The sequence below is a fragment of the Taudactylus pleione genome, unplaced genomic scaffold, assembly GCF_031769625.1.
Source record: "Taudactylus pleione unplaced genomic scaffold, aTauple2 ptg000824l, whole genome shotgun sequence".
Taxonomy (NCBI): Eukaryota; Metazoa; Chordata; class Amphibia; order Anura; family Myobatrachidae; genus Taudactylus; species Taudactylus pleione.
The window spans coordinates 2,316,232-2,386,922 of record NW_028285226.1 but is presented as its reverse complement, the minus strand read 5'-3'; positions in this window follow the sequence as shown (position 1 = coordinate 2,386,922).

Here is a 70,691-nt window from a genome sequence, read left to right as displayed (position 1 = left end):
CTCCTGTGTCACTTAGTGTAAGTTTGGTATTCTCCCCTCCTGTATCACTTAGTGTAAGCACAGTATTCTCCCCTCCTGTGTCACTTAGTGTAAGTACGGTATTCTCCCCTCCTGTGTCACTTAGCATAAGTACGGTAATCTCCCCTCCTGTGTCACTTTGCGTAAGTACGGTATTCTCCCCTCCTGTGTCACTTAGCGTAAGTATGGTATTCTCCCGTCCTGTGTCACTTAGCGTAAGTACGGTATTCTCCCCTCCTGTGTCACTTAGTGTAAGCACAGTATACTCCCCTCCTGTTTCACTTTGTGTAATCACAATATTCTCCCCTCCTGTGTCACTTAGTGTAAGTACAGTATTCTCCCCTCCTGTGTCACTTAGTGTAAGTACAGTATTCTCCCCTCCTGTGTCACTTAGCGTAAGTACGGTATTCTCCCCTCCTGTGTCACTTAGTGTAAGTACGGTATTCTCCCCTCCTGTGTCACTTAGTGTAAGCACAGTATACTCCCCTCCTGTGTCACTTAGTGTAAGCACAGTATTCTCCCCTCCTGTGTCACTTTGTGTAAGCACGGTATTCTCCCCTCCTGTGTCACTTAGTGTAAGTACGGTATTCTCCCCTCCTGTGTCACTTAGTGTAAGTACGGTATTCTCCCCTCCTGTGTCACTTAGTGTAAGCACAGTATACTCCCCTCCTGTGTCACTTTGTGTAATCACGATATTCTCCCCTCCTGTGTCACTTAGTGTAAGTACAGTACTCTCCCCTCCTGTGTCACTTAGTGTAAGTACAGTATTCTCCCCTCCTGTGTCACTTTGTGTAAGCACGGTATTCTCCCCTCCTGTGTCACTTAGTGTAAGCACAGTATTCTCCCCTCCTGTGTCACTTAGTGTAAGCACAGTATACTCCCCTCCTTTGTCACTTTGTGTAAGCACGGTATTCTCCCTTCCTGTGTCACTTAGTGTAAGCACAGTATACTCCCCTCCTGTGTCACTTTGTGTAAGCACGGTATTCTCCCCTCCTGTGTCACTTAGTGTAAGTAGGGCATTCTCCCCTCCTGTGTCACTTAGTGTAAGTACGGTATTCTCCACTCCTGTGTCACTTAGTGTAAGTACGGTATTCTCCCCTCCTGTGTCACTTAGTGTAAGCAGGGTATTCTCCCGTCCTGTGTCACTTAGTGTAAGCACAGTATACTCCCCTCCTTTGTCACTTTGTGTAAGCACAGTATTCTCCCTTCCTGTGTCACTTAGTGTAAGCACAGTATACTCCCCTCCTGTGTCACTTTGTGTAAGCACGGTATTCTCCCCTCCTGTGTCACTTAGTGTAAGTATGGCATTCTCCCCTCCTGTGTCACTTAGTGTAAGCACAGTGTTCTCCCCTCCTGTGTCACTTAGTGTAAGTACGGTATTCTCCCCTCCTGTGTCACTTAGTGTAAGTATGGTATTCTCCCCTCCTGTGTCACTTAGTGTAAGCAGGGTATTCTCCCGTCCTGTGTCACTTAGTGTAAGCCCGGTATTCTCCCCTCCTGTGTCACTTAGTGTAAGGACAGTGTTCTCCCCTCCTGTGTCACTTAGTGTAAGCACAGTGTTCTCCCCTCCTGTGTCACTTAGTGTAAGCACGGTATTCTCCCCTCCTGTGTCACTTAGTGTAAGTACAGTATTCTCCCCTCCTGTGTCCCTTAGTGTAAGTACGTTATTCTCCCCTCCTGTGTCACTTAGTATAAGCACGGTTTTCTCCCCTCCTGTGTCACTTAGTGTAAGTATGGTATTCTCCCCTCCAGTGTCACTTAGTGTAAGTACGGTATTCTCCCCTCCTGTGTCACTTAGTGTAAGTACGGTATTCTCCCCACCTGTGTCACTTAGTGTAAGTACGGTATTCCCCCCTCCTGTGTCACTTAGTGTAAGTACTCTCCCCTCCTGTGTCACTTAGTGTAAGTAATCTCCCCTCCTGTGTCACTTAGTGTAAGCACAGTATTCTCCCCTCCTGTGTCACTTATTGTAAGTATGGTATTCTCTCCTCCGGTGTCACTTAGTGTAAGCACAGTATTCTCCTTTCCTGTGTCACTTAGTGTAAGTACAGTATTCTCCTTTCCTGTGTCACTTAGTGTAAGCACAGTATTCTCCCTTCCTGTGTCACTTAGTGTAAGTAGGGTATTCTCCCGTCCTGTGTCACTTAGCATAAGCACGGTATTCTCCCCTCCTGTGTCACTTAGAGTAAGTACGGTATTCGCCCCTCCTGTGTCACTTAGTGTAAGTACGCTATTCTCCCCTCCTGTGTCACTTAGCGTAAGCACGGTATTCTCCCCTCCTGTGTCACTTAGCGTAAGCACGGTATTCTCCCCTCCTGTGTCACTTAGTGTAAGCACGGTATTCTCCCCTCCTGTGTCACTTAGTGTAAGCACGGTATTCTCCCCTCCTGTGTCACTTAGTGTAAGTATGGTATTCTCCTCTCCTGTGTCACTTAGTGTAAGTACGGTATTCTCCCCTCTTGTGTCACTTAGTGTAAGTACGGTATTCTCCCCACCTGTGTCATTTAGAGTAAGTACGGTATTCCCCCCACCTGTGTCACTTATTGTAAGTACTCTCCCCTCCTGTGTCACTTAGTGTAAGTAATCTCCCCTCCTGTGTCACTTAGTGTAAGTACGGTATTCTCCCCTCCTGTGTCACTTAGTGTAAGCACAGTATTCTCCTTTCCTGTGTCACTTAGTGTAAGCACGGTATTCCCCCCTCCTGTGTCACTTAGTGTAAGTACTCTCCCCTCCTGTGTCACTTAGTGTAAGTAATCTCCCCTCCTGTGTCACTTAGTGTAAGCACAGTATTCTCCCCTCCTGTGTCACTTAGTGTAAGCACAGTATTCTCCCCTCCTGTGTCACTTATTGTAAGTATGGTATTCTCTCCTCCGGTGTCACTTAGTGTAAGCACAGTATTCTCCTTTCCTGTGTCACTTAGTGTAAGCACAGTATTCTCCTTTCCTGTGTCACTTAGTGTAAGCACAGTATTCTCCCTTCCTGTGTCACTTAGTGTAAGTACGGTATTCTCCCGTCCTGTGTCACTTAGCATAAGCACGGTATTCTCCCCTCCTGTGTCACTTAGAGTAAGTACGGTATTCTCCCCTCCTGTGTCACTTAGTGTAAGTACGGTATTCTCCCCTCCTGTGTCACTTAACGTAAGTACGGTATTCTCCCCTCCTGTGTCACTTAGCGTAAGTATGGTATGCTCCCCTCCTGTGTCACTTTGTGTAAGTACGGTATTCTCCCCACCTGTGTCACTTAGCGTAAGCACAGTATTGTCACCTCCTGTGTCACTTAGTGTAAGTATGGTATTCTCCTCTCCTGTGTCACTTAGTGTAAGTACGGTATTCTCCCCTCCTGTGTCACTTAGTGTAAGTACGGTATTCTCCCCACCTGTGTCATTTAGAGTAAGTACGGTATTCCCCCCACCTGTGTCACTTAGTGTAAGTACTCTCCCCTCCTGTGTCACTTAGTGTAAGTAATCTCCCCTCCTGTGTCACTTAGTGTAAGTACGGTATTCTCCCCTCCTGTGTCACTTAGTGTAAGCACAGTATTCTCCCTTCCTGTGTCACTTAGTGTAAGCACGGTATTCCCCCCTCCTGTGTCACTTAGTGTAAGTACTCTCCCCTCCTGTGTCACTTAGTGTAAGTAATCTCCCCTCCTGTGTCACTTAGTGTAAGCACAGTATTCTCCCCTCCTGTGTCACTTATTGTAAGTATGGTATTCTCCCCTCCAGTGTCACTTAGTGTAAGCACAGTATTCTCCTTTCCTGTGTCACTTAGTGTAAGCACGGTATTCTCCCCTCCTGTGTCACTTAGTGTAAGCACGGTATACTCCCCTCCTGTGTCAGTTAGTGTAAGCACAGTATTCTCCCTTCCTGTGTCACTTAGTGTAAGTACGGTATTCTTCCCTGCTGTGTCACTTAGTGTAAGCACGGTATTCTCCCGTCCTGTCACTTAGCGTAAGCACGGTATTCTCCCCTCCTGTGTCACTTAGTGTAAGTACGGTATTCTCCCCACCTGTGTCACTTAGTGTAAGTACGGTATTCTCCCCTCCTGTGTCACTTAGTGTAAGTACGGTATTCTCCCCACCTGTGTCACTTAGTGTAAGTACGGTATTCTCCCCTCCTGTGTCACTTAGTGTAAGTACGGTATTCTCCCCTCCTGTGTCACTTAGTGTAAGCACGGTATTCCCCCCTCCTGTGTCACTTAGCGTAAGTACAGTATTCTCCCCTCCTGTGTCACTTAGTGTAAGTATGGCATTCTCCCCTCCTGTGTCACTTAGTGTAAGTACGGTATTCTCCCCTCCTGTGTCACTTAGTGTAATTACAGTATTCTCCCCTCCTGTGTCACTTAGTGTAAGCAGGGTATTCTCCCCTCCTGTGTCACTTAGTGTAAGCACGGTATTCTCCCCTCCTGTGAAACTTAGTGTAAGCACAGTATTCTCCCCTCCTGTGTCACTTAGTGTAAGTACGGTATTCTCCCCTCCTGTGTCACTTAGTGTAAGTACGGTATTCTCCCCTTCTGTGTCACTTAGTGTAAGTACGTTATTCTCCCCTCCTGTGTCACTTAGTATAAGCATGGTATTCTCCCCTCCTGTGTCACTTAGTGTAAGTACGGTATTCTCCCCTCCTGTGTCACTTAGTGTAAGTACGGTATTCTCCCCTCCTGTGTCACTTAGTGTAAGTACGGTATTCTCCCCTCCTGTGTCACTTAGTGTAAGTACGGTATTCTCCCCACCTGTGTCACTTAGTGTAAGTACGGTATTCCCCCCTCCTGTGTCACTTAGTATAAGTACTCTCCCCTCCTGTGTCACTTAGTGTATGTAATCTCCCCTCCTGTGTCACTTAGTGTAAGCACAGTATTCTCCCCTCCTGTGTCACTTATTGTAAGTCTGGTATTCTCCCCTCCTGTGTCACTTAGTGTAAGCACAGTATTCTCCTTTCCTGTGTCACTTAGTGTAAGCACGGTATTCTCCCCTCCTGTGTCACTTAGTGTAAGTACGGTATTCTTCCCTGCTGTGTCACTTAGTGTAGGCATGGTATTCTCCCGTCCTGTGTCACTTAGTGTAAGCACAGTATTCTCCCCTCCTGTGTCACTTAGTGTAAGTACGGTATTCTCCCCACCTGTGTCACTTAGTGTAAGTACGGTATTCTCCCCTCTTGTGTCACTTAGTGTAAGTACGGTATTCTCCCCTCCTGTGTCACTTAGCGTAAGCACGGTATTCTCCCCTCCTGTGTCACTTAGCGGAAGTACAGTATTCTCCCCTCCTGTGTCACGTAGCGTAAGTACGGTATTCTCCACACCTGTGTCACTTAGCGTAAGTACGGTATTCTCCACTCCTGTGTCACTTAGCGTAAGAACGGTATTCTCCCCTCTTGTGTCACTTAGTGTAAGCACGGTATTCTCCTCACTTAGCGTAAGTACGGTATTCTCCCCTCCTTTGTCACTTTGTGTATGTACGGTATTCTCCCCTCCTGTGTCACTTAGTGTAAGCATGGTATTCTCCCCTCCTGTGTCACTTAGCGTAAGCACAGTATTCTCCCCTCCTGTGTCACTTATCGTAAGTATGGTATTCTCCCCTCCTGTGTCACTTAGCGTAAGCACAGTATTCTCCCCTCCTGTGTCACCTAGTGTAAGCACGGTATTCTCCCCTCCTGTGTCACTTAGTGTAAGCACAGTATTCTCCCCTTCTGTGTCACTTAGTGTAAGTACGGTATTCTCCCCTCCTGTGTTACTTTGTGTAAGCTTCTCCCCTCCTGTGTCACTTAGCATAAGTACGGTATTCTCCCGTCCTGTGTCACTTAGCGTAAGTACGGTATTCTCACCTCCTGTGTCACTTAGTGTAAGCACGGTATACTCCCCTCCTGTGTCACTTTGTGTAAGCATGGCATTCTCCCCTCCTGTGTCACTTAGTGTATGTACGGTATTCTCCCCTTCTGTGTCACTTAGTGTAAGTACGGTATTCTCCCCTCCTGTGTCACTTTGTGTAAGCACGGTATTCTCCCCTCCTGTGTCACTTAGTGTAAGTACGGTATTCTCCCCTCCTGTGTCAGTTTGTGAAAGCACGGTATTCTCCCCTCCTGTGTGACTTAGTGTAAGTACGGTATTCTCCCCTCCTGTGTCACTTAGTGTAAGTACGGCATTCTCCCCTCCTGTGTCACTTAGTGTAAGCACAGTATTCTCCCATCCTGTGTCACTTAGTGTAAGCACAGTATACTCCCCTCCTGTGTCACTTTGTGTAAGCACGGTATTCTCCCCTCCGGTGTCACTTAGTGTAAGTATGGCATTCTCCCCTCCTTTGTCACTTAGTGTAAGCACAGTGTTCTCCCCTCCTGTGTCAATTAGTGTAAGTACGGTATTCTCCCCTCCTGTGTCACTTAGTGTAAGTACGGTATTCTCCCCTTCTGTGTCACTTAGTGTAAGCACGGTATTCTCCCCTCCTGTGTCACTTAGTGTAAGCACGGTATTCTCCCCTCCTGTGTCACTTAGTATAAGTACGGTATTCTCCCCTCCTGTGTCACCTAGTGTAAGCACGGTATTCTCCCCTCCTGTGTCACTTAGTGTAAGTACGGTATTCTCCCCTCCTGTGTCACTTAGTGTAAGTACGTTATTCTCCCCTCCTGTGTCACTTAGTGTAAGCACGGTATTCTCCCCTCCTGTGTCACTTAGTGTAAGTACGGTATTCTCCCCTGCTGTGTCACTTAGTGTAAGTACGGTATTCTCCCCTCCTGTGTCACTTAGTGTAAGTACGGTATTCTCCCCTCCTGTGTCACTTAGTGTAAGTACGGTATTCTCCCCACCTGTGTCACTTAGTGTAAGTACGGTATTCCCCCCTCCTGTGTCACTTAGTGTAAGTACTCTCCCCTCCTGTGTCACTTAGTGTAAGTAATCTCCCCTCCTGTGTCACTTAGTGTAAGCACAGTATTCTCCCCTCCTGTGTCACTTATTGAAAGTATGGTATTCTCCCCTCCTGTGTCACTTAGTGTAAGCACAGTATTCTCCTTTCCTGTGTCACTTAGTGTAAGCACGGTATTCTCCCCTCCTGTGTCACTTATTGTAAGTAAGGTATTCTTCCCTGCTGTGTCACTTAGTGTAAGCACGGTATTCTCCCATCCTGTGTCACTTAGCATAAGCACAGTATTCTCCCCTCCTGTGTCACTTAGCGTAAGTATGGTATTCTCCCCACCTGTGTCACTTAGTGTAAGTACGGTATTCTCCCCTTTTGTGTCACTTAGTGTAAGTACGGTATTCTCCCCTCCTGTGTCACTTAGTGTAAGCACGGTATTCTCCCCTCCTGTGTCACTTAGCATAAGTACAGTATTCTCCCCTCCTGTGTCACTTAGCGTAAGTACGGTATTCTCCACTCCTGTGTCACTTAGCGTAAGTATGGTATGCTCCCCTCCTGTGTCACTTTGTGTAAGTACGGTATTCTCCCCACCTGTGTCACTTAGCGTAAGCACAGTATTGTCACCTCCTGTGTCACTTAGTGTAAGTACGGTATTCTCCCCTCCTGTGTCACTTAGCGTAAGTACGGTGTTCTCCCCTCCTGTGTCACTTAGCGTAAGCACGGTATTGTCCCCTCCTCTGCCACTTAGTGTAAGTATGGTATTCTCCCCTCCTGTGTCACTTAGTGTAAGTTTGGTATTCTCCCCTCCTGTATCACTTAGTGTAAGCACAGTATTCTCCCCTCCTGTGTCACTTAGTGTAAGTATGGTATTCTCCCCTCCTGTGTCACTTAGCGTAAGTACGGTAATCTCCCCTCCTGTGTCACTTTGCGTAAGTACGGTATTCTCCCCTCCTGTGTCACTTAGCGTAAGTATGGTATTCTCCCGTCCTGTGTCACTTAGCGTAAGTACGGTATTCTCCCCTCCTGTGTCACTTAGTGTAAGCACAGTATACTCCCCTCCTGTTTCACTTTGTGTAATCACAATATTCTCCCCTCCTGTGTCACTTAGTGTAAGTACAGTATTCTCCCCTCCTGTGTCACTTAGTGTAAGTACAGTATTCTCCCCTCCTGTGTCACTTTGTGTAAGCACGGTATTCTCCCCTCCTGTGTCACTTAGTGTAAGCACGGTATTCTCCCCTCCTGTGTCACTTAGTGTAAGCACGGTATACTCCCCTCCTGTGTCACTTTGTGTAATCACGATATTCTCCCCTCCTGTGTCACTTAGTGTAAGTACAGTATTCTCCCCTCCTGTGTCACTTAGAGTAAGTACAGTATTCTCCCCTCCTGTGTCACTTAGTGTAAGCACAGTGTTCTCCCCTCCTGTGTCACTTAGTGTAAGTACGGTATTCTCCCCTCCTGTGTCACTTAGTGTAAGTACTGTATTCTCCCCTCCTGTGTCACTTAGTGTAAGCAGGGTATTCTCCCGTCCTGTGTCACTTAGTGTAAGCACAGTATACTCCCCTCCTGTGTCACTTTGTGTAATCACGATATTCTCCCCTCCTGTGTCACTTAGTGTAAGTACAGTATTCTCCCCTCCTGTGTCACTTAGAGTAAGTACAGTATTCTCCCCTCCTGTGTCACTTTGTGTAAGCACGGTATTCTCCCCTCCTGTGTCACTTAGTGTAAGCACAGTATTCTCCCCTCCTGTGTCACTTAGTGTAAGCACAGTATACTTCCCTCCTTTGTCACTTAGTGTAAGCACAGTATACTCCCCTCCTGTCACTTTGTGTAAGCACGGTATTCTCCCCTCCTGTGTCACTTAGTGTAAGTATGGCATTCTCCCCTCCTGTGTCACGTAGTGTAAGCACAGTGTTCTCCCCTCCTGTGTCACTTAGTGTAAGTACGGTATTCTCCCCTCCTGTGTCACTTAGTGTAAGTACAGTATTCTCCCCTCCTGTGTCACTTAGTGTAAGCAGGGTATTCTCCCGTCCTGTGTCACTTAGTGTAAGCACGGTATTCTCCCCTCCTGTGTCACTTAGTGTAAGTACAGTGTTCTCCCCTCCTGTGTCACTTAGTGTAAGCACGGTGTTCTCCCCTCCTGTGTCACTTAGTGTAAGTGCGGTATACTCCCCTCCTGTGTCCCTTAGTGTAAGCATGGCATTCTCCCCTCCTGTGTCACTTAGTGTATGTACGGTATTCTCCCCTTCTGTGTCACTTAGTGTAAGTACGGTATTCTCCCCTCCTGTGTCACTTTGTGTAAGCACGGTATTCTCCCCTCCTGTGTCACTTAGTGTAAGTACGGTATTCTCCCCTCCTGTGTCAGTTTGTGAAAGCACGGTATTCTCCCCTCCTGTGTCACTTAGTGTAAGTACGGTATTCTCCCCTCCTGTGTCACTTAGTGTAAGTACGGCATTCTCCCCTCCTGTGTCACTTAGTGTAAGCACAGTATTCTCCCATCCTGTGTCACTTAGTGTAAGCACAGTATACTCCCCTCCTGTGTCACTTTGTGTAAGCACGGTATTCTCCCCTCCGGTGTCACTTAGTGTAAGTATGGCATTCTCCCCTCCTTTGTCACTTAGTGTAAGCACAGTGTTCTCCCCTCCTGTGTCAATTAGTGTAAGTACGGTATTCTCCCCTCCTGTGTCACTTAGTGTAAGTACGGTATTCTCCCCTTCTGTGTCACTTAGTGTAAGCACGGTATTCTCCCCTCCTGTGTCACTTAGTGTAAGCACGGTATTCTCCCCTCCTGTGTCACTTAGTGTAAGTACGGTATTCTCCCCTCCTGTGTCACTTAGTGTAAGCACGGTATTCTCCCCTCCTGTGTCACTTAGTGTAAGTACGGTATTCTCCCCTCCTGTGTCACTTAGTGTAAGTACGTTATTCTCCCCTCCTGTGTCACTTAGTGTAAGCACGGTATTCTCCCCTCCTGTGTCACTTAGTGTAAGTACGGTATTCTCCCCTCCTGTGTCACTTAGTGTAAGTACGGTATTCTCCCCTCCTGTGTCACTTAGTGTAAGTACGGTTTTCTCCCCTCCTGTGTCACTTAGTGTAAGTACGGTATTCTCCCCACCTGTGTCACTTAGTGTAAGTACGGTATTCCCCCCTCCTGTGTCACTTAGTGTAAGTACTCTCCCCTCCTGTGTCACTTAGTGTAAGTAATCTCCCCTCCTGTGTCACTTAGTGTAAGCACAGTATTCTCCCCTCCTGTGTCACTTATTGAAAGTATGGTATTCTCCCCTCCTGTGTCACTTAGTGTAAGCACAGTATTCTCCTTTCCTGTGTCACTTAGTGTAAGCACGGTATTCTCCCCTCCTGTGTCACTTAGTGTAAGCACAGTATTCTCCCTTCCTGTGTCACTTATTGTAAGTAAGGTATTCTTCCCTGCTGTGTCACTTAGTGTAAGCACGGTATTCTCCCGTCCTGTGTCACTTAGCATAAGCACAGTATTCTCCCCTCCTGTGTCACTTAGCGTAAGTATGGTATTCTCCCCACCTGTGTCACTTAGTGTAAGTACGGTATTCTCCCCTTTTGTGTCACTTAGTGTAAGTACGGTATTCTCCCCTCCTGTGTCACTTAGTGTAAGCACGGTATTCTCCCCTCCTGTGTCACTTAGCATAAGTACAGTATTCTCCCCTCCTGTGTCACTTAGCGTAAGTACGGTATTCTCCACTCCTGTGTCACTTAGCGTAAGTATGGTATGCTCCCCTCCTGTGTCACTTTGTGTAAGTACGGTATTCTCCCCACCTGTGTCACTTAGCGTAAGCACAGTATTGTCACCTCCTGTGTCACTTAGTGTAAGTACGGTATTCTCCCCTCCTGTGTCACTTAGCGTAAGTACGGTGTTCTCCCCTCCTGTGTCACTTAGCGTAAGCACGGTATTGTCCCCTCCTCTGCCACTTAGTGTAAGTATGGTATTCTCCCCTCCTGTGTCACTTAGTGTAAGTTTGGTATTCTCCCCTCCTGTATCACTTAGTGTAAGCACAGTATTCTCCCCTCCTGTGTCACTTAGTGTAAGTACGGTATTCTCCCCTCCTGTGTCACTTAGCGTAAGTACGGTAATCTCCCCTCCTGTGTCACTTTGCGTAAGTACGGTATTCTCCCCTCCTGTGTCACTTAGCGTAAGTATGGTATTCTCCCGTCCTGTGTCACTTAGCGTAAGTACGGTATTCTCCCCTCCTGTGTCACTTAGTGTAAGCACAGTATACTCCCCTCCTGTTTCACTTTGTGTAATCACAATATTCTCCCCTCCTGTGTCACTTAGTGTAAGTACAGTATTCTCCCCTCCTGTGTCACTTAGTGTAAGTACAGTATTCTCCCCTCCTGTGTCACTTTGTGTAAGCACGGTATTCTCCCCTCCTGTGTCACTTAGTGTAAGCACGGTATTCTCCCCTCCTGTGTCACTTATTGTAAGCACGGTATACTCCCCTCCTGTGTCACTTTGTGTAATCACGATATTCTCCCCTCCTGTGTCACTTAGTGTAAGTACAGTATTCTCCCCTCCTGTGTCACTTAGAGTAAGTACAGTATTCTCCCCTCCTCTGTCACTTAGTGTAAGCACAGTGTTCTCCCCTCCTGTGTCACTTAGTGTAAGTACGGTATTCTCCCCTCCTGTGTCACTTAGTGTAAGTACTGTATTCTCCCCTCCTGTGTCACTTAGTGTAAGCAGGGTATTCTCCCGTCCTGTGTCACTTAGTGTAAGCACAGTATACTCCCCTCCTGTGTCACTTTGTGTAATCACGATATTCTCCCCTCCTGTGTCACTTAGTGTAAGTACAGTATTCTCCCCTCCTGTGTCACTTAGAGGAAATACAGTATTCTCCCCTCCTGTGTCACTTTGTGTAAGCACGGTATTCTCCCCTCCTGTGTCACTTAGTGTAAGCACAGTATTCTCCCCTCCTGTGTCACTTAGTGTAAGCACAGTATACTTCCCTCCTTTGTCACTTAGTGTAAGCACAGTATACTCCCCTCCTGTCACTTTGTGTAAGCACGGTATTCTCCCCTCCTGTGTCACTTAGTGTAAGTATGGCATTCTCCCCTCCTGTGTCACGTAGTGTAAGCACAGTGTTCTCCCCTCCTGTGTCACTTAGTGTAAGTACGGTATTCTCCCCTCCTGTGTCACTTAGTGTAAGTACAGTATTCTCCCCTCCTGTGTCACTTAGTGTAAGCAGGGTATTCTCCCGTCCTGTGTCACTTAGTGTAAGCACGGTATTCTCCCCTCCTGTGTCACTTAGTGTAAGTACAGTGTTCTCCCCTCCTGTGTCACTTAGTGTAAGCACGGTGTTCTCCCCTCTTGTGTCACTTAGTGTAAGTACGGTATACTCCCCTCCTGTGTCCCTTAGTGTAAGCATGGCATTCTCCCCTCCTGTGTCACTTAGTGTATGTACGGTATTCTCCCCTTCTGTGTCACTTAGTGTAAGTACGGTATTCTCCCCTCCTGTGTCACTTTGTGTAAGCACGGTATTCTCCCCTCCTGTGTCACTTAGTGTAAGTACGGTATTCTCCCCTCCTGTGTCAGTTTGTGAAAGCACGGTATTCTCCCCTCCTGTGTCACTTAGTGTAAGTACGGTATTCTCCCCTCCTGTGTCACTTAGTGTAAGTACGGCATTCTCCCCTCCTGTGTCACTTAGTGTAAGCACAGTATTCTCCCATCCTGTGTCACTTAGTGTAAGCACAGTATACTCCCCTCCTGTGTCACTTTGTGTAAGCACGGTATTCTCCCCTCCGGTGTCACTTAGTGTAAGTATGGCATTCTCCCCTCCTTTGTCACTTAGTGTAAGCACAGTGTTCTCCCCTCCTGTGTCAATTAGTGTAAGTACGGTATTCTCCCCTCCTGTGTCACTTAGTGTAAGTACGGTATTCTCCCCTTCTGTGTCACTTAGTGTAAGCACGGTATTCTCCCCTCCTGTGTCACTTAGTGTAAGCACGGTATTCTCCCCTCCTGTGTCACTTAGTGTAAGTACGGTATTCTCCCCTCCTGTGTCACTTAGTGTAAGCACGGTATTCTCCCCTCCTGTGTCACTTAGTGTAAGTACGGTATTCTCCCCTCCTGTGTCACTTAGTGTAAGTACGTTATTCTCCCCTCCTGTGTCACTTAGTGTAAGCACGGTATTCTCCCCTCCTGTGTCACTTAGTGTAAGTACGGTATTCTCCCCTCCTGTGTCACTTAGTGTAAGTACGGTATTCTCCCCTCCTGTGTCACTTAGTGTAAGTACGGTTTTCTCCCCTCCTGTGTCACTTAGTATAAGTACGGTATTCTCCCCACCTGTGTCACTTAGTGTAAGTACGGTATTCCCCCCTCCTGTGTCACTTAGTGTAAGTACTCTCCCCTCCTGTGTCACTTAGTGTAAGTAATCTCCCCTCCTGTGTCACTTAGTGTAAGCACAGTATTCTCCCCTCCTGTGTCACTTATTCAAAGTATGGTATTCTCCCCTCCTGTGTCACTTAGTGTAAGCACAGTATTCTCCTTTCCTGTGTCACTTAGTGTAAGCACGGTATTCTCCCCTCCTGTGTCACTTAGTTTAAGCACAGTATTCTCCCTTCCTGTGTCACTTATTGTAAGTAAGGTATTCTTCCCTGCTGTGTCACTTAGTGTAAGCACGGTATTCTCCCGTCCTGTGTCACTTAGCATAAGCACAGTATTCTCCCCTCCTGTGTCACTTAGCGTAAGTATGGTATTCTCCCCACCTGTGTCACTTAGTGTAAGTACGGTATTCTCCCCTTTTGTGTCACTTAGTGTAAGTACGGTATTCTCCCCTCCTGTGTCACTTAGTGTAAGCACGGTATTCTCCCCTCCTGTGTCACTTAGCATAAGTACAGTATTCTCCCCTCCTGTGTCACTTAGCGTAAGTACGGTATTCTCCACTCCAGTGTCACTTAGCGTAAGTATGGTATGCTCCCCTCCTGTGTCACTTTGTGTAAGTACGGTATTCTCCCCACCTGTGTCACTTAGCGTAAGCACAGTATTGTCACCTCCTGTGTCACTTAGTGTAAGTACGGTATTCTCCCCTCCTGTGTCACTTAGCGTAAGTACGGTGTTCTCCCCTCCTGTGTCACTTAGCGTAAGCACGGTATTGTCCCCTCCTCTGCCACTTAGTGTAAGTATGGTATTCTCCCCTCCTGTGTCACTTAGTGTAAGTTTGGTATTCTCCCCTCCTGTATCACTTAGTGTAAGCACAGTATTCTCCCCTCCTGTGTCACTTAGTGTAAGTACGGTATTCTCCCCTCCTGTGTCACTTAGCGTAAGTACGGTAATCTCCCCTCCTGTTTCACTTTGCGTAAGTACGGTATTCTCCCCTCCTGTGTCACTTAGCGTAAGTATGGTATTCTCCCGTCCTGTGTCACTTAGCGTAAGTACGGTATTCTCCCCTCCTGTGTCACTTAGTGTAAGCACAGTATACTCCCCTCCTGTGTCACTTTGTGTAATCACAATATTCTCCCCTCCTGTGTCACTTAGTGTAAGTACAGTATTCTCCCCTCCTGTGTCACTTAGTGTAAGTACAGTATTCTCCCCTCCTGTGTCACTTTGTGTAAGCACAATATTCTCCCCTCCTGTGTCACTTAGTGTAAGCACGGTATTCTCCCCTCCTGTGTCACTTAGTGTAAGCACGGTATACTCCCCTCCTGTGTCACTTTGTGTAATCACGATATTCTCCCCTCCTGTGTCACTTAGTGTAAGTACAGTATTCTCCCCCCCTGTGTCACTTAGAGTAAGTACAGTATTCTCCCCTCCTGTGTCACTTAGTGTAAGCACAGTGTTCTCCCCTCCTGTGTCACTTAGTGTAAGTACGGTATTCTCCCCTCCTGTGTCACTTAGTGTAAGTACTGTATTCTCCCCTCCTGTGTCACTTAGTGTAAGCAGGGTATTCTCCCGTCCTGTGTCACTTAGTGTAAGCACAGTATACTCCCCTCCTGTGTCACTTTGTGTAATCACGATATTCTCCCCTCCTGTGTCACTTAGTGTAAGTACAGTATTCTTCCCTCCTGTGTCACTTAGAGTAAGTACAGTATTCTCCCCTCCTGTGTCACTTTGTGTAAGCACGGTATTCTCCCCTCCTGTGTCACTTAGTGTAAGCACAGTATTCTCCCCTCCTGTGTCACTTAGTGTAAGCACAGTATACTTCCCTCCTTTGTCACTTTGTGTAAGCACGGTATTCTCCCTTCCTGTGTCACTTAGTGTAAGCACAGTATACTCCCCTCCTGTCACTTTGTGTAAGCACGGTATTCTCCCCTCCTGTGTCACTTAGTGTAAGTATGGCATTCTCCCCTCCTGTGTCACGTAGTGTAAGCACAGTGTTCTCCCTTCCTGTGTCACTTAGTGTAAGTACGGTATTCTCCCCTCCTGTGTCACTTAGTGTAAGTACAGTATTCTCCCCTCCTGTGTCACTTAGTGTAAGCAGGGTATTCTCCCGTCCTGTGTCACTTAGTGTAAGCACAGTATACTCCCCTCCTGTGTCACTTTGTGTAATCACGATATTCTCCCCTCCTGTGTCACTTAGTGTAAGTACAGTATTCTCCCCTCCTGTGTCACTTAGAGTAAGTACAGTATTCTCCCCTCCTGTGTCACTTTGTGTAAGCACGGTATTCTCCCCTCCTGTGTCACTTAGTGTAAGCACAGTATTCTCCCCTCCTGTGTCACTTAGTGTAAGCACAGTATACTTCCCTCCTTTGTCACTTAGTGTAAGCACAGTATACTCCCCTCCTGTCACTTTGTGTAAGCACGGTATTCTCCCCTCCTGTGTCACTTAGTGTAAGTATGGCATTCTCCCCTCCTGTGTCACGTAGTGTAAGCACAGTGTTCTCCCCTCCTGTGTCACTTAGTGTAAGTACGGTATTCTCCCCTCCTGTGTCACTTAGTGTAAGTACAGTATTCTCCCCTCCTGTGTCACTTAGTGTAAGCAGGGTATTCTCCCGTCCTGTGTCACTTAGTGTAAGCACGGTATTCTCCCCTCCTGTGTCACTTAGTGTAAGTACAGTGTTCTCCCCTCCTGTGTCACTTAGTGTAAGCACGGTGTTCTCCCCTCCTGTGTCACTTAGTGTAAGTGCGGTATACTCCCCTCCTGTGTCCCTTAGTGTAAGCATGGCATTCTCCCCTCCTGTGTCACTTAGTGTATGTACGGTATTCTCCCCTTCTGTGTCACTTAGTGTAAGTACGGTATTCTCCCCTCCTGTGTCACTTTGTGTAAGCACGGTATTCTCCCCTCCTGTGTCACTTAGTGTAAGTACGGTATTCTCCCCTCCTGTGTCAGTTTGTGAAAGCACGGTATTCTCCCCTCCTGTGTCACTTAGTGTAAGTACGGTATTCTCCCCTCCTGTGTCACTTAGTGTAAGTACGGCATTCTCCCCTCCTGTGTCACTTAGTGTAAGCACAGTATTCTCCCATCCTGTGTCACTTAGTGTAAGCACAGTATACTCCCCTCCTGTGTCACTTTGTGTAAGCACGGTATTCTCCCCTCCGGTGTCACTTAGTGTAAGTATGGCATTCTCCCCTCCTTTGTCACTTAGTGTAAGCACAGTGTTCTCCCCTCCTGTGTCAATTAGTGTAAGTACGGTATTCTCCCCTCCTGTGTCACTTAGTGTAAGTACGGTATTCTCCCCTTCTGTGTCACTTAGTGTAAGCACGGTATTCTCCCCTCCTGTGTCACTTAGTGTAAGCACGGTATTCTCCCCTCCTGTGTCACTTAGTGTAAGTACGGTATTCTCCCCTCCTGTGTCACTTAGTGTAAGCACGGTATTCTCCCCTCCTGTGTCACTTAGTGTAAGTACGGTATTCTCCCCTCCTGTGTCACTTAGTGTAAGTACGTTATTCTCCCCTCCTGTGTCACTTAGTGTAAGCACGGTATTCTCCCCTCCTGTGTCACTTAGTGTAAGTACGGTATTCTCCCCTCCTGTGTCACTTAGTGTAAGTACGGTATTCTCCCCTCCTGTGTCACTTAGTGTAAGTACGGTTTTCTCCCCTCCTGTGTCACTTAGTGTAAGTACGGTATTCTCCCCACCTGTGTCACTTAGTGTAAGTACGGTATTCCCCCCTCCTGTGTCACTTAGTGTAAGTACTCTCCCCTCCTGTGTCACTTAGTGTAAGTAATCTCCCCTCCTGTGTCACTTAGTGTAAGCACAGTATTCTCCCCTCCTGTGTCACTTATTGAAAGTATGGTATTCTCCCCTCCTGTGTCACTTAGTGTAAGCACAGTATTCTCCTTTCCTGTGTCACTTAGTGTAAGCACGGTATTCTCCCCTCCTGTGTCACTTAGTGTAAGCACAGTATTCTCCCTTCCTGTGTCACTTATTGTAAGTAAGGTATTCTTCCCTGCTGTGTCACTTAGTGTAAGCACGGTATTCTCCCGTCCTGTGTCACTTAGCATAAGCACAGTATTCTCCCCTCCTGTGTCACTTAGCGTAAGTATGGTATTCTCCCCACCTGTGTCACTTAGTGTAAGTACGGTATTCTCCCCTTTTGTGTCACTTAGTGTAAGTACGGTATTCTCCCCTCCTGTGTCACTTAGTGTAAGCACGGTATTCTCCCCTCCTGTGTCACTTAGCATAAGTACAGTATTCTCCCCTCCTGTGTCACTTAGCGTAAGTACGGTATTCTCCACTCCTGTGTCACTTAGCGTAAGTATGGTATGCTCCCCTCCTGTGTCACTTTGTGTAAGTACGGTATTCTCCCCACCTGTGTCACTTAGCGTAAGCACAGTATTGTCACCTCCTGTGTCACTTAGTGTAAGTACGGTATTCTCCCCTCCTGTGTCACTTAGCGTAAGTACGGTGTTCTCCCCTCCTGTGTCACTTAGCGTAAGCACGGTATTGTCCCCTCCTCTGCCACTTAGTGTAAGTATGGTATTCTCCCCTCCTGTGTCACTTAGTGTAAGTTTGGTATTCTCCCCTCCTGTATCACTTAGTGTAAGCACAGTATTCTCCCCTCCTGTGTCACTTAGTGTAAGTACGGTATTCTCCCCTCCTGTGTCACTTAGCGTAAGTACGGTAATCTCCCCTCCTGTGTCACTTTGCGTAAGTACGGTATTCTCCCCTCCTGTGTCACTTAGCGTAAGTATGGTATTCTCCCGTCCTGTGTCACTTAGCGTAAGTACGGTATTCTCCCCTCCTGTGTCACTTAGTGTAAGCACAGTATACTCCCCTCCTGTTTCACTTTGTGTAATCACAATATTCTCCCCTCCTGTGTCACTTAGTGTAAGTACAGTATTCTCCCCTCCTGTGTCACTTAGTGTAAGTACAGTATTCTCCCCTCCTGTGTCACTTTGTGTAAGCACGGTATTCTCCCCTCCTGTGTCACTTAGTGTAAGCACGGTATTCTCCCCTCCTGTGTCACTTATTGTAAGCACGGTATACTCCCCTCCTGTGTCACTTTGTGTAATCACGATATTCTCCCCTCCTGTGTCACTTAGTGTAAGTACAGTATTCTCCCCTCCTGTGTCACTTAGAGTAAGTACAGTATTCTCCCCTCCTCTGTCACTTAGTGTAAGCACAGTGTTCTCCCCTGCTGTGTCACTTAGTGTAAGTACGGTATTCTCCCCTCCTGTGTCACTTAGTGTAAGTACTGTATTCTCCCCTCCTGTGTCACTTAGTGTAAGCAGGGTATTCTCCCGTCCTGTGTCACTTAGTGTAAGCACAGTATACTCCCCTCCTGTGTCACTTTGTGTAATCACGATATTCTCCCCTCCTGTGTCACTTAGTGTAAGTACAGTATTCTCCCCTCCTGTGTCACTTAGAGGAAATACAGTATTCTCCCCTCCTGTGTCACTTTGTGTAAGCACGGTATTCTCCCCTCCTGTGTCACTTAGTGTAAGCACAGTATTCTCCCCTCCTGTGTCACTTAGTGTAAGCACAGTATACTTCCCTCCTTTGTCACTTAGTGTAAGCACAGTATACTCCCCTCCTGTCACTTTGTGTAAGCACGGTATTCTCCCCTCCTGTGTCACTTAGTGTAAGTATGGCATTCTCCCCTCCTGTGTCACGTAGTGTAAGCACAGTGTTCTCCCCTCCTGTGTCACTTAGTGTAAGTACGGTATTCTCCCCTCCTGTGTCACTTAGTGTAAGTACAGTATTCTCCCCTCCTGTGTCACTTAGTGTAAGCAGGGTATTCTCCCGTCCTGTGTCACTTAGTGTAAGCACGGTATTCTCCCCTCCTGTGTCACTTAGTGTAAGTACAGTGTTCTCCCCTCCTGTGTCACTTAGTGTAAGCACGGTGTTCTCCCCTCTTGTGTCACTTAGTGTAAGTACGGTATACTCCCCTCCTGTGTCCCTTAGTGTAAGCATGGCATTCTCCCCTCCTGTGTCACTTAGTGTATGTACGGTATTCTCCCCTTCTGTGTCACTTAGTGTAAGTACGGTATTCTCCCCTCCTGTGTCACTTTGTGTAAGCACGGTATTCTCCCCTCCTGTGTCACTTAGTGTAAGTACGGTATTCTCCCCTCCTGTGTCAGTTTGTGAAAGCACGGTATTCTCCCCTCCTGTGTCACTTAGTGTAAGTACGGTATTCTCCCCTCCTGTGTCACTTAGTGTAAGTACGGCATTCTCCCCTCCTGTGTCACTTAGTGTAAGCACAGTATTCTCCCATCCTGTGTCACTTAGTGTAAGCACAGTATACTCCCCTCCTGTGTCACTTTGTGTAAGCACGGTATTCTCCCCTCCGGTGTCACTTAGTGTAAGTATGGCATTCTCCCCTCCTTTGTCACTTAGTGTAAGCACAGTGTTCTCCCCTCCTGTGTCAATTAGTGTAAGTACGGTATTCTCCCCTCCTGTGTCACTTAGTGTAAGTACGGTATTCTCCCCTTCTGTGTCACTTAGTGTAAGCACGGTATTCTCCCCTCCTGTGTCACTTAGTGTAAGCACGGTATTCTCCCCTCCTGTGTCACTTAGTGTAAGTACGGTATTCTCCCCTCCTGTGTCACTTAGTGTAAGCACGGTATTCTCCCCTCCTGTGTCACTTAGTGTAAGTACGGTATTCTCCCCTCCTGTGTCACTTAGTGTAAGTACGTTATTCTCCCCTCCTGTGTCACTTAGTGTAAGCACGGTATTCTCCCCTCCTGTGTCACTTAGTGTAAGTACGGTATTCTCCCCTCCTGTGTCACTTAGTGTAAGTACGGTATTCTCCCCTCCTGTGTCACTTAGTGTAAGTACGGTTTTCTCCCCTCCTGTGTCACTTAGTATAAGTACGGTATTCTCCCCACCTGTGTCACTTAGTGTAAGTACGGTATTCCCCCCTCCTGTGTCACTTAGTGTAAGTACTCTCCCCTCCTGTGTCACTTAGTGTAAGTAATCTCCCCTCCTGTGTCACTTAGTGTAAGCACAGTATTCTCCCCTCCTGTGTCACTTATTCAAAGTATGGTATTCTCCCCTCCTGTGTCACTTAGTGTAAGCACAGTATTCTCCTTTCCTGTGTCACTTAGTGTAAGCACGGTATTCTCCCCTCCTGTGTCACTTAGTTTAAGCACAGTATTCTCCCTTCCTGTGTCACTTATTGTAAGTAAGGTATTCTTCCCTGCTGTGTCACTTAGTGTAAGCACGGTATTCTCCCGTCCTGTGTCACTTAGCATAAGCACAGTATTCTCCCCTCCTGTGTCACTTAGCGTAAGTATGGTATTCTCCCCACCTGTGTCACTTAGTGTAAGTACGGTATTCTCCCCTTTTGTGTCACTTAGTGTAAGTACGGTATTCTCCCCTCCTGTGTCACTTAGTGTAAGCACGGTATTCTCCCCTCCTGTGTCACTTAGCATAAGTACAGTATTCTCCCCTCCTGTGTCACTTAGCGTAAGTACGGTATTCTCCACTCCAGTGTCACTTAGCGTAAGTATGGTATGCTCCCCTCCTGTGTCACTTTGTGTAAGTACGGTATTCTCCCCACCTGTGTCACTTAGCGTAAGCACAGTATTGTCACCTCCTGTGTCACTTAGTGTAAGTACGGTATTCTCCCCTCCTGTGTCACTTAGCGTAAGTACGGTGTTCTCCCCTCCTGTGTCACTTAGCGTAAGCACGGTATTGTCCCCTCCTCTGCCACTTAGTGTAAGTATGGTATTCTCCCCTCCTGTGTCACTTAGTGTAAGTTTGGTATTCTCCCCTCCTGTATCACTTAGTGTAAGCACAGTATTCTCCCCTCCTGTGTCACTTAGTGTAAGTACGGTATTCTCCCCTCCTGTGTCACTTAGCGTAAGTACGGTAATCTCCCCTCCTGTTTCACTTTGCGTAAGTACGGTATTCTCCCCTCCTGTGTCACTTAGCGTAAGTATGGTATTCTCCCGTCCTGTGTCACTTAGCGTAAGTACGGTATTCTCCCCTCCTGTGTCACTTAGTGTAAGCACAGTATACTCCCCTCCTGTGTCACTTTGTGTAATCACAATATTCTCCCCTCCTGTGTCACTTAGTGTAAGTACAGTATTCTCCCCTCCTGTGTCACTTAGTGTAAGTACAGTATTCTCCCCTCCTGTGTCACTTTGTGTAAGCACAATATTCTCCCCTCCTGTGTCACTTAGTGTAAGCACGGTATTCTCCCCTCCTGTGTCACTTAGTGTAAGCACGGTATACTCCCCTCCTGTGTCACTTTGTGTAATCACGATATTCTCCCCTCCTGTGTCACTTAGTGTAAGTACAGTATTCTCCCCCCCTGTGTCACTTAGAGTAAGTACAGTATTCTCCCCTCCTGTGTCACTTAGTGTAAGCACAGTGTTCTCCCCTCCTGTGTCACTTAGTGTAAGTACGGTATTCTCCCCTCCTGTGTCACTTAGTGTAAGTACTGTATTCTCCCCTCCTGTGTCACTTAGTGTAAGCAGGGTATTCTCCCGTCCTGTGTCACTTAGTGTAAGCACAGTATACTCCCCTCCTGTGTCACTTTGTGTAATCACGATATTCTCCCCTCCTGTGTCACTTAGTGTAAGTACAGTATTCTTCCCTCCTGTGTCACTTAGAGTAAGTACAGTATTCTCCCCTCCTGTGTCACTTTGTGTAAGCACGGTATTCTCCCCTCCTGTGTCACTTAGTGTAAGCACAGTATTCTCCCCTCCTGTGTCACTTAGTGTAAGCACAGTATACTTCCCTCCTTTGTCACTTTGTGTAAGCACGGTATTCTCCCTTCCTGTGTCACTTAGTGTAAGCACAGTATACTCCCCTCCTGTCACTTTGTGTAAGCACGGTATTCTCCCCTCCTGTGTCACTTAGTGTAAGTATGGCATTCTCCCCTCCTGTGTCACGTAGTGTAAGCACAGTGTTCTCCCTTCCTGTGTCACTTAGTGTAAGTACGGTATTCTCCCCTCCTGTGTCACTTAGTGTAAGTACAGTATTCTCCCCTCCTGTGTCACTTAGTGTAAGCAGGGTATTCTCCCGTCCTGTGTCACTTAGTGTAAGCATGGTATTCTCCCCTCCTGTGTCACTTAGTGTAAGTACAGTGTTCTCCCCTCCTGTGTCACTTAGTGTAAGCACGGTGTTCTCCCCTCCTGTGTCACTTAGTGTAAGTACGCTATACTCCCCTCCTGTGTCCCTTAGTGTAAGTATGGTATTCTCCTTTCCTGTGTCACTTAGTGTAAGCACAGTATTCTCCCTTCCTGTGTCACTTAGTGTAAGTACGGTATTCTCCCGTCCTGTGTCACTTAGCATAAGCACGGTATTCTCCCCTCCTGTGTCACTTAGTGTAAGTACGGTATTCTCCCCTCCTGTGTCACTTAGTGTAAGTACGGTATTCTCCCCTCCTGTCACGTAGTGTAAGCACAGTGTTCTCCCCTCCTGTGTCACTTAGTGTAAGTACGGTATTCTCCCCTCCTGTGTCACTTAGTGTAAGTACAGTATTCTCCCCTCCTGTGTCACTTAGTGTAAGCAGGGTATTCTCCCGTCCTGTGTCACTTAGTGTAAGCACGGTATTCTCCCCTCCTGTGTCACTTAGTGTAAGTACAGTGTTCTCCCCTCCTGTGTCACTTAGTGTAAGCACGGTGTTCTCCCCTCCTGTGTCACTTAGTGTAAGTGCGGTATACTCCCCTCCTGTGTCCCTTAGTGTAAGCATGGCATTCTCCCCTCCTGTGTCACTTAGTGTATGTACGGTATTCTCCCCTTCTGTGTCACTTAGTGTAAGTACGGTATTCTCCCCTCCTGTGTCACTTTGTGTAAGCACGGTATTCTCCCCTCCTGTGTCACTTAGTGTAAGTACGGTATTCTCCCCTCCTGTGTCAGTTTGTGAAAGCACGGTATTCTCCCCTCCTGTGTCACTTAGTGTAAGTACGGTATTCTCCCCTCCTGTGTCACTTAGTGTAAGTACGGCATTCTCCCCTCCTGTGTCACTTAGTGTAAGCACAGTATTCTCCCATCCTGTGTCACTTAGTGTAAGCACAGTATACTCCCCTCCTGTGTCACTTTGTGTAAGCACGGTATTCTCCCCTCCGGTGTCACTTAGTGTAAGTATGGCATTCTCCCCTCCTTTGTCACTTAGTGTAAGCACAGTGTTCTCCCCTCCTGTGTCAATTAGTGTAAGTACGGTATTCTCCCCTCCTGTGTCACTTAGTGTAAGTACGGTATTCTCCCCTTCTGTGTCACTTAGTGTAAGCACGGTATTCTCCCCTCCTGTGTCACTTAGTGTAAGCACGGTATTCTCCCCTCCTGTGTCACTTAGTGTAAGTACGGTATTCTCCCCTCCTGTGTCACTTAGTGTAAGCACGGTATTCTCCCCTCCTGTGTCACTTAGTGTAAGTACGGTATTCTCCCCTCCTGTGTCACTTAGTGTAAGTACGTTATTCTCCCCTCCTGTGTCACTTAGTGTAAGCACGGTATTCTCCCCTCCTGTGTCACTTAGTGTAAGTACGGTATTCTCCCCTCCTGTGTCACTTAGTGTAAGTACGGTATTCTCCCCTCCTGTGTCACTTAGTGTAAGTACGGTTTTCTCCCCTCCTGTGTCACTTAGTGTAAGTACGGTATTCTCCCCACCTGTGTCACTTAGTGTAAGTACGGTATTCCCCCCTCCTGTGTCACTTAGTGTAAGTACTCTCCCCTCCTGTGTCACTTAGTGTAAGTAATCTCCCCTCCTGTGTCACTTAGTGTAAGCACAGTATTCTCCCCTCCTGTGTCACTTATTGAAAGTATGGTATTCTCCCCTCCTGTGTCACTTATTGAAAGTATGGTATTCTCCCCTCCTGTGTCACTTAGTGTAAGCACAGTATTCTCCTTTCCTGTGTCACTTAGTGTAAGCACGGTATTCTCCCCTCCTGTGTCACTTAGTGTAAGCACAGTATTCTCCCTTCCTGTGTCACTTATTGTAAGTAAGGTATTCTTCCCTGCTGTGTCACTTAGTGTAAGCACGGTATTCTCCCGTCCTGTGTCACTTAGCATAAGCACAGTATTCTCCCCTCCTGTGTCACTTAGCGTAAGTATGGTATTCTCCCCACCTGTGTCACTTAGTGTAAGTACGGTATTCTCCCCTTTTGTGTCACTTAGTGTAAGTACGGTATTCTCCCCTCCTGTGTCACTTAGTGTAAGCACGGTATTCTCCCCTCCTGTGTCACTTAGCATAAGTACAGTATTCTCCCCTCCTGTGTCACTTAGCGTAAGTACGGTATTCTCCACTCCTGTGTCACTTAGCGTAAGTATGGTATGCTCCCCTCCTGTGTCACTTTGTGTAAGTACGGTATTCTCCCCACCTGTGTCACTTAGCGTAAGCACAGTATTGTCACCTCCTGTGTCACTTAGTGTAAGTACGGTATTCTCCCCTCCTGTGTCACTTAGCGTAAGTACGGTGTTCTCCCCTCCTGTGTCACTTAGCGTAAGCACGGTATTGTCCCCTCCTCTGCCACTTAGTGTAAGTATGGTATTCTCCCCTCCTGTGTCACTTAGTGTAAGTTTGGTATTCTCCCCTCCTGTATCACTTAGTGTAAGCACAGTATTCTCCCCTCCTGTGTCACTTAGTGTAAGTACGGTATTCTCCCCTCCTGTGTCACTTAGCGTAAGTACGGTAATCTCCCCTCCTGTGTCACTTTGCGTAAGTACGGTATTCTCCCCTCCTGTGTCACTTAGCGTAAGTATGGTATTCTCCCGTCCTGTGTCACTTAGCGTAAGTACGGTATTCTCCCCTCCTGTGTCACTTAGTGTAAGCACAGTATACTCCCCTCCTGTTTCACTTTGTGTAATCACAATATTCTCCCCTCCTGTGTCACTTAGTGTAAGTACAGTATTCTCCCCTCCTGTGTCACTTAGTGTAAGTACAGTATTCTCCCCTCCTGTGTCACTTTGTGTAAGCACGGTATTCTCCCCTCCTGTGTCACTTAGTGTAAGCACGGTATTCTCCCCTCCTGTGTCACTTATTGTAAGCACGGTATACTCCCCTCCTGTGTCACTTTGTGTAATCACGATATTCTCCCCTCCTGTGTCACTTAGTGTAAGTACAGTATTCTCCCCTCCTGTGTCACTTAGAGTAAGTACAGTATTCTCCCCTCCTCTGTCACTTAGTGTAAGCACAGTGTTCTCCCCTGCTGTGTCACTTAGTGTAAGTACGGTATTCTCCCCTCCTGTGTCACTTAGTGTAAGTACTGTATTCTCCCCTCCTGTGTCACTTAGTGTAAGCAGGGTATTCTCCCGTCCTGTGTCACTTAGTGTAAGCACAGTATACTCCCCTCCTGTGTCACTTTGTGTAATCACGATATTCTCCCCTCCTGTGTCACTTAGTGTAAGTACAGTATTCTCCCCTCCTGTGTCACTTAGAGGAAATACAGTATTCTCCCCTCCTGTGTCACTTTGTGTAAGCACGGTATTCTCCCCTCCTGTGTCACTTAGTGTAAGCACAGTATTCTCCCCTCCTGTGTCACTTAGTGTAAGCACAGTATACTTCCCTCCTTTGTCACTTAGTGTAAGCACAGTATACTCCCCTCCTGTCACTTTGTGTAAGCACGGTATTCTCCCCTCCTGTGTCACTTAGTGTAAGTATGGCATTCTCCCCTCCTGTGTCACGTAGTGTAAGCACAGTGTTCTCCCCTCCTGTGTCACTTAGTGTAAGTACGGTATTCTCCCCTCCTGTGTCACTTAGTGTAAGTACAGTATTCTCCCCTCCTGTGTCACTTAGTGTAAGCAGGGTATTCTCCCGTCCTGTGTCACTTAGTGTAAGCACGGTATTCTCCCCTCCTGTGTCACTTAGTGTAAGTACAGTGTTCTCCCCTCCTGTGTCACTTAGTGTAAGCACGGTGTTCTCCCCTCTTGTGTCACTTAGTGTAAGTACGGTATACTCCCCTCCTGTGTCCCTTAGTGTAAGCATGGCATTCTCCCCTCCTGTGTCACTTAGTGTATGTACGGTATTCTCCCCTTCTGTGTCACTTAGTGTAAGTACGGTATTCTCCCCTCCTGTGTCACTTTGTGTAAGCACGGTATTCTCCCCTCCTGTGTCACTTAGTGTAAGTACGGTATTCTCCCCTCCTGTGTCAGTTTGTGAAAGCACGGTATTCTCCCCTCCTGTGTCACTTAGTGTAAGTACGGTATTCTCCCCTCCTGTGTCACTTAGTGTAAGTACGGCATTCTCCCCTCCTGTGTCACTTAGTGTAAGCACAGTATTCTCCCATCCTGTGTCACTTAGTGTAAGCACAGTATACTCCCCTCCTGTGTCACTTTGTGTAAGCACGGTATTCTCCCCTCCGGTGTCACTTAGTGTAAGTATGGCATTCTCCCCTCCTTTGTCACTTAGTGTAAGCACAGTGTTCTCCCCTCCTGTGTCAATTAGTGTAAGTACGGTATTCTCCCCTCCTGTGTCACTTAGTGTAAGTACGGTATTCTCCCCTTCTGTGTCACTTAGTGTAAGCACGGTATTCTCCCCTCCTGTGTCACTTAGTGTAAGCACGGTATTCTCCCCTCCTGTGTCACTTAGTGTAAGTACGGTATTCTCCCCTCCTGTGTCACTTAGTGTAAGCACGGTATTCTCCCCTCCTGTGTCACTTAGTGTAAGTACGGTATTCTCCCCTCCTGTGTCACTTAGTGTAAGTACGTTATTCTCCCCTCCTGTGTCACTTAGTGTAAGCACGGTATTCTCCCCTCCTGTGTCACTTAGTGTAAGTACGGTATTCTCCCCTCCTGTGTCACTTAGTGTAAGTACGGTATTCTCCCCTCCTGTGTCACTTAGTGTAAGTACGGTTTTCTCCCCTCCTGTGTCACTTAGTATAAGTACGGTATTCTCCCCACCTGTGTCACTTAGTGTAAGTACGGTATTCCCCCCTCCTGTGTCACTTAGTGTAAGTACTCTCCCCTCCTGTGTCACTTAGTGTAAGTAATCTCCCCTCCTGTGTCACTTAGTGTAAGCACAGTATTCTCCCCTCCTGTGTCACTTATTCAAAGTATGGTATTCTCCCCTCCTGTGTCACTTAGTGTAAGCACAGTATTCTCCTTTCCTGTGTCACTTAGTGTAAGCACGGTATTCTCCCCTCCTGTGTCACTTAGTTTAAGCACAGTATTCTCCCTTCCTGTGTCACTTATTGTAAGTAAGGTATTCTTCCCTGCTGTGTCACTTAGTGTAAGCACGGTATTCTCCCGTCCTGTGTCACTTAGCATAAGCACAGTATTCTCCCCTCCTGTGTCACTTAGCGTAAGTATGGTATTCTCCCCACCTGTGTCACTTAGTGTAAGTACGGTATTCTCCCCTTTTGTGTCACTTAGTGTAAGTACGGTATTCTCCCCTCCTGTGTCACTTAGTGTAAGCACGGTATTCTCCCCTCCTGTGTCACTTAGCATAAGTACAGTATTCTCCCCTCCTGTGTCACTTAGCGTAAGTACGGTATTCTCCACTCCAGTGTCACTTAGCGTAAGTATGGTATGCTCCCCTCCTGTGTCACTTTGTGTAAGTACGGTATTCTCCCCACCTGTGTCACTTAGCGTAAGCACAGTATTGTCACCTCCTGTGTCACTTAGTGTAAGTACGGTATTCTCCCCTCCTGTGTCACTTAGCGTAAGTACGGTGTTCTCCCCTCCTGTGTCACTTAGCGTAAGCACGGTATTGTCCCCTCCTCTGCCACTTAGTGTAAGTATGGTATTCTCCCCTCCTGTGTCACTTAGTGTAAGTTTGGTATTCTCCCCTCCTGTATCACTTAGTGTAAGCACAGTATTCTCCCCTCCTGTGTCACTTAGTGTAAGTACGGTATTCTCCCCTCCTGTGTCACTTAGCGTAAGTACGGTAATCTCCCCTCCTGTTTCACTTTGCGTAAGTACGGTATTCTCCCCTCCTGTGTCACTTAGCGTAAGTATGGTATTCTCCCGTCCTGTGTCACTTAGCGTAAGTACGGTATTCTCCCCTCCTGTGTCACTTAGTGTAAGCACAGTATACTCCCCTCCTGTGTCACTTTGTGTAATCACAATATTCTCCCCTCCTGTGTCACTTAGTGTAAGTACAGTATTCTCCCCTCCTGTGTCACTTAGTGTAAGTACAGTATTCTCCCCTCCTGTGTCACTTTGTGTAAGCACAATATTCTCCCCTCCTGTGTCACTTAGTGTAAGCACGGTATTCTCCCCTCCTGTGTCACTTAGTGTAAGCACGGTATACTCCCCTCCTGTGTCACTTTGTGTAATCACGATATTCTCCCCTCCTGTGTCACTTAGTGTAAGTACAGTATTCTCCCCCCCTGTGTCACTTAGAGTAAGTACAGTATTCTCCCCTCCTGTGTCACTTAGTGTAAGCACAGTGTTCTCCCCTCCTGTGTCACTTAGTGTAAGTACGGTATTCTCCCCTCCTGTGTCACTTAGTGTAAGTACTGTATTCTCCCCTCCTGTGTCACTTAGTGTAAGCAGGGTATTCTCCCGTCCTGTGTCACTTAGTGTAAGCACAGTATACTCCCCTCCTGTGTCACTTTGTGTAATCACGATATTCTCCCCTCCTGTGTCACTTAGTGTAAGTACAGTATTCTTCCCTCCTGTGTCACTTAGAGTAAGTACAGTATTCTCCCCTCCTGTGTCACTTTGTGTAAGCACGGTATTCTCCCCTCCTGTGTCACTTAGTGTAAGCACAGTATTCTCCCCTCCTGTGTCACTTAGTGTAAGCACAGTATACTTCCCTCCTTTGTCACTTTGTGTAAGCACGGTATTCTCCCTTCCTGTGTCACTTAGTGTAAGCACAGTATACTCCCCTCCTGTCACTTTGTGTAAGCACGGTATTCTCCCCTCCTGTGTCACTTAGTGTAAGTATGGCATTCTCCCCTCCTGTGTCACGTAGTGTAAGCACAGTGTTCTCCCTTCCTGTGTCACTTAGTGTAAGTACGGTATTCTCCCCTCCTGTGTCACTTAGTGTAAGTACAGTATTCTCCCCTCCTGTGTCACTTAGTGTAAGCAGGGTATTCTCCCGTCCTGTGTCACTTAGTGTAAGCATGGTATTCTCCCCTCCTGTGTCACTTAGTGTAAGTACAGTGTTCTCCCCTCCTGTGTCACTTAGTGTAAGCACGGTGTTCTCCCCTCCTGTGTCACTTAGTGTAAGTACGCTATACTCCCCTCCTGTGTCCCTTAGTGTAAGTATGGTATTCTCCTTTCCTGTGTCACTTAGTGTAAGCACAGTATTCTCCCTTCCTGTGTCACTTAGTGTAAGTACGGTATTCTCCCGTCCTGTGTCACTTAGCATAAGCACGGTATTCTCCCCTCCTGTGTCACTTAGTGTAAGTACGGTATTCTCCCCTCCTGTGTCACTTAGTGTAAGTACGGTATTCTCCCCTCCTGTGTCACTTAGCGTAAGCATGGTATTCTCCCCTCCTGTGTCACTTAGCGTAAGCACGGTATTCTCCCCTCCTGTGTCACTTAGTGTAAGTATGGTATTCTCCTCTCCTGTGTCAATTAGTGTAAGTACGGTATTCTCCCCTCCAGTGTCACTTAGTGTAAGTACGGTATTCTCCCCACCTGTGTCATTTAGTGTAAGTACGGTATTCCACCCACCTGTGTCACTTAGTGTAAGTACTCTCCCCTCCTGTGTCACTTAGTGTAAGTAATCTCCCCTCCTGTGTCACTTAGTGTAAGTACGGTATTCTCCCCTCCAGTGTCACTTAGTGTAAGCACAGTATTCTCCTTTCCTGTGTCACTTAGTGTAAGCACGGTATTCCCCCCTCCTGTGTCACTTAGTGTAAGTACTCTCCCCTCCTGTGTCACTTAGTGTAAGTAATCTCCCCTCCTGTGTCACTTAGTGTAAGCACAGTATTCTCCCCTCCTGTGTCACTTATTGTAAGTACGGTATTCTCCCCTCCAGTGTCACTTAGTGTAAGCACAGTATTCTCCTTTCCTGTGTCACTAAGTGTAAGCACGGTATTCTCCCCTCCTGTGTCACTTAGTGTAAGCACGGTATACTCCCCTCCTGTGTCACTTAGTGTAAGCACAGTATTCTCCCTTCCTGTGTCACTTAGTGTAAGTACGGTATTCTTCCCTGCTGTGTCACTTAGCGTAAGCACGGTATTCTCCCGTCCTGTCACTTAGCGTAAGCACAGTATTCTCCCCTCCTGTGTCACTTAGTGTAAGTACGGTATTCTCCCCACCTGTGTCACTTAGTGTAAGTACGGTATTCTCCCCTCCTGTGTCACTTAGTGTAAGTACGGTATTCTCCCCACCTGTGTCACTTAGTGTAAGTACGGTATTCTCCCCTCCTGTGTCACTTAGTGTAAGTACGGTATTCTCCCCTCCTGTGTCACTTAGTGTAAGCACGGTATTCCCCCCTAATGTGTCACTTAGGGTAAGTACAGTATTCTCCCCTCCTGTGTCACTTAGTGTAAGCACAGTATACTCCCCTCCTGTGTCACTTTGTGTAAGCACGGTATTCTCCCCTCCTGTGTCACTTAGTGTAAGTATGGCATTCTCCCCTCCTGTGTCACTTAGTGTAAGCACAGTGTTCTCCCCTCCTGTGTCACTTAGTGTAAGTACGGTATTCTCCCCTCCTGTGTCACTTAGTGTAATTACGGTATTCTCCCCTCCTGTGTCACTTAGTGTAAGCAGGGTATTCTCCCCTCCTGTGTCACTTAGTGTAAGCACGGTATTCTCCCCTCCTGTGAAACTTAGTGTAAGCACGGTATTCACCCCTCCTGTGTCACTTAGTGTAAGCACGGTATGCTCCCCTCCTGTGTCACTTTGTGTAAGTACGGTATTCTCCCCACCTGTGTCACTTAGCGTAAGCACAGTATTGTCACCTCCTGTGTCACTTAGTGTAAGTACGGTATTCTCCCCTCCTGTGTCACTTAGCGTAAGTACGGTGTTCTCCCCTCCTGTGTCACTTAGCGTAAGCACGGTATTGTCCCCTCCTCTGCCACTTAGTGTAAGTATGGTATTCTCCCCTCCTGTGTCACTTAGTGTAAGTTTGGTATTCTCCCCTCCTGTATCACTTAGTGTAAGCACAGTATTCTCCCCTCCTGTGTCACTTAGTGTAAGTACGGTATTCTCCCCTCCTGTGTCACTTAGCGTAAGTACGGTAATCTCCCCTCCTGTGTCACTTTGCGTAAGTACGGTATTCTCCCCTCCTGTGTCACTTAGCGTAAGTATGGTATTCTCCCGTCCTGTGTCACTTAGCGTAAGTACGGTATTCTCCCCTCCTGTGTCACTTAGTGTAAGCACAGTATACTCCCCTCCTGTTTCACTTTGTGTAATCACAATATTCTCCCCTCCTGTGTCACTTAGTGTAAGTACAGTATTCTCCCCTCCTGTGTCACTTAGTGTAAGTACAGTATTCTCCCCTCCTGTGTCACTTTGTGTAAGCATGGTATTCTCCCCTCCTGTGTCACTTAGTGTAAGCACGGTATTCTCCCCTCCTGTGTCACTTAGTGTAAGCACGGTATACTCCCCTCCTGTGTCACTTTGTGTAATCACGATATTCTCCCCTCCTGTGTCACTTAGTGTAAGTACAGTATACTCCCCTCCTGTGTCACTTAGAGTAAGTACAGTATTCTCCCCTCCTCTGTCACTTAGTGTAAGCACAGAGTTCTCCCCTCCTGTGTCACTTAGTGTAAGTACGGTATTCTCCCCTCCTGTGTCACTTAGTGTAAGTACTGTATTCTCCCCTCCTGTGTCACTTAGTGTAAGCAGGGTATTCTCCCGTCCTGTGTCACTTAGTGTAAGCACAGTATACTCCCCTCCTGTGTCACTTTGTGTAATCACGATATTCTCCCCTCCTGTGTCACTTAGTGTAAGTACAGTATTCTCCCCTTCTGTGTCACTTAGAGGAAATACAGTATTCTCCCCTCCTGTGTCACTTTGTGTAAGCACGGTATTCTCCCCTCCTGTGTCACTTAGTGTAAGCACAGTATTCTCCCCTCCTGTGTCACTTAGTGTAAGCACAGTATACTTCCCTCCTTTGTCACTTAGTGTAAGCACAGTATACTCCCCTCCTGTCACTTTGTGTAAGCACGGTATTCTCCCCTCCTGTGTCACTTAGTGTAAGTATGGCATTCTCCCCTCCTGTGTCACGTAGTGTAAGCACAGTGTTCTCCCCTCCTGTGTCACTTAGTGTAAGTACGGTATTCTCCCCTCCTGTGTCACTTAGTGTAAGTACAGTATTCTCCCCTCCTGTGTCACTTAGTGTAAGCAGGGTATTCTCCCATCCTGTGTCACTTAGTGTAAGCACGGTATTCTCCCCTCCTGTGTCACTTAGTGTAAGTACAGTGTTCTCCCCTCCTGTGTCACTTAGTGTAAGCACGGTGTTCTCCCCTCCTGTGTCACTTAGTGTAAGTACGGTATACTCCCCTCCTGTGTCCCTTAGTGTAAGCATGGCATTCTCCCCTCCTGTGTCACTTAGTGTATGTACGGTATTCTCCCCTTCTGTGTCACTTAGTGTAAGTACGGTATTCTCCCCTCCTGTGTCACTTTGTGTAAGCACGGTATTCTCCCCTCCTGTGTCACTTAGTGTAAGTACGGTATTCTCCCCTCCTGTGTCAGTTTGTGAAAGCACGGTATTCTCCCCTCCTGTGTCACTTAGTGTAAGTACGGTATTCTCCCCTCCTGTGTCACTTAGTGTAAGTACGGCATTCTCCCCTCCTGTGTCACTTAGTGTAAGCACAGTATTCTCCCATCCTGTGTCACTTAGTGTAAGCACAGTATACTCCCCTCCTGTGTCACTTTGTGTAAGCACGGTATTCTCCCCTCCGGTGTCACTTAGTGTAAGTATGGCATTCTCCCCTCCTTTGTCACTTAGTGTAAGCACAGTGTTCTCCCCTCCTGTGTCAATTAGTGTAAGTACGGTATTCTCCCCTCGTGTGTCACTTAGTGTAAGTACGGTATTCTCCCCTTCTGTGTCACTTAGTGTAAGCACGGTATTCTCCCCTCCTGTGTCACTTAGTGTAAGCACGGTATTCTCCCCTCCTGTGTCACTTAGTGTAAGTACGGTATTCTCCCCTCCTGTGTCACTTAGTGTAAGCACGGTATTCTCCCCTCCTGTGTCACTTAGTGTAAGTACGGTATTCTCCCCTCCTGTGTCACTTAGTGTAAGTATGTTATTCTCCCCTCCTGTGTCACTTAGTGTAAGCACGGTATTCTCCCCTCCTGTGTCACTTAGTGTAAGTACGGTATTCTCCCCTCCTGTGTCACTTAGTGTAAGTACGGTATTCTCCCCTCCTGTGTCACTTAGTGTAAGTACGGTTTTCTCCCCTCCTGTGTCACTTAGTATAAGTACGGTATTCTCCCCACCTGTGTCACTTAGTGTAAGTACGGTATTCCCCCCTCCTGTGTCACTTAGTGTAAGTACTCTCCCCTCCTGTGTCACTTAGTGTAAGTAATCTCCCCTCCTGTGTCACTTAGTGTAAGCACAGTATTCTCCCCTCCTGTGTCACTTATTGAAAGTATGGTATTCTCCCCTCCTGTGTCACTTAGTGTAAGCACAGTATTCTCCTTTCCTGTGTCACTTAGTGTAAGCACGGTATTCTCCCCTCCTGTGTCACTTAGTGTAAGCACAGTATTCTCCCTTCCTGTGTCACTTATTGTAAGTAAGGTATTCTTCCCTGCTGTGTCACTTAGTGTAAGCACGGTATTCTCCCGTCCTGTGTCACTTAGCATAAGCACAGTATTCTCCCCTCCTGTGTCACTTAGCGTAAGTATGGTATTCTCCCCACCTGTGTCACTTAGTGTAAGTACGGTATTCTCCCCTTTTGTGTCACTTAGTGTAAGTACGGTATTCTCCCCTCCTGTGTCACTTAGTGTAAGCACGGTATTCTCCCCTCCTGTGTCACTTAGCATAAGTACAGTATTCTCCCCTCCTGTGTCACTTAGCATAAGTACGGTATTCTCCACTCCTGTGTCACTTAGCGTAAGTATGGTATGCTCCCCTCCTGTGTCACTTTGTGTAAGTACGGTATTCTCCCCACCTGTGTCACTTAGCGTAAGCACAGTATTGTCACCTCCTGTGTCACTTAGTGTAAGTACGGTATTCTCCCCTCCTGTGTCACTTAGCGTAAGTACGGTGTTCTCCCCTCCTGTGTCACTTAGCGTAAGCACGGTATTGTCCCCTCCTCTGCCACTTAGTGTAAGTATGGTATTCTCCCCTCCTGTGTCACTTAGTGTAAGTTTGGTATTCTCCCCTCCTGTATCACTTAGTGTAAGCACAGTATTCTCCCCTCCTGTGTCACTTAGTGTAAGTACGGTATTCTCCCCTCCTGTGTCACTTAGCGTAAGTACGGTAATCTCCCCTCCTGTGTCACTTTGCGTAAGTACGGTATTCTCCCCTCCTGTGTCACTTAGCGTAAGTATGGTATTCTCCCGTCCTGTGTCACTTAGCGTAAGTACGGTATTCTCCCCTCCTGTGTCACTTAGTGTAAGCACAGTATACTCCCCTCCTGTGTCACTTTGTGTAATCACAATATTCTCCCCTCCTGTGTCACTTAGTGTAAGTACAGTATTCTCCCCTCCTGTGTCACTTAGTGTAAGTACAGTATTCTCCCCTCCTGTGTCACTTTGTGTAAGCACGGTATTCTCCCCTCCTGTGTCACTTAGTGTAAGCACGGTATTCTCCCCTCCTGTGTCACTTAGTGTAAGCACGGTATACTCCCCTCCTGTGTCACTTTGTGTAATCACGATATTCTCCCCTCCTGTGTCACTTAGTGTAAGTACAGTATTCTCCCCTCCTGTGTCACTTAGAGTAAGTACAGTATTCTCCCCTCCTGTGTCACTTAGTGTAAGCACAGTGTTCTCCCCTCCTGTGTCACTTAGTGTAAGTACGGTATTCTCCCCTCCTGTGTCACTTAGTGTAAGTACTGTATTCTCCCCTCCTGTGTCACTTAGTGTAAGCAGGGTATTCTCCCGTCCTGTGTCACTTAGTGTAAGCACAGTATACTCCCCTCCTGTGTCACTTTGTGTAATCACGATATTCTCCCCTCCTGTGTCACTTAGTGTAAGTACAGTATTCTCCCCTCCTGTGTCACTTAGAGTAAGTACAGTATTCTCCCCTCCTGTGTCACTTTGTGTAAGCACGGTATTCTCCCCTCCTGTGTCACTTAGTGTAAGCACAGTATTCTCCCCTCCTATGTCACTTAGTGTAAGCACAGTATACTTCCCTCCTTTGTCACTTTGTGTAAGCACGGTATTCTCCCTTCCTGTGTCACTTAGTGTAAGCACAGTATACTCCCCTCCTGTCACTTTGTGTAAGCACGGTATTCTCCCCTCCTGTGTCACTTAGTGTAAGTATGGCATTCTCCCCTCCTGTGTCACATAGTGTAAGCACAGTGTTCTCCCTTCCTGTGTCACTTAGTGTAAGTACGGTATTCTCCCCTCCTGTGTCACTTAGTGTAAGTACAGTATTCTCCCCTCCTGTGTCACTTAGTGTAAGCAGGGTATTCTCCCGTCCTGTGTCACTTAGTGTAAGCATGGTATTCTCCCCTCCTGTGTCACTTAGTGTAAGTACAGTGTTCTCCCCTCCTGTGTCACTTAGTGTAAGCACGGTGTTCTCCCCTCCTGTGTCACTTAGTGTAAGTACGGTATACTCCCCTCCTGTGTCCCTTAGTGTAAGTATGGTATTCTCCTTTCCTGTGTCACTTAGTGTAAGCACAGTATTCTCCCTTCCTGTGTCACTTAGTGTAAGTACGGTATTCTCCCGTCCTGTGTCACTTAGCATAAGCACGGTATTCTCCCCTCCTGTGTCACTTAGTGTAAGTACGGTATTCTCCCCTCCTGTGTCACTTAGTGTAAGTACGGTATTCTCCCCTCCTGTGTCACTTAGCGTAAGCATGGTATTCTCCCCTCCTGTGTCACTTAGCGTAAGCACGGTATTCTCCCCTCCTGTGTCACTTAGTGTAAGTATGGTATTCTCCTCTCCTGTGTCACTTAGTGTAAGTACGGTATTCTCCCCTCCAGTGTCACTTAGTGTAAGTACGGTATTCTCCCCACCTGTGTCATTTAGTGTAAGTACGGTATTCCACCCACCTGTGTCACTTAGTGTAAGTACTCTCCCCTCCTGTGTCACTTAGTGTAAGTAATCTCCCCTCCTGTGTCACTTAGTGTAAGTACGGTATTCTCCCCTCCAGTGTCACTTAGTGTAAGCACAGTATTCTCCTTTCCTGTGTCACTTAGTGTAAGCACGGTATTCCCCCCTCCTGTGTCACTTAGTGTAAGTACTCTCCCCTCCTGTGTCACTTAGTGTAAGTAATCTCCCCTCCTGTGTCACTTAGTGTAAGCACAGTATTCTCCCCTCCTGTGTCACTTATTGTAAGTACGGTATTCTCCCCTCCAGTGTCACTTAGTGTAAGCACAGTATTCTCCTTTCCTGTGTCACTAAGTGTAAGCACGGTATTCTCCCCTCCTGTGTCACTTAGTGTAAGCACGGTATACTCCCCTCCTGTGTCACTTAGTGTAAGCACAGTATTCTCCCTTCCTGTGTCACTTAGTGTAAGTACGGTATTCTTCCCTGCTGTGTCACTTAGCGTAAGCACGGTATTCTCCCGTCCTGTCACTTAGCGTAAGCACAGTATTCTCCCCTCCTGTGTCACTTAGTGTAAGTACGGTATTCTCCCCACCTGTGTCACTTAGTGTAAGTACGGTATTCTCCCCTCCTGTGTCACTTAGTGTAAGTACGGTATTCTCCCCACCTGTGTCACTTAGTGTAAGTACGGTATTCTCCCCTTCTGTGTCACTTAGTGTAAGTACGGTATTCTCCCCTCCTGTGTCACTTAGTGTAAGCACGGTATTCCCCCCTCCTGTGTCACTTAGCGTAAGTACAGTATTCTCCCCTCCTGTGTCACTTAGTGTAAGCACAGTATACTCCCCTCCTGTGTCACTTTGTGTAAGCACGGTATTCTCCCCTCCTGTGTCACTTAGTGTAAGTATGGCATTCTCCCCTCCTGTGTCACTTAGTGTAAGTACGGTATTCTCCCCTCCTGTGTCACTTAGTGTAATTACGGTATTCTCCCCTCCTGTGTCACTTAGTGTAAGCAGGGTATTCTCCCCTCCTGTGTCACTTAGTGTAAGCACGGTATTCTCCCCTCCTGTGAAACTTAGTGTAAGCACGGTATTCACCCCTCCTGTGTCACTTAGTGTAAGCACGGTATTCTCCCCTCCTGTGTCACTTAGTGTATGTACGGTATTCTCCCCTTCTGTGTCACTTAGTGTAAGTACGTTATTCTCCCCTCCTGTGTCACTTAGTATAAGCATGGTATTCTCCCCTCCTGTGTCACTTAGTGTAAGTACGGTATTCTCCCCTCCTGTGTCACTTAGTGTAAGTACGGTATTCTCCCCTCCTGTGTCACTTAGTGTAAGTATGGTATTCTCCCCTCCTGTGTCACTTAGTGTAAGTATGGTATTCTCCCCACCTGTGTCACTTAGTGTAAGTACGGTATTCCCCCCTCCTGTGTCACTTAGTGTAAGTACTCTCCCCTCCTGTGTCACTTAGTGTATATAATCTCCCCTCCTGTGTCACTTAGTGTAAGCACAGTATTCTCCCCTCCTGTGTCACTTATTGTAAGTATGGTATTCTCCCCTCCTGTGTCACTTAGTGTAAGCACAGAATTCTCCTTTTCTGTGTCACTTAGTGTAAGCACGGTATTCTCCCCTCCTGTGTCACTTAGTGTAAGCACAGTATTCTCCCATCCTGTGTCACTTAGTGTAAGCACAGTATACTCCCCTCCTGTGTCACTTTGTGTAAGCACGGTATTCTCCCCTCCTGTGTCACTTAGTGTAAGTATGGCATTCTCCCCTCCTTTGTCACTTAGTGTAAGCACAGTGTTCTCCCCTCCTGTGTCACTTAGTGTAAGTACGGTATTCTCCCCTCCTGTGTCACTTAGTGGAAGTACGGTATTCTCCCCTCCTGTGTCACTTAGTGTAAGTACGTTATTCTCCCCTCCTGTGTCACTTAGTGTAAGCATGGTATTCTCCCCTCCTGTGTCACTTAGTGTAAGTACGGTATTCTCCCCTCCTGTGTCACTTAGTGTAAGTACGGTATTCTTCCCTGCTGTGTCACTTAGTGTAAGCATGGTATTCTCCCGTCCTGTCACTTAGCGTAAGCACAGTATTCTCCCCTCCTGTGTCACTTAGTGTAAGTACGGTATTCTCCCCACCTGTGTCACTTAGTGTAAGTACGGTATTCTCCCCTCCTGTGTCACTTAGTGTAAGTACGGTATTCTCCCCACCTGTGTCACTTAGTGGAAGTACGGTATTCTCCCCTCCTGTGTCACTTAGTGTAAGTACGGTATTCTCCCCTCTTGTGTCACTTAGTGTAAGCACAGTATTCTCCCTTCCTGTGTCACTTAGTGTAAGTAGGGTATTCTTCCCTGCTGTGTCACTTAGTGTAAGCACGGTATTCTCCCCTCCTGTGTCACTTAGTGTAAGCACAGTATACTCCCCTCCTGTGTCACTTTGTGTAAGCACGGTATTCTCCCCTCCTGTGTCACTTAGTGTAAGTATGGCATTATCCCCTCCTCTGTCACTTAGTGTAAGCACAGTATTCTCCCATCCTCTGTCACTTAGTGTAAGCACAGTATACTCCCCTCCTGTGTCACTTAGTGTAAGCACGGTATTCTCCCCTCCTGTGTCACTTAGTGTAAGTATGGCATTCTCCCCTCCTGTGTCACTTAGTGTAAGCACAGTGTTCTCCCCTCCTGTGTCACTTAGTGTAAGTACGGTATTCTCCCCTCCTGTGTCACTTAGTGGAAGTACGGTATTCTCCCCTCCTGTGTCACTTAGTGTAAGTACGTTATTCTCCCCTCCTGTGTCACTTAGTGTAAGCATGGTATTCTCCCCTCCTGTGTCACTTAGTGTAAGTACGGTATTCTCCCCTCCTGTGTCACTTAGTGTAAGTACGGTATTCTCCCCTCCTGTGTCACTTAGTGTAAGTATGGTATTCTCCCCTCCTGTGTCACTTAGTGTAAGTACGGTATTCTCCCCACCTGTGTCACTTAGTGTAAGTACGGTATTCCCCCCTCCTGTGTCACTTAGTGTAAGTACTCTCCCCTCCTGTGTCACTTAGTGTAAGTAATCTCCCCTCCTGTGTCACTTAGTGTAAGCACAGTATTCTCCCCTCCTGTGTCACTTATTGTAAGTATGGTATTCTCCCCTCCTGTGTCACTTAGTGTACGCACAGTATTCTCCTTTCCTGTGTCACTTAGTGTAAGCACGGTATTCTCCCCTCCTGTATCACTTAGTGTAAGCACAGTATTCTCCCTTCCTGTGTCACTTAGTGTAAGTACAGTATTCTTCCCTGCTGTGTCACTTAGTGTAAGCACGGTATTCTCCCGTCCTGTCACTTAGCGTAAGCACAGTATTCTCCCCTCCTGTGTCACTTAGTGTAAGTACGGTATTCTCCCCACCTGTGTCACTTAGTGTAAGTACGGTATTCTCCCCTCCTGTGTCACTTAGTGTAAGTACGGTATTCTCCCCACCTGTGTCACTTAGTGTAAGTACGGTATTCTCCCCTCCTGTGTCACTTAGTGTAAGTACGGTATTCTCCCCTCTTGTGTCACTTAGTGTAAGTACGGTATTCTCCCCTCCTGTGTCACTTAGAGTAAGCACGGTATTCCCCCCTCCTGTGTCACTTAGCATAAGTACAGTATTCTCCCCTCTTGTGTCACTTAGTGTAAGCACAGTATACTCCCCTGCTGTGTCACTTTGTGTAAGCACGGTATTCTCCCCTCCTGTGTCACTTAGTGTAAGTATGGCCTTCTCCCCTCCTGTGTCACTTAGTGTAAGCACAGTGTTCTCCCCTCCTGTGTCACTTAGTGTAAGTACGGTATTCTCCCCTCCTGTGTCACTTAGTGTAAGCAGGGTATTCTCCCCTCCTGTGTCACTTAGTGTAAGCACGGTATTCTCCCCTCCTGTGAAACTTAGTGTAAGCATGGTATTCTCCCCTCCTGTGTCACTTAGTGTAAGCACGGTATTCTCCCCTCCTGTGTCACTTAGTGTAAGTACGGTATTCTCCCCTTCTGTGTCACTTAGTGTAAGTACGTTATTCTCCCCTCCTGTGTCACTTAGTGTAAGCATGGTATTCTCCCCTCCTGTGTCACTTAGTGTAAGTACGGTATTCTCCCCACCTGTGTCACTTAGTGTAAGTACGGTATTCCCCCTCCTGTGTCACTTAGTGTAAGTACTCTCCCCTCCTGTGTCACTTAGTGTATGTAATCTCCCCTCCTGTGTCACTTAGTGTAAGCACAGTATTCTCCCCTCCTGTGTCACTTATTGTAAGTATGGTATTCTCCCCTCCTGTGTCACTTAGTGTAAGCACAGTATTCTCCTTTCCTGTGTCACTTAGTGTAAGCACGGTATTCTCCCCTCCTGTGTCACTTAGTGTAAGTACGGTATTCTTCCCTGCCGTGTCACTTAGTGTAAGCATGGTATTCTCCCGTCCTGTGTCACTTAGCATAAGCACAGTATTCTCCCCTCCTGTGTCACTTAGTGTAAGTACGGTATTCTCCCCACCTGTGTCACTTAGTGTAAGTACGGTATTCTCCCCTCTTGTGTCACTTAGTGTAAGTACGGTATTCTCCCCTCCTGTGTCACTTAGCGTAAGCACGGTATTCTCCCCTCCTGTGTCACTTAGCGTAAGTACAGTATTCTCCCCTCCTGTGTCACGTAGCGTAAGTACGGTATTCTCCACACCTGTGTCACTTAGCGTAAGTATGGTATTCTCCACTCCTGTGTCACTTAGCGTAAGAACGGTATTCTCCCCTCTTGTGTCACTTAGTGTCAGCACGGTATTCTCCTCACTTAGCGTAAGTACGGTATTCTCCCCTCCTTTCTCACTTTGTGTAAGTACGGTATTCTCCCCTCCTGTGTCACTTAGTGTAAGCACGGTATTCTCCCCTCCTGTGTCTCTTAGCGTAAGCACAGTATTCTCCCCTCCTGTGTCACTTAGCGTAAGTACGGTATTCTCCCCTCCTGTGTCACTTAGCGTAAGCACAGTATTCTCCCCTCCTGTGTCACCTAGTGTAAGCACGGTATTCTTCCCTCCTGTGTCACTTAGTGTAAGCACAGTATTCTCCCCTCCTGTGTCACTTAGTGTAAGTACGGTATTCTCCCCTCCTGTGTCACTTAGTGTAAGCTTCTCCCCTCCTGTGTCACTTAGCGTAAGTACGGGATTCTCCCGTCCTGTGTCACTTAGCGTAAGTACGGTATTCTCACCTCCTGTGTCACTTAGTGTAAGCACGGTATACTCCCCTCCTGTGTCACTTTGTGTAAGCATGGCATTCTCCCCTCCTGTGTCACTTAGTGTAAGTACGGTATTCTCCCCTTCTGTGTCACTTAGTGTAAATACGGTATTCTCCCCTCCTGTGTCACTTATTGTAAGTACGGTATTCTCCCCTCCTGTGTCAGTTTGTGAAAGCACGGTATTCTCCCCTCCTGTGTCACTTAGTGTAAGTACGGTATTCTCCCCTCCTGTGTCACTTAGTGTAAGTACGGCATTCTCCCCTCCTGTGTCACTTAGTGTAAGCACAGTATTCTCCCATCCTATGTCACTTAGTGTAAGCACAGTATACTCCCCTCCTGTGTCACTTTGTGTAAGCACGGTATTCTCCCCTCCTGTGTCACTTAGTGTAAGTATGGCATTCTCCCCTCCTTTGTCACTTAGTGTAAGCACAGTATTCTCCCCTCCTGTGTCAATTAGTGTAAGTACGGTATTCTCCCCTCCTGTGTCACTTAGTGTAAGTACGGTATTCTCCCCTTCTGTGTCACTTAGTGTAAGCACGGTATTCTCCCCTCCTGTGTCACTTTGTGTAAGCACGGTATTCTCCCCTCCTGTGTCACTTAGTATAAGTACGGTATTCTCCCCTCCTGTGTCACTTAGTGTAAGCACGGTATTCTCCCCTCCTGTGTCACTTAGTGTAAGTACGATACTCTCCCCTCCTGTGTTACTTAGTGTAAGTACGTTATTCTCCCCTCCTGTGTCACTTAGTGTAAGCACGGTATTCTCCCCTCCTGTGTCACTTAGTGTAAGTACGGTATTCTCCCCTCCTGTGTCACTTAGTGTAAGTACGGTATTCTCCACTCCTGTGTCACTTAGTGTAAGTACGGTATTCTCCCCTCCTGTGTCACTTAGTGTAAGTACGGTATTCTCCCCACCTGTGTCACTTAGTGTAAGTACGGTATTCCCCCCTCCTGTGTCACTTAGTGTAAGTACTCTCCCCTCCTGTGTCACTTAGTGTAAGTAATCTCCCCTCCTGTGTCACTTAGTGTAAGCACAGTATTCTCCCCTCCTGTGTCACTTATTGAAAGTATGGTATTCTCCCCTCCTGTGTCACTTAGTGTAAGCACAGTATTCTCCTTTCCTGTGTCACTTAGTGTAAGCACGGTATTCTCCCCTCCTGTGTCACTTAGTGTAAGCACAGTATTCTCCCTTCCTGTGTCACTTAGTGTAAGTAAGGTATTCTTCCCTGCTGTGTCACTTAGTGTAAGCACGGTATTCTCCCGTCCTGTGTCACTTAGCATAAGCACAGTATTCTCCCCTCCTGTGTCACTTAGCGTAAGTACGGTATTCTCCCCACCTGTGTCACTTAGTGTAAGTACGGTATTCTCCCCTCTTGTGTCACTTAGTGTAAGTACGGTATTCTCCCCTCCTGTGTCACTTAGTGTAAGCACGGTATTCTCCCCTCCTGTGTCACTTAGCATAAGTACAGTTTTCTCCCCTCCTGTGTCACTTAGCGTAAGTACGGTATTCTCCACTCCTGTGTCACTTAGCGTAAGTATGGTATTCTCCCCTCCTGTGTCACTTTGTGTAAGTATGGTATTCTCCCCACCTGTGTCACTTAGCGTAAGCACAGTATTGTCACCTCCTGTGTCACTTAGTGTAAGTACGGTATTCTCCCCTCCTGTGTCACTTAGCTTAAGTACGGTGTTCTCCCCTCCTGTGTCACTTAGCGTAAGCAAGGTATTGTCCCCTCCTGTGCCACTTAGTGTAAGTATGGTTTTCTCCCCTCCTGTGTCACTTAGTGTAAGTTCGGTATTCTCCCCTCCTGTGTCACTTAGTGTAAGCACAGTATTCTCCCCTCCTGTGTCACTTAGTGTAAGTACGGTATTCTCCCCTCTTGTGTCACTTAGTGTAAGTACGGTATTCTCCCCTCCTGTGTCACTTAGTCTAAGCACGGTATTCCCCCCTCCTGTGTCACTTAGCATAAGTACAGTATTCTCCCCTCCTGTGTCACTTTGTGTAAGCACGGTATTCTCCCCTCCTGTGTCACTTAGTGTAAGTATGGCATTCTCCCCTCCTGTGTCACTTAGTGTAAGCACAGTGTTCTCCCCTCCTGTGTCACTTAGTGTAAGTACGGTATTCTCCCCTCCTGTGTCACTTAGTGTAATTACGGTATTCTCCCCTCCTGTGTCACTTAGTGTAAGCAGGGTATTCTCCCCTCCTGTGTCACTTAGTGTAAGCACGGTATTCTCCCCTCCTGTGAAACTTAGTGTAAGCACGGTATTCTCCCCTCCTGTGTCACTTAGTGTAAGCACGGTATACTCCCCTCCTGTGTCACTTTGTGTAAGCACGGTATTCTCCCCTCCTGTGTCACTTAGTGTAAGTACGGCATTCTCCCCTCCTGTGTCACTTAGTGTAAGTACAGTATTCTCCCGTCCTTGGTCACTTAGTGTAAGCACAGTATTCTCCCCTCCTGTGTCACTTAGTGTAAGCACAGTATTCTCCCTTCCTGTGTCACTTTGCGTAAGCACGGTATTCTCCCCTCCTGTGTCACTTAGCGTAAGTACGGTATTCTCCCCTCCTGTGTCACTTAGCGTAAGTACGGTATTCTCCCCTCCTGTGTCACTTAGCGTAAGTACGGTATTCTCCCCTCCTGTGTCACTTAGCGTAAGTACGGTATTCTCCCCTCCTGTGTCACTTAGTGTAAGTACGGTATTCTCCCCTCCTGTGTCACTTAGTGTAAGCACGGTATACTCCCATCCTGTGTCACTTTGTGTAAGCACGGTATTCTACCCTCCTGTGTCACTTAGTGTAAGTATGGCATTCTCCCCTCCTGTGTCACTTAGTGTAAGCACAGTATTCTCCCATCCTGTGTCACTTAGTGTAAGTACAGTATACTCCCCTCGTGTGTCACTTTGTGTAAGCACGGTATTCTCCCCTCCTGTGTCACTTAGTGTAAGTACGGTATTCTCCCCACCTGTGTCACTTAGTGTAAGTATGGTGTTCTCCCCTCCTGTGTCACTTAGTGTAAGTACGGTATTCTCCCCTCTTGTGTAACTTAGTGTAAGTACGGTATTCTCCCCTCCTGTGTCACTTAGAGTAAGCACGGTATTCCCCCCTCCTGTGTCACTTAGCATAAGTACTGTATTCTCCCCTCTTGTGTCACTTAGTGTAAGCACAGTATACTCCCCTCCTGTGTCACTTTGTGTAAGCACGGTATTCTCCCCTCCTGTGTCACTTAGTGTAAGTATGGCCTTCTCCCCTCCTGTGTCACTTAGTGTAAGCACAGTGTTCTCCCCTCCTGTGTCACTTAGTGTAAGTACGGTATTCTCCCCTCCTGTGTCACTTAGTGTAAGCAGGGTATTCTCCCCTCCTGTGTCACTTAGTGTAAGCACGGTATTCTCCCCTCCTGTGAAACTTAGTGTAAGCATGGTATTCTCCCCTCCTGTGTCACTTAGTGTAAGCACGGTATTCTCCCCTCCTGTGTCACTTAGTGTAAGTACGGTATTCTCCCCTTCTGTGTCACTTAGTGTAAGTACGTTATTCTCCCCTCCTGTGTCACTTAGTGTAAGCATGGTATTCTCCCCTCCTGTGTCACTTAGTGTAAGTACGGTATTCTCCCCACCTGTGTCACTTAGTGTAAGTACGGTATTCCCCCCTCCTGTGTCACTTAGTGTAAGTACTCTCCCCTCCTGTGTCACTTAGTGTATGTAATCTCCCCTCCTGTGTCACTTAGTGTAAGCACAGTATTCTCCCCTCCTGTGTCACTTATTGTAAGTATGGTATTCTCCCCTCCTGTGTCACTTAGTGTAAGCACAGTATTCTCCTTTCCTGTGTCACTTAGTGTAAGCACGGTATTCTCCCCTCCTGTGTCACTTAGTGTAAGTACGGTATTCTTCCCTGCCGTGTCACTTAGTGTAAGCATGGTATTCTCCCGTCCTGTGTCACTTAGCATAAGCACAGTATTCTCCCCTCCTGTGTCACTTAGTGTAAGTACGGTATTCTCCCCACCTGTGTCACTTAGTGTAAGTACGGTATTCTCCCCTCTTGTGTCACTTAGTGTAAGTACGGTATTCTCCCCTCCTGTGTCACTTAGCGTAAGCACGGTATTCTCCCCTCCTGTGTCACTTAGCGTAAGTACAGTATTCTCCCCTCCTGTGTCACGTAGCGTAAGTACGGTATTCTCCACACCTGTGTCACTTAGCGTAAGTATGGTATTCTCCACTCCTGTGTCACTTAGCGTAAGAACGGTATTCTCCCCTCTTGTGTCACTTAGTGTAAGCACGGTATTCTCCTCACTTAGCGTAAGTACGGTATTCTCCCCTCCTTTCTCACTTTGTGTAAGTACGGTATTCTCCCCTCCTGTGTCACTTAGTGTAAGCACGGTATTCTCCCCTCCTGTGTCACTTAGCGTAAGCACAGTATTCTCCCCTCCTGTGTCACTTAGCGTAAGTACGGTATTCTCCCCTCCTGTGTCACTTAGCGTAAGCACAGTATTCTCCCCTCCTGTGTCACCTAGTGTAAGCACGGTATTCTTCCCTCCTGTGTCACTTAGTGTAAGCACAGTATTCTCCCCTCCTGTGTCACTTAGTGTAAGTACGGTATTCTCCCCTCCTGTGTCACTTAGTGTAAGCTTCTCCCCTCCTGTGTCACTTAGCGTAAGTACGGGATTCTCCCGTCCTGTGTCACTTAGCGTAAGTACGGTATTCTCACCTCCTGTGTCACTTAGTGTAAGCACGGTATACTCCCCTCCTGTGTCACTTTGTGTAAGCATGGCATTCTCCCCTCCTGTGTCACTTAGTGTAAGTACGGTATTCTCCCCTTCTGTGTCACTTAGTGTAAATACGGTATTCTCCCCTCCTGTGTCACTTAGTGTAAGTACGGTATTCTCCCCTCCTGTGTCAGTTTGTGAAAGCACGGTATTCTCCCCTCCTGTGTCACTTAGTGTAAGTACGGTATTCTCCCCTCCTGTGTCACTTAGTGTAAGTACGGCATTCTCCCCTCCTGTGTCACTTAGTGTAAGCACAGTATTCTCCCATCCTGTGTCACTTAGTGTAAGCACAGTATACTCCCCTCCTGTGTCACTTTGTGTAAGCACGGTATTCTCCCCTCCTGTGTCACTTAGTGTAAGTATGGCATTCTCCCCTCCTTTGTCACTTAGTGTAAGCACAGTGTTCTCCCCTCCTGTGTCAATTAGTGTAAGTACGGTATTCTCCCCTCCTGTGTCACTTAGTGTAAGTACGGTATTCTCCCCTTCTGTGTCACTTAGTGTAAGCACGGTATTCTCCCCTCCTGTGTCACTTTGTGTAAGCACGGTATTCTCACCTCCTGTGTCACTTAGTATAAGTACGGTATTCTCCCCTCCTGTGTCACTTAGTGTAAGCACGGTATTCTCCCCTCCTGTGTCACTTAGTGTAAGTACGATACTCTCCCCTCCTGTGTTACTTAGTGTAAGTACGTTATTCTCCCCTCCTGTGTCACTTAGTGTAAGCACGGTATTCTCCCCTCCTGTGTCACTTAGTGTAAGTACGGTATTCTCCCCTCCTGTGTCATTTAGTGTAAGTACGGTATTCTCCACTCCTGTGTCACTTAGTGTAAGTACGGTATTCTCCCCTCCTGTGTCACTTAGTGTAAGTACGGTATTCTCCCCACCTGTGTCACTTAGTGTAAGTACGGTATTCCCCCCTCCTGTGTCACTTAGTGTAAGTACTCTCCCCTCCTGTGTCACTTAGTGTAAGTAATCTCCCCTCCTGTGTCACTTAGTGTAAGCACAGTATTCTCCCCTCCTGTGTCACTTATTGAAAGTATGGTATTCTCCCCTCCTGTGTCACTTAGTGTAAGCACAGTATTCTCCTTTCCTGTGTCACTTAGTGTAAGCACGGTATTCTCCCCTCCTGTGTCACTTAGTGTAAGCACAGTATTCTCCCTTCCTGTGTCACTTAGTGTAAGTAAGGTATTCTTCCCTGCTGTGTCACTTAGTGTAAGCACGGTATTCTCCCGTCCTGTGTCACTTAGCATAAGCACAGTATTCTCCCCTCCTGTGTCACTTAGCGTAAGTACGGTATTCTCCCCACCTGTGTCACTTAGTGTAAGTACGGTATTCTCCCCTCTTGTGTCACTTAGTGTAAGTACGGTATTCTCCCCTCCTGTGTCACTTAGTGTAAGCACGGTATTCTCCCCTCCTGTGTCACTTAGCATAAGTACAGTATTCTCCCCTCCTGTGTCACTTAGCGTAAGTACGGTAATCTCCACTCCTGTGTCACTTAGCGTAAGTATGGTATTCTCCCCTCCTGTGTCACTTTGTGTAAGTATGGTATTCTCCCACCTGTGTCACTTAGCGTAAGCACAGTATTGTCACCTCCTGTGTCACTTAGTGTAAGTACGGTATTCTCCCCTCCTGTGTCACTTAGCTTAAGTACGGTGTTCTCCCCTCCTGTGTCACTTAGCGTAAGCACGGTATTGTCCCCTCCTGTGCCACTTAGTGTAAGTATGGTTTTCTCCCCTCCTGTGTCACTTAGTGTAAGTTCGGTATTCTCCCCTCCTGTGTCACTTAGTGTAAGCACAGTATTCTCCCCTCCTGTGTCACTTAGTGTAAGTACGGTATTCTCCCCTCTTGTGTCACTTAGTGTAAGTACGGTATTCTCCCCTCCTGTGTCACTTAGTCTAAGCACGGTATTCCCCCCTCCTGTGTCACTTAGCATAAGTACAGTATTCTCCCCTCCTGTGTCACTTTGTGTAAGCACGGTATTCTCCCCTCCTGTGTCACTTAGTGTAAGTATGGCATTCTCTCCTCCTGTGTCACTTAGTGTAAGCACAGTGTTCTCTCCTCCTGTGTCACTTAGTGTAAGTACGGTATTCTCCCCTCCTGTGTCACTTAGTGTAATTACGGTATTCTCCCCTCCTGTGTCACTTAGTGTAAGCAGGGTATTCTCCCCTCCTGTGTCACTTAGTGTAAGCACGGTATTCTCCCCTCCTGTGAAACTTAGTGTAAGCACGGTATTCTCCCCTCCTGTGTCACTTAGTGTAAGCACGGTATACTCCCCTCCTGTGTCACTTTGTGTAAGCACGGTATTCTCCCCTCCTGTGTCACTTAGTGTAAGTACGGCATTCTCCCCTCCTGTGTCACTTAGTGTAAGTACAGTATTCTCCCGTCCTTGGTCACTTAGTGTAAGCACAGTATTCTCCCCTCCTGTGTCACTTAGTGTAAGCACAGTATTCTCCCTTCCTGTGTCACTTTGCGTAAGCACGGTATTCTCCCCTCCTGTGTCACTTAGCGTAAGTACGGTATTCTCCCCTCCTGTGTCACTTAGCGTAAGTATGGTATTCTCCCCTCCTGTGTCACTTAGCGTAAGTACGGTATTCTCCCCTCCTGTGTCACTTAGCGTAAGTACGGTATTCTCCCCTCCTGTGTCACTTAGTGTAAGTACGGTATTCTCCCCTCCTGTGTCACTTAGTGTAAGCACGGTATACTCCCATCCTGTGTCACTTTGTGTAAGCACGGTATTCTCCCCTCCTGTGTCACTTAGTGTAAGTATGGCATTCTCCCCTCCTGTGTCACTTAGTGTAAGCACAGTATTCTCCCATCCTGTGTCACTTAGTGTAAGTACAGTATACTCCCCTCGTGTGTCACTTTGTGTAAGCACGGTATTCTCCCCTCCTGTGTCACTTAGTGTAAGTATGGCATTCTCCCCTCCTGTGTCACTTAGTGTAAGCACAGTGTTCTCCCCTCCTATGTCACTTAGCGTAAGTACGGTATTCTCCCCTCCTGTGTCACTTAGTGTAAGTACGGTATTCTCCCCTCCTGTGTCACTTAGTGTAAGCAGGGTATTCTCCCCTCCTGTGTCACTTAGTGTAAGCACAGTATTCTCCCCTCCTGTGTCACTTAGTGTTAGTACGGTATTCTCCCCTCCTGTGTCACTTAGTGTAAGTACGTTATTCTCCCCTCCTGTGTCACTTAGTATAAGCACGGTATTCTCCCCTCCTGTGTCACTTAGTGTAAGTACAGTATTCTCCCCTCCTGTGTCACTTAGTGTAAGTACGGTATTCTCCCCTCCTGTGTCACTTAGTGTAAGTACGGTATTCTCCCCTCCTGTGTCACTTAGTGTAAGTACGTTATTCTCCCCTCCTGTGTCACTTAGTATAAACACGGTATTCTCCCCTCCTGTGTCACTTAGTGTAAGTACGGTATTCTACCCTCCTGTGTCACTTAGTGTAAGTACGGTATTCTCCCCTCCTGTGTCACTTAGTGTAAGTACGGTATTCTCCCCACCTGTGTCACTTAGTGTAAGTATGGTATTCCCCCCTCCTGTGTCACTTAGTGTAAGTACTCTCCCCTCCTGTATCACTTAGTGTAAGTATTCTCCCCTCCTGTGTCACTTATTGTAAGTATGGTATTCTCCCCTCCTGTGTCACTTAGTGAAAGCACAGTATTCTCCTTTCTTGTGTCACTTAGTGTAAGCATGGTATTCTCCCCTCCTGTGTCACTTAGTGTAAGCACAGTATTCTCCCTTCCTGTGTCACTTAGTGTAAGTAGGGTATTCTTCCCTGCTGTGTCACTTAGTGTAAGCACGGTATTCTCCCCTCCTGTGTCACTTAGTGTAAGCACAGTATAGTCCCCTCCTGTGTCACTTTGTGTAAGCACGGTATTCTCCCCTCCTGTGTCACTTAGTGTAAGTATGGCATTATCCCCTCCTGTGTCACTTAGTGTAAGCACAGTATTCTCCCATCCTGTGTCACTTAGTGTAAGCACAGTATACTCCCCTCCTGTGTCACTTAGTGTAAGCACGGTATTCTCCCCTCCTGTGTCACTTAGTGTAAGTATGGCATTCTCCCCTCCTGTGTCACTTAGTGTAAGCACAGTGTTCTCCCCTCCTGTGTCACTTAGTGTAAGTACGGTATTCTCCCCTCCTGTGTCACTTAGTGGAAGTACGGTATTCTCCCCTCCTGTGTCACTTAGTGTAAGTACGTTATTCTCCCCTCCTGTGTCACTTAGTGTAAGCATGGTATTCTCCCCTCCTGTGTCACTTAGTGTAAGTACGGTATTCTCCCCTCCTGTGTCACTTAGTGTAAGTACGGTATTCTCCCCTCCTGTGTCACTTAGTGTAAGTACGGTATTCTCCCCTCCTGTGTCACTTAGTGTAAGTACGGTATTCTCCCCACCTGTGTCACTTAGTGTAAGTACGGTATTCCCCCCTCCTGTGTCACTTAGTGTAAGTACTCTCCCCTCCTGTGTCACTTAGTGTAAGTAATCTCCCCTCCTGTGTCACTTAGTGTAAGCACAGTATTCTCCCCTCCTGTGTCCCTTATTGTAAGTAAGGTATTCTCCCCTCCTGTGTCACTTAGTGTACGCACAGTATTCTCCTTTCCTGTGTCACTTAGTGTAAGCACGGTATTCTCCCCTCCTGTATCACTTAGTGCAAGCACAGTATTCTCCCTTCCTGTGTCACTTAGTGTAAGTACGGTATTCTTCCCTGCTGTGTCACTTAGTGTAAGCACGGTATTCTCCCGTCCTGTCACTTAGCGTAAGCACAGTATTCTCCCCTCCTGTGTCACTTAGTGTAAGTACGGTATTCTCCCCACCTGTGTCACTTAGTGTAAGTACGGTATTCTCCCCTCCTGTGTCACTTAGTGTAAGTACGGTATTCTCCCCACCTGTGTCACTTAGTGTAAGTACGGTATTCTCCCCTCCTGTGTCACTTAGTGTAAGTACGGTATTCTCCCCTCTTGTGTCACTTAGTGTAAGTACGGTATTCTCCCCTCCTGTGTCACTTAGCGTAAGCACGGTATTCCCCCCTCCTGTGTCACTTAGCGTAAGCACAGTATTCTCCCCTCCTGTGTCACTTAGTGTAAGCACAGTATACTCCCCTCCTGTGTCACTTTGTGTAAGCACGGTATTCTCCCCTCCTGTGTCACTTAGTGTAAGTATGGCATTCTCCCCTCCTGTGTCACTTAGTGTAAGCACAGTGTTCTCCCCTCCTGTGTCACTTAGTGTAAGTACGGTATTCTCCCCTCCTGTGTCACTTAGTGTAATTACGGTATTCTCCCCTCCTGTGTCACTTAGTGTAAGCAGGGTATTCTCCCCTCCTGTGTCACTTAGTGTAAGCACGGTATTCTCCCCTCCTGTGAAACTTAGTGTAAGCACGGTATTCTCCCCTCCTGTGTCAATTAGTGTAAGCACGGTATTCTCCCCTCCTGTGTCACTTAGTGTAAGTACGGTATTCTCCCCTTCTGTGTCACTTAGTGTAAGTACGTTATTCTCCCCTCCTGTGTCACTTAGTGTAAGCATGGTATTCTCCCCTCCTGTGTCACTTAGTGTAAGTACGGTATTCTCCCCACCTGTGTCACTTAGTGTAAGTACGGTATTCCCCCCTCCTGTGTCACTTAGTGTAAGTACTCTCCCCTCCTGTGTCACTTAGTGTATGTAATCTCCCCTCCTGTGTCACTTAGTGTAAGCACAGTATTCTCCCCTCCTGTGTCACTTATTGTAAGTATGGTATTCTCCCCTCCTGTGTCACTTAGTGTAAGCACAGTATTCTCCTTTCCTGTGTCACTTAGTGTAAGCACGGTATTCTCCCCTCCTGTGTCACTTAGTGTAAGTACGGTATTCTTCCCTGCTGTGTCACTTAGTGTAAGCATGGTATTCTCCCGTCCTGTGTCACTTAGCATAAGCACAGTATTCTCCCCTCCTGTGTCACTTATCGTAAGTACAGTATTCTCCCCTCCTGTGTCACGTAGCGTAAGTACGGTATTCTCCACACCTGTGTCACTTAGCGTAAGTATGGTATTCTCCACTCCTGTGTCACTTAGCGTAAGAACGGTATTCTCCCCTCTTGTGTCACTTAGTGTAAGCACGGTATTCTCCTCACTTAGCGTAAGTACGGTATTCTCCCCTCCTTTGTCACTTTGTGTAAGTACGGTATTCTCCCCTCCTGTGTCACTTAGTGTAAGCATGGTATTCTCCCCTCCTGTGTCTCTTAGCGTAAGCACAGTATTCTCCCCTCCTGTGTCACTTAGCGTAAGTACGGTATTCTCCCCTCCTGTGTCACTTAGCGTAAGCACAGTATTCTCCCCTCCTGTGTCACCTAGTGTAAGCACGGTATTCTTCCCTCCTGTGTCACTTAGTGTAAGCACAGTATTCTCCCCTCCTGTGTCACTTAGTGTAAGTACGGTATTCTCCCCTCCTGTGTCACTTAGTGTAAGCTTCTCCCCTCCTGTGTCACTTAGCGTAAGTACGGTATTCTCCCGTCCTGTGTCACTTAGCGTAAGTACGGTATTCTCACCTCCTGTGTCACTTAGTGTAAGCACGGTATACTCCCCTCCTGTGTCACTTTGTGTAAGCATGGCATTCTCCCCTCCTGTGTCACTTAGTGTATGTACGGTATTCTCCCCTTCTGTGTGACTTAGTGTAAGTACGGTATTCTCCCCTCCTGTGTCACTTTGTGTAAGCACGGTATTCTCCCCTCCTGTGTCACTTAGTGTAAGTACGGTATTCTCCCCTCCTGTGTCAGTTTGTGAAAGCACGGTATTCTCCCCTCCTGTGTCACTTAGTGTAAGTACGGTATTCTCCCCTCCTGTGTCACTTAGTGTAGGTACGGCATTCTCCCCTCCTGTGTCACTTAGTGTAAGCACAGTATTCTCCCATCCTGTGTCACTTAGTGTAAGCACAGTATACTCCCCTCCTGTGTCACTTTGTGTAAGCACGGTATTCTCCCCTCCTGTGTCACTTAGTGTAAGTATGGCATTCTCCCCTCCTTTGTCACTTAGTGTAAGCACAGTGTTCTCCCCTCCTGTGTCAATTAGTGTAAGTACGGTATTCTCCCCTCCTGTGTCACTTAGTGTAAGTACGGTATTCTCCCCTTCTGTGTCACTTAGTGTAAGTACGTTATTCTCCCCTCCTGTGTCACTTAGTGTAAGCATGGTATTCTCCCCTCCTGTGTCACTTAGTGTAAGTACGGTATTCTCCCCACCTGTGTCACTTAGTGTAAGTACGGTATTCCCCCCTCCTGTGTCACTTAGTGTAAGTACTCTCCCCTCCTGTGTCACTTAGTGTATGTAATCTCCCCTCCTGTGTCACTTAGTGTAAGCACAGTATTCTCCCCTCCTGTGTCACTTATTGTAAGTATGGTATTCTCCCCTCCTGTGTCACTTATTGTAAGTATGGTATTCTCCCCTCCTGTGTCACTTAGTGTAAGCACAGTATTCTCCTTTCCTGTGTCACTTAGTGTAAGCACGGTATTCTCCCCTCCTGTGCCACTTAGTGTAAGTACGGTATTCTTCCCTGCTGTGTCACTTAGTGTAAGCATGGTATTCTCCCGTCCAGTGTCACTTAGCATAAGCACAGTAATCTCCCCTCCTGTGTCACTTATCGTAAGTACAGTATTCTCCCCTCCTGTGTCACGTAGCGTAAGTACGGTATTCTCCACACCTGTGTCACTTAGCGTAAGTATGGTATTCTCCACTCCTGTGTCACTTAGCGTAAGAACGGTATTCTCCCCTCTTGTGTCACTTAGTGTAAGCACGGTATTCTCCTCACTTAGCGTAAGTACGGTATTCTCCCCTCCTTTGTCACTTTGTGTAAGTACGGTATTCTCCCCTCCTGTGTCACTTAGTGTAAGCATGGTATTCTCCCCTCCTGTGTGTCTTAGCGTAAGCACAGTATTCTCCCCTCCTGTGTCACTTAGCGTAAGTACGGTATTCTCCCCTCCTGTGTCACTTAGCGTAAGCACAGTATTCTCCCCTCCTGTGTCACCTAGTGTAAGCATGGTATTCTTCCCTCCTGTGTCACTTAGTGTAAGCACAGTATTCTCCCCTCCTGTGTCACTTAGTGTAAGTACGGTATTCTCCCCTCCTGTGTCACTTAGTGTAAGCTTCTCCCCTCCTGTGTCACTTAGCGTAAGTACGGTATTCTCCCGTCCTGTGTCACTTAGCGTAAGTACGGTATTCTCACCTCCTGTGTCACTTAGTGTAAGCACGGTATACTCCCCTCCTGTGTCACTTTGTGTAAGCATGGCATTCTCCCCTCCTGTGTCACTTAGTGTATGTACGGTATTCTCCCCTTCTGTGTCACTTAGTGTAAGTACGGTATTCTCCCCTCCTGTGTCACTTTGTGTAAGCACGGTATTCTCCCCTCCTGTGTCACTTAGTGTAAGTACGGTATTCTCCCCTCCTGTGTCAGTTTGTGAAAGCACGGTATTCTCCCCTCCTGTGTCACTTAGTGTAAGTACGGTATTCTCCCCTCCTGTGTCACTTAGTGTAGGTACGGCATTCTCCCCTCCTGTGTCACTTAGTGTAAGCACAGTATTCTCCCATCCTGTGTCACTTAGTGTAAGCACAGTATACTCCCCTCCTGTGTCACTTTGTGTAAGCACGGTATTCTCCCCTCCTGTGTCACTTAGTGTAAGTATGGCATTCTCCCCTCCTTTGTCACTTAGTGTAAGCACAGTGTTCTCCCCTCCTGTGTCAATTAGTGTAAGTACGGTATTCTCCCCTCCTGTGTCACTTAGTGTAAGTACGGTATTCTCCCCTTCTGTGTCACTTAGTGTAAGCACGGTATTCTCCCCTCCTGTGTCACTTTGTGTAAGCACGGTATTCTCCCCTCCTGTGTCACTTAGTGTAAGTACGGTATTCTCCCCTCCTGTGTCACTTAGTGTAAGCACGGTATTCTCCCCTCCTGTGTCACTTAGTGTAAGTACGATACTCTCCCCTCCTGTGTTACTTAGTGTAAGTACGTTATTCTCCCCTCCTGTGTCACTTAGTGTAAGCACGGTATTCTCCCCTCCTGTGTCACTTAGTGTAAGTACGGTATTCTCCCCTCCTGTGTCACTTAGTGTAAGTACGGTATTCTCCACTCCTGTGTCACTTAGTGTAAGTACGGTATTCTCCCCTCCTGTGTCACTTAGTGTAAGTACGGTATTCTCCCCACCTGTGTCACTTAGTGTAAGTACGGTATTCCCCCCTCCTGTGTCACTTATTGTAAGTACTCTCCCCTCCTGTGTCACTTAGTGTAAGTAATCTCCCCTCCTGTGTCACTTAGTGTAAGCACAGTATTCTCCCCTCCTGTGTCACTTATTGAAAGTATGGTATTCTCCCCTCCTGTGTCACTTAGTGTAAGCACAGTATTCTCCTTTCCTGTGTCACTTAGTGTAAGCACGGTATTCTCCCCTCCTGTGTCACTTAGTGTAAGCACAGTATTCTCCCTTCCTGTGTCACTTAGTGTAAGTAAGGTATTCTTCCCTGCTGTGTCACTTAGTGTAAGCACGGTATTCTCCCGTCCTGTGTCACTTAGCATAAGCACGGTATTCTCCCCTCCTGTGTCACTTAGCGTAAGTACGGTATTCTCCCCACCTGTGTCACTTAGTGTAAGTACGGTATTCTCCCCTCTTGTGTCACTTAGTGTAAGTACGGTATTCTCCCCTCCTGTGTCACTTAGCGTAAGCACGGTATTCTCCCCTCCTGTGTCACTTAGCATAAGTACAGTATTCTCCCCTCCTGTGTCACTTAGCGTAAGTACGGTATTCTCCACTCCTGTGTCACTTAGCGTAAGTATGGTATTCTCCCCTCCTGTGTCACTTTGTGTAAGTATGGTATTCTCCCCACCTGTGTCACTTAGCGTAAGCACAGTATTGTCACCTCCTGTGTCACTTAGTGTAAGTACGGTATTCTCCCCTCCTGTGTCACTTAGCTTAAGTACGGTGTTCTCCCCTCCTGTGTCACTTAGCGTAAGCACGGTATTGTCCCCTCCTGTGCCACTTAGTGTAAGTATGGTTTTCTCCCCTCCTGTGTCACTTAGTGTAAGTTCGGTATTCTCCCCTCCTGTGTCACTTAGTGTAAGCACAGTATTCTCCCCTCCTGTGTCACTTAGCGTAAGTACGGTATTCTCCCCTCCTGTGTCACTTAGCGTAAGTACGGTAATCTCCCCTCCTGTGTCACTTTGCGTAAGTACGGTATTCTCCCCTCCTGTGTCACTTAGCGTAAGTATGGTATTCTCCCGTCCTGTGTCACTTAGCGTAAGTACGGTATTCTCCCGTCCTGTGTCACTTAGCGTAAGTACGGTATTCTCCCCTCCTGTGTCACTTAGTGTAAGTACTGTATTCTCCCCTCCTGTGTCACTTAGTGTAAGCACAGTATACTCCCCTCCTGTGTCACTTAGTGTAAGCACAGTATTCTCCCCTCCTGTGTCACTTAGTGTAAGTACGGTATTCTCCCCTCCTGTCACTTAGTGTAAGTACGGTATTCTCCCCTCCTGTGTCACTTAGTGTAAGCACAGTATACTCCCCTCCTGTGTCACTTTGTGTAATCACGATATTCTCCCCTCCTGTGTCACTTAGTGTAAGTACAGTACTCTCCCCTCCTGTGTCACTTAGTGTAAGTACAGTATTCTCCCCTCCTGTGTCACTTTGTGTAAGCACGGTATTCTCCCCTCCTGTGTCACTTAGTGTAAGCACAGTATTCTCCCCTCCTGTGTCACTTAGTGTAAGCACAGTATACTCCCCTCCTTTGTCACTTTGTGTAAGCACGGTATTCTCCCTTCCTGTGTCACTTAGTGTAAGCACAGTATACTCCCCTCCTGTGTCACTTTGTGTAAGCACGGTATTCTCCCCTCCTGTGTCACTTAGTGTAAGTAGGGCATTCTCCCCTCCTGTGTCACTTAGTGTAAGTACGGTATTCTCCACTCCTGTGTCACTTAGTGTAAGTACGGTATTCTCCCCTCCTGTGTCACTTAGTGTAAGCAGGGTATTCTCCCGTCCTGTGTCACTTAGTGTAAGCACAGTATACTCCCCTCCTTTGTCACTTTGTGTAAGCACGGTATTCTCCCTTCCTGTGTCACTTAGTGTAAGCACAGTATACTCCCCTCCTGTGTCACTTTGTGTAAGCACGGTATTCTCCCCTCCTGTGTCACTTAGTGTAAGTATGGCATTCTCCCCTCCTGTGTCACTTAGTGTAAGCACAGTGTTCTCCCCTCCTGTGTCACTTAGTGTAAGTACGGTATTCTCCCCTCCTGTGTCACTTAGTGTAAGTACTGTATTCTCCCCTCCTGTGTCACTTAGTGTAAGCACAGTATACTCCCCTCCTGTGTCACTTAGTGTAAGCACAGTATTCTCCCCTCCTGTGTCACTTAGTGTAAGTACGGTATTCTCCCCTCCTGTCACTTAGTGTAAGTACGGTATTCTCCCCTCCTGTGTCACTTAGTGTAAGCACAGTATACTCCCCTCCTGTGTCACTTTGTGTAATCACGATATTCTCCCCTCCTGTGTCACTTAGTGTAAGTACAGTACTCTCCCCTCCTGTGTCACTTAGTGTAAGTACAGTATTCTCCCCTCCTGTGTCACTTTGTGTAAGCACGGTATTCTCCCCTCCTGTGTCACTTAGTGTAAGCACAGTATTCTCCCCTCCTGTGTCACTTAGTGTAAGCACAGTATACTCCCCTCCTTTGTCACTTTGTGTAAGCACGGTATTCTCCCTTCCTGTGTCACTTAGTGTAAGCACAGTATACTCCCCTCCTGTGTCACTTTGTGTAAGCACGGTATTCTCCCCTCCTGTGTCACTTAGTGTAAGTATGGCCTTCTCCCCTCCTGTGTCACTTAGTGTAAGCACAGTGTTCTCCCCTCCTGTGTCACTTAGTGTAAGTACGGTATTCTCCCCTCCTGTGTCACTTAGTGTAAGCAGGGTATTCTCCCCTCCTGTGTCACTTAGTGTAAGCACGGTATTCTCCCCTCCTGTGAAACTTAGTGTAAGCATGGTATTCTCCCCTCCTGTGTCACTTAGTGTAAGCACGGTATTCTCCCCTCCTGTGTCACTTAGTGTAAGTACGGTATTCTCCCCTTCTGTGTCACTTAGTGTAAGTACGTTATTCTCCCCTCCTGTGTCACTTAGTGTAAGCATGGTATTCTCCCCTCCTGTGTCACTTAGTGTAAGTACGGTATTCTCCCCACCTGTGTCACTTAGTGTAAGTACGGTATTCCCCCCTCCTGTGTCACTTAGTGTAAGTACTCTCCCCTCCTGTGTCACTTAGTGTATGTAATCTCCCCTCCTGTGTCACTTAGTGTAAGCACAGTATTCTCCCCTCCTGTGTCACTTATTGTAAGTATGGTATTCTCCCCTCCTGTGTCACTTAGTGTAAGCACAGTATTCTCCTTTCCTGTGTCACTTAGTGTAAGCACGGTATTCTCCCCTCCTGTGTCACTTAGTGTAAGTACGGTATTCTTCCCTGCCGTGTCACTTAGTGTAAGCATGGTATTCTCCCGTCCTGTGTCACTTAGCATAAGCACAGTATTCTCCCCTCCTGTGTCACTTAGTGTAAGTACGGTATTCTCCCCACCTGTGTCACTTAGTGTAAGTACGGTATTCTCCCCTCTTGTGTCACTTAGTGTAAGTACGGTATTCTCCCCTCCTGTGTCACTTAGCGTAAGCACGGTATTCTCCCCTCCTGTGTCACTTAGCGTAAGTACAGTATTCTCCCCTCCTGTGTCACGTAGCGTAAGTACGGTATTCTCCACACCTGTGTCACTTAGCGTAAGTATGGTATTCTCCACTCCTGTGTCACTTAGCGTAAGAACGGTATTCTCCCCTCTTGTGTCACTTAGTGTAAGCACGGTATTCTCCTCACTTAGCGTAAGTACGGTATTCTCCCCTCCTTTCTCACTTTGTGTAAGTACGGTATTCTCCCCTCCTGTGTCACTTAGTGTAAGCACGGTATTCTCCCCTCCTGTGTCACTTAGCGTAAGCACAGTATTCTCCCCTCCTGTGTCACTTAGCGTAAGTACGGTATTCTCCCCTCCTGTGTCACTTAGCGTAAGCACAGTATTCTCCCCTCCTGTGTCACCTAGTGTAAGCACGGTATTCTTCCCTCCTGTGTCACTTAGTGTAAGCACAGTATTCTCCCCTCCTGTGTCACTTAGTGTAAGTACGGTATTCTCCCCTCCTGTGTCACTTAGTGTAAGCTTCTCCCCTCCTGTGTCACTTAGCGTAAGTACGGGATTCTCCCGTCCTGTGTCACTTAGCGTAAGTACGGTATTCTCACCTCCTGTGTCACTTAGTGTAAGCACGGTATACTCCCCTCCTGTGTCACTTTGTGTAAGCATGGCATTCTCCCCTCCTGTGTCACTTAGTGTAAGTACGGTATTCTCCCCTTCTGTGTCACTTAGTGTAAATACGGTATTCTCCCCTCCTGTGTCACTTAGTGTAAGTACGGTATTCTCCCCTCCTGTGTCAGTTTGTGAAAGCACGGTATTCTCCCCTCCTGTGTCACTTAGTGTAAGTACGGTATTCTCCCCTCCTGTGTCACTTAGTGTAAGTACGGCATTCTCCCCTCCTGTGTCACTTAGTGTAAGCACAGTATTCTCCCATCCTGTGTCACTTAGTGTAAGCACAGTATACTCCCCTCCTGTGTCACTTTGTGTAAGCACGGTATTCTCCCCTCCTGTGTCACTTAGTGTAAGTATGGCATTCTCCCCTCCTTTGTCACTTAGTGTAAGCACAGTGTTCTCCCCTCCTGTGTCAATTAGTGTAAGTACGGTATTCTCCCCTCCTGTGTCACTTAGTGTAAGTACGGTATTCTCCCCTTCTGTGTCACTTAGTGTAAGCACGGTATTCTCCCCTCCTGTGTCACTTTGTGTAAGCACGGTATTCTCACCTCCTGTGTCACTTAGTATAAGTACGGTATTCTCCCCTCCTGTGTCACTTAGTGTAAGCACGGTATTCTCCCCTCCTGTGTCACTTAGTGTAAGTACGATACTCTCCCCTCCTGTGTTACTTAGTGTAAGTACGTTATTCTCCCCTCCTGTGTCACTTAGTGTAAGCACGGTATTCTCCCCTCCTGTGTCACTTAGTGTAAGTACGGTATTCTCCCCTCCTGTGTCATTTAGTGTAAGTACGGTATTCTCCACTCCTGTGTCACTTAGTGTAAGTACGGTATTCTCCCCTCCTGTGTCACTTAGTGTAAGTACGGTATTCTCCCCACCTGTGTCACTTAGTGTAAGTACGGTATTCCCCCCTCCTGTGTCACTTAGTGTAAGTACTCTCCCCTCCTGTGTCACTTAGTGTAAGTAATCTCCCCTCCTGTGTCACTTAGTGTAAGCACAGTATTCTCCCCTCCTGTGTCACTTATTGAAAGTATGGTATTCTCCCCTCCTGTGTCACTTAGTGTAAGCACAGTATTCTCCTTTCCTGTGTCACTTAGTGTAAGCACGGTATTCTCCCCTCCTGTGTCACTTAGTGTAAGCACAGTATTCTCCCTTCCTGTGTCACTTAGTGTAAGTAAGGTATTCTTCCCTGCTGTGTCACTTAGTGTAAGCACGGTATTCTCCCGTCCTGTGTCACTTAGCATAAGCACAGTATTCTCCCCTCCTGTGTCACTTAGCGTAAGTACGGTATTCTCCCCACCTGTGTCACTTAGTGTAAGTACGGTATTCTCCCCTCTTGTGTCACTTAGTGTAAGTACGGTATTCTCCCCTCCTGTGTCACTTAGTGTAAGCACGGTATTCTCCCCTCCTGTGTCACTTAGCATAAGTACAGTATTCTCCCCTCCTGTGTCACTTAGCGTAAGTACGGTAATCTCCACTCCTGTGTCACTTAGCGTAAGTATGGTATTCTCCCCTCCTGTGTCACTTTGTGTAAGTATGGTATTCTCCCACCTGTGTCACTTAGCGTAAGCACAGTATTGTCACCTCCTGTGTCACTTAGTGTAAGTACGGTATTCTCCCCTCCTGTGTCACTTAGCTTAAGTACGGTGTTCTCCCCTCCTGTGTCACTTAGCGTAAGCACGGTATTGTCCCCTCCTGTGCCACTTAGTGTAAGTATGGTTTTCTCCCCTCCTGTGTCACTTAGTGTAAGTTCGGTATTCTCCCCTCCTGTGTCACTTAGTGTAAGCACAGTATTCTCCCCTCCTGTGTCACTTAGTGTAAGTACGGTATTCTCCCCTCTTGTGTCACTTAGTGTAAGTACGGTATTCTCCCCTCCTGTGTCACTTAGTCTAAGCACGGTATTCCCCCCTCCTGTGTCACTTAGCATAAGTACAGTATTCTCCCCTCCTGTGTCACTTTGTGTAAGCACGGTATTCTCCCCTCCTGTGTCACTTAGTGTAAGTATGGCATTCTCTCCTCCTGTGTCACTTAGTGTAAGCACAGTGTTCTCTCCTCCTGTGTCACTTAGTGTAAGTACGGTATTCTCCCCTCCTGTGTCACTTAGTGTAATTACGGTATTCTCCCCTCCTGTGTCACTTAGTGTAAGCAGGGTATTCTCCCCTCCTGTGTCACTTAGTGTAAGCACGGTATTCTCCCCTCCTGTGAAACTTAGTGTAAGCACGGTATTCTCCCCTCCTGTGTCACTTAGTGTAAGCACGGTATACTCCCCTCCTGTGTCACTTTGTGTAAGCACGGTATTCTCCCCTCCTGTGTCACTTAGTGTAAGTACGGCATTCTCCCCTCCTGTGTCACTTAGTGTAAGTACAGTATTCTCCCGTCCTTGGTCACTTAGTGTAAGCACAGTATTCTCCCCTCCTGTGTCACTTAGTGTAAGCACAGTATTCTCCCTTCCTGTGTCACTTTGCGTAAGCACGGTATTCTCCCCTCCTGTGTCACTTAGCGTAAGTACGGTATTCTCCCCTCCTGTGTCACTTAGCGTAAGTATGGTATTCTCCCCTCCTGTGTCACTTAGCGTAAGTACGGTATTCTCCCCTCCTGTGTCACTTAGCGTAAGTACGGTATTCTCCCCTCCTGTGTCACTTAGTGTAAGTACGGTATTCTCCCCTCCTGTGTCACTTAGTGTAAGCACGGTATACTCCCATCCTGTGTCACTTTGTGTAAGCACGGTATTCTCCCCTCCTGTGTCACTTAGTGTAAGTATGGCATTCTCCCCTCCTGTGTCACTTAGTGTAAGCACAGTATTCTCCCATCCTGTGTCACTTAGTGTAAGTACAGTATACTCCCCTCGTGTGTCACTTTGTGTAAGCACGGTATTCTCCCCTCCTGTGTCACTTAGTGTAAGTATGGCATTCTCCCCTCCTGTGTCACTTAGTGTAAGCACAGTGTTCTCCCCTCCTATGTCACTTAGCGTAAGTACGGTATTCTCCCCTCCTGTGTCACTTAGTGTAAGTACGGTATTCTCCCCTCCTGTGTCACTTAGTGTAAGCAGGGTATTCTCCCCTCCTGTGTCACTTAGTGTAAGCACAGTATTCTCCCCTCCTGTGTCACTTAGTGTTAGTACGGTATTCTCCCCTCCTGTGTCACTTAGTGTAAGTACGTTATTCTCCCCTCCTGTGTCACTTAGTATAAGCACGGTATTCTCCCCTCCTGTGTCACTTAGTGTAAGTACAGTATTCTCCCCTCCTGTGTCACTTAGTGTAAGTACGGTATTCTCCCCTCCTGTGTCACTTAGTGTAAGTACGGTATTCTCCCCTCCTGTGTCACTTAGTGTAAGTACGTTATTCTCCCCTCCTGTGTCACTTAGTATAAACACGGTATTCTCCCCTCCTGTGTCACTTAGTGTAAGTACGGTATTCTACCCTCCTGTGTCACTTAGTGTAAGTACGGTATTCTCCCCTCCTGTGTCACTTAGTGTAAGTACGGTATTCTCCCCACCTGTGTCACTTAGTGTAAGTATGGTATTCCCCCCTCCTGTGTCACTTAGTGTAAGTACTCTCCCCTCCTGTATCACTTAGTGTAAGTAATCTCCCCTCCTGTGTCACTTAGTGTAAGCACAGTATTCTCCCCTCCTGTGTCACTTATTGTAAGTATGGTATTCTCCCCTCCTGTGTCACTTAGTGAAAGCACAGTATTCTCCTTTCTTGTGTCACTTAGTGTAAGCATGGTATTCTCCCCTCCTGTGTCACTTAGTGTAAGCACAGTATTCTCCCTTCCTGTGTCACTTAGTGTAAGTAGGGTATTCTTCCCTGCTGTGTCACTTAGTGTAAGCACGGTATTCTCCCCTCCTGTGTCACTTAGTGTAAGCACAGTATAGTCCCCTCCTGTGTCACTTTGTGTAAGCACGGTATTCTCCCCTCCTGTGTCACTTAGTGTAAGTATGGCATTATCCCCTCCTGTGTCACTTAGTGTAAGCACAGTATTCTCCCATCCTGTGTCACTTAGTGTAAGCACAGTATACTCCCCTCCTGTGTCACTTAGTGTAAGCACGGTATTCTCCCCTCCTGTGTCACTTAGTGTAAGTATGGCATTCTCCCCTCCTGTGTCACTTAGTGTAAGCACAGTGTTCTCCCCTCCTGTGTCACTTAGTGTAAGTACGGTATTCTCCCCTCCTGTGTCACTTAGTGGAAGTACGGTATTCTCCCCTCCTGTGTCACTTAGTGTAAGTACGTTATTCTCCCCTCCTGTGTCACTTAGTGTAAGCATGGTATTCTCCCCTCCTGTGTCACTTAGTGTAAGTACGGTATTCTCCCCTCCTGTGTCACTTAGTGTAAGTACGGTATTCTCCCCTCCTGTGTCACTTAGTGTAAGTACGGTATTCTCCCCTCCTGTGTCACTTAGTGTAAGTACGGTATTCTCCCCACCTGTGTCACTTAGTGTAAGTACGGTATTCCCCCCTCCTGTGTCACTTAGTGTAAGTACTCTCCCCTCCTGTGTCACTTAGTGTAAGTAATCTCCCCTCCTGTGTCACTTAGTGTAAGCACAGTATTCTCCCCTCCTGTGTCCCTTATTGTAAGTAAGGTATTCTCCCCTCCTGTGTCACTTAGTGTACGCACAGTATTCTCCTTTCCTGTGTCACTTAGTGTAAGCACGGTATTCTCCCCTCCTGTATCACTTAGTGCAAGCACAGTATTCTCCCTTCCTGTGTCACTTAGTGTAAGTACGGTATTCTTCCCTGCTGTGTCACTTAGTGTAAGCACGGTATTCTCCCGTCCTGTCACTTAGCGTAAGCACAGTATTCTCCCCTCCTGTGTCACTTAGTGTAAGTACGGTATTCTCCCCACCTGTGTCACTTAGTGTAAGTACGGTATTCTCCCCTCCTGTGTCACTTAGTGTAAGTACGGTATTCTCCCCACCTGTGTCACTTAGTGTAAGTACGGTATTCTCCCCTCCTGTGTCACTTAGTGTAAGTACGGTATTCTCCCCTCTTGTGTCACTTAGTGTAAGTACGGTATTCTCCCCTCCTGTGTCACTTAGCGTAAGCACGGTATTCCCCCCTCCTGTGTCACTTAGCGTAAGCACAGTATTCTCCCCTCCTGTGTCACTTAGTGTAAGCACAGTATACTCCCCTCCTGTGTCACTTTGTGTAAGCACGGTATTCTCCCCTCCTGTGTCACTTAGTGTAAGTATGGCATTCTCCCCTCCTGTGTCACTTAGTGTAAGCACAGTGTTCTCCCCTCCTGTGTCACTTAGTGTAAGTACGGTATTCTCCCCTCCTGTGTCACTTAGTGTAATTACGGTATTCTCCCCTCCTGTGTCACTTAGTGTAAGCAGGGTATTCTCCCCTCCTGTGTCACTTAGTGTAAGCACGGTATTCTCCCCTCCTGTGAAACTTAGTGTAAGCACGGTATTCTCCCCTCCTGTGTCAATTAGTGTAAGCACGGTATTCTCCCCTCCTGTGTCACTTAGTGTAAGTACGGTATTCTCCCCTTCTGTGTCACTTAGTGTAAGTACGTTATTCTCCCCTCCTGTGTCACTTAGTGTAAGCATGGTATTCTCCCCTCCTGTGTCACTTAGTGTAAGTACGGTATTCTCCCCACCTGTGTCACTTAGTGTAAGTACGGTATTCCCCCCTCCTGTGTCACTTAGTGTAAGTACTCTCCCCTCCTGTGTCACTTAGTGTATGTAATCTCCCCTCCTGTGTCACTTAGTGTAAGCACAGTATTCTCCCCTCCTGTGTCACTTATTGTAAGTATGGTATTCTCCCCTCCTGTGTCACTTAGTGTAAGCACAGTATTCTCCTTTCCTGTGTCACTTAGTGTAAGCACGGTATTCTCCCCTCCTGTGTCACTTAGTGTAAGTACGGTATTCTTCCCTGCTGTGTCACTTAGTGTAAGCATGGTATTCTCCCGTCCTGTGTCACTTAGCATAAGCACAGTATTCTCCCCTCCTGTGTCACTTATCGTAAGTACAGTATTCTCCCCTCCTGTGTCACGTAGCGTAAGTACGGTATTCTCCACACCTGTGTCACTTAGCGTAAGTATGGTATTCTCCACTCCTGTGTCACTTAGTGTAAGAACGGTATTCTCCCCTCTTGTGTCACTTAGTGTAAGCACGGTATTCTCCTCACTTAGCGTAAGTACGGTATTCTCCCCTCCTTTGTCACTTTGTGTAAGTACGGTATTCTCCCCTCCTGTGTCACTTAGTGTAAGCATGGTATTCTCCCCTCCTGTGTCTCTTAGCGTAAGCACAGTATTCTCCCCTCCTGTGTCACTTAGCGTAAGTACGGTATTCTCCCCTCCTGTGTCACTTAGCGTAAGCACAGTATTCTCCCCTCCTGTGTCACCTAGTGTAAGCACGGTATTCTTCCCTCCTGTGTCACTTAGTGTAAGCACAGTATTCTCCCCTCCTGTGTCACTTAGTGTAAGTACGGTATTCTCCCCTCCTGTGTCACTTAGTGTAAGCTTCTCCCCTCCTGTGTCACTTAGCGTAAGTACGGTATTCTCCCGTCCTGTGTCACTTAGCGTAAGTACGGTATTCTCACCTCCTGTGTCACTTAGTGTAAGCACGGTATACTCCCCTCCTGTGTCACTTTGTGTAAGCATGGCATTCTCCCCTCCTGTGTCACTTAGTGTATGTACGGTATTCTCCCCTTCTGTGTGACTTAGTGTAAGTACGGTATTCTCCCCTCCTGTGTCACTTTGTGTAAGCACGGTATTCTCCCCTCCTGTGTCACTTAGTGTAAGTACGGTATTCTCCCCTCCTGTGTCAGTTTGTGAAAGCACGGTATTCTCCCCTCCTGTGTCACTTAGTGTAAGTACGGTATTCTCCCCTCCTGTGTCACTTAGTGTAGGTACGGCATTCTCCCCTCCTGTGTCACTTAGTGTAAGCACAGTATTCTCCCATCCTGTGTCACTTAGTGTAAGCACAGTATACTCCCCTCCTGTGTCACTTTGTGTAAGCACGGTATTCTCCCCTCCTGTGTCACTTAGTGTAAGTATGGCATTCTCCCCTCCTTTGTCACTTAGTGTAAGCACAGTGTTCTCCCCTCCTGTGTCAATTAGTGTAAGTACGGTATTCTCCCCTCCTGTGTCACTTAGTGTAAGTACGGTATTCTCCCCTTCTGTGTCACTTAGTGTAAGTACGTTATTCTCCCCTCCTGTGTCACTTAGTGTAAGCATGGTATTCTCCCCTCCTGTGTCACTTAGTGTAAGTACGGTATTCTCCCCACCTGTGTCACTTAGTGTAAGTACGGTATTCCCCCCTCCTGTGTCACTTAGTGTAAGTACTCTCCCCTCCTGTGTCACTTAGTGTATGTAATCTCCCCTCCTGTGTCACTTAGTGTAAGCACAGTATTCTCCCCTCCTGTGTCACTTATTGTAAGTATGGTATTCTCCCCTCCTGTGTCACTTATTGTAAGTATGGTATTCTCCCCTCCTGTGTCACTTAGTGTAAGCACAGTATTCTCCTTTCCTGTGTCACTTAGTGTAAGCACGGTATTCTCCCCTCCTGTGCCACTTAGTGTAAGTACGGTATTCTTCCCTGCTGTGTCACTTAGTGTAAGCATGGTATTCTCCCGTCCAGTGTCACTTAGCATAAGCACAGTAATCTCCCCTCCTGTGTCACTTATCGTAAGTACAGTATTCTCCCCTCCTGTGTCACGTAGCGTAAGTACGGTATTCTCCACACCTGTGTCACTTAGCGTAAGTATGGTATTCTCCACTCCTGTGTCACTTAGCGTAAGAACGGTATTCTCCCCTCTTGTGTCACTTAGTGTAAGCACGGTATTCTCCTCACTTAGCGTAAGTACGGTATTCTCCCCTCCTTTGTCACTTTGTGTAAGTACGGTATTCTCCCCTCCTGTGTCACTTAGTGTAAGCATGGTATTCTCCCCTCCTGTGTGTCTTAGCGTAAGCACAGTATTCTCCCCTCCTGTGTCACTTAGCGTAAGTACGGTATTCTCCCCTCCTGTGTCACTTAGCGTAAGCACAGTATTCTCCCCTTCTGTGTCACCTAGTGTAAGCATGGTATTCTTCCCTCCTGTGTCACTTAGTGTAAGCACAGTATTCTCCCCTCCTGTGTCACTTAGTGTAAGTACGGTATTCTCCCCTCCTGTGTCACTTAGTGTAAGCTTCTCCCCTCCTGTGTCACTTAGCGTAAGTACGGTATTCTCCCGTCCTGTGTCACTTAGCGTAAGTACGGTATTCTCACCTCCTGTGTCACTTAGTGTAAGCACGGTATACTCCCCTCCTGTGTCACTTTGTGTAAGCATGGCATTCTCCCCTCCTGTGTCACTTAGTGTATGTACGGTATTCTCCCCTTCTGTGTCACTTAGTGTAAGTACGGTATTCTCCCCTCCTGTGTCACTTTGTGTAAGCACGGTATTCTCCCCTCCTGTGTCACTTAGTGTAAGTACGGTATTCTCCCCTCCTGTGTCAGTTTGTGAAAGCACGGTATTCTCCCCTCCTGTGTCACTTAGTGTAAGTACGGTATTCTCCCCTCCTGTGTCACTTAGTGTAGGTACGGCATTCTCCCCTCCTGTGTCACTTAGTGTAAGCACAGTATTCTCCCATCCTGTGTCACTTAGTGTAAGCACAGTATACTCCCCTCCTGTGTCACTTTGTGTAAGCACGGTATTCTCCCCTCCTGTGTCACTTAGTGTAAGTATGGCATTCTCCCCTCCTTTGTCACTTAGTGTAAGCACAGTGTTCTCCCCTCCTGTGTCAATTAGTGTAAGTACGGTATTCTCCCCTCCTGTGTCACTTAGTGTAAGTACGGTATTCTCCCCTTCTGTGTCACTTAGTGTAAGCACGGTATTCTCCCCTCCTGTGTCACTTTGTGTAAGCACGGTATTCTCCCCTCCTGTGTCACTTAGTGTAAGTACGGTATTCTCCCCTCCTGTGTCACTTAGTGTAAGCACGGTATTCTCCCCTCCTGTGTCACTTAGTGTAAGTACGATACTCTCCCCTCCTGTGTTACTTAGTGTAAGTACGTTATTCTCCCCTCCTGTGTCACTTAGTGTAAGCACGGTATTCTCCCCTCCTGTGTCACTTAGTGTAAGTACGGTATTCTCCCCTCCTGTGTCACTTAGTGTAAGTACGGTATTCTCCACTCCTGTGTCACTTAGTGTAAGTACGGTATTCTCCCCTCCTGTGTCACTTAGTGTAAGTACGGTATTCTCCCCACCTGTGTCACTTAGTGTAAGTACGGTATTCCCCCCTCCTGTGTCACTTATTGTAAGTACTCTCCCCTCCTGTGTCACTTAGTGTAAGTAATCTCCCCTCCTGTGTCACTTAGTGTAAGCACAGTATTCTCCCCTCCTGTGTCACTTATTGAAAGTATGGTATTCTCCCCTCCTGTGTCACTTAGTGTAAGCACAGTATTCTCCTTTCCTGTGTCACTTAGTGTAAGCACGGTATTCTCCCCTCCTGTGTCACTTAGTGTAAGCACAGTATTCTCCCTTCCTGTGTCACTTAGTGTAAGTAAGGTATTCTTCCCTGCTGTGTCACTTAGTGTAAGCACGGTATTCTCCCGTCCTGTGTCACTTAGCATAAGCACGGTATTCTCCCCTCCTGTGTCACTTAGCGTAAGTACGGTATTCTCCCCACCTGTGTCACTTAGTGTAAGTACGGTATTCTCCCCTCTTGTGTCACTTAGTGTAAGTACGGTATTCTCCCCTCCTGTGTCACTTAGCGTAAGCACGGTATTCTCCCCTCCTGTGTCACTTAGCATAAGTACAGTATTCTCCCCTCCTGTGTCACTTAGCGTAAGTACGGTATTCTCCACTCCTGTGTCACTTAGCGTAAGTATGGTATTCTCCCCTCCTGTGTCACTTTGTGTAAGTATGGTATTCTCCCCACCTGTGTCACTTAGCGTAAGCACAGTATTGTCACCTCCTGTGTCACTTAGTGTAAGTACGGTATTCTCCCCTCCTGTGTCACTTAGCTTAAGTACGGTGTTCTCCCCTCCTGTGTCACTTAGCGTAAGCACGGTATTGTCCCCTCCTGTGCCACTTAGTGTAAGTATGGTTTTCTCCCCTCCTGTGTCACTTAGTGTAAGTTCGGTATTCTCCCCTCCTGTGTCACTTAGTGTAAGCACAGTATTCTCCCCTCCTGTGTCACTTAGCGTAAGTACGGTATTCTCCCCTCCTGTGTCACTTAGCGTAAGTACGGTAATCTCCCCTCCTGTGTCACTTTGCGTAAGTACGGTATTCTCCCCTCCTGTGTCACTTAGCGTAAGTATGGTATTCTCCCGTCCTGTGTCACTTAGCGTAAGTACGGTATTCTCCCGTCCTGTGTCACTTAGCGTAAGTACGGTATTCTCCCCTCCTGTGTCACTTAGTGTAAGTACTGTATTCTCCCCTCCTGTGTCACTTAGTGTAAGCACAGTATACTCCCCTCCTGTGTCACTTAGTGTAAGCACAGTATTCTCCCCTCCTGTGTCACTTAGTGTAAGTACGGTATTCTCCCCTCCTGTCACTTAGTGTAAGTACGGTATTCTCCCCTCCTGTGTCACTTAGTGTAAGCACAGTATACTCCCCTCCTGTGTCACTTTGTGTAATCACGATATTCTCCCCTCCTGTGTCACTTAGTGTAAGTACAGTACTCTCCCCTCCTGTGTCACTTAGTGTAAGTACAGTATTCTCCCCTCCTGTGTCACTTTGTGTAAGCACGGTATTCTCCCCTCCTGTGTCACTTAGTGTAAGCACAGTATTCTCCCCTCCTGTGTCACTTAGTGTAAGCACAGTATACTCCCCTCCTTTGTCACTTTGTGTAAGCACGGTATTCTCCCTTCCTGTGTCACTTAGTGTAAGCACAGTATACTCCCCTCCTGTGTCACTTTGTGTAAGCACGGTATTCTCCCCTCCTGTGTCACTTAGTGTAAGTAGGGCATTCTCCCCTCCTGTGTCACTTAGTGTAAGTACGGTATTCTCCACTCCTGTGTCACTTAGTGTAAGTACGGTATTCTCCCCTCCTGTGTCACTTAGTGTAAGCAGGGTATTCTCCCGTCCTGTGTCACTTAGTGTAAGCACAGTATACTCCCCTCCTTTGTCACTTTGTGTAAGCACGGTATTCTCCCTTCCTGTGTCACTTAGTGTAAGCACAGTATACTCCCCTCCTGTGTCACTTTGTGTAAGCACGGTATTCTCCCCTCCTGTGTCACTTAGTGTAAGTATGGCATTCTCCCCTCCTGTGTCACTTAGTGTAAGCACAGTGTTCTCCCCTCCTGTG